The sequence below is a fragment of the Phoenix dactylifera genome, chromosome 1, assembly GCF_051530095.1.
Source record: "Phoenix dactylifera cultivar Ajwa chromosome 1, Ajwa_hap1_PhDact_Kaust_v1.1, whole genome shotgun sequence".
Lineage (NCBI taxonomy): Eukaryota > Viridiplantae > Streptophyta > Magnoliopsida > Arecales > Arecaceae > Phoenix > Phoenix dactylifera.
This window is the reverse complement of record NC_143190.1, coordinates 13254586-13310898: the sequence shown is the minus strand read 5'-3', so window position 1 is coordinate 13310898 and position 56313 is coordinate 13254586. Positions and strand designations below refer to the sequence as shown.

Here is a 56313-nt window from a genome sequence, read left to right as displayed (position 1 = left end):
TCTACACTTATAGGGGTTTCCAGAGAGATAACATGCATTACCATCGGAGGCCGATTGGCCCCCAAAATAATTCACCGAATTTGGAACTTCGACACAGTTTTTCCGTAGTGCCGAAAAAACTTGTCGAAATCCAATTCTTTCTCTTTTAACCACCTCTACAACCTTTATCCGACCCCTCTAGACTACATCCACCCTTTGTATAGCCTAATTTCATCAAAAGACTAGGTAGGAATGGGTATTTATCTTTTTCTCTTCGAAAAATCGAAGTCTTTGCGTAGAGGGGAAGGAGATCTACGCTTTTTCCTTCAGTTGGCAGCGCAACCGGAGCTCCCTTCCCTTCTTCTTCCTCCTTTTCTTTTCCTTTCTTTTCTTCTTCTTCTTTTTCTTCTCTCTGTCACCGCCTGAAACTCCCTTTCCTCCTCTGTTTCATCCCACGAACACAGCACCAACCCATGAATTAAGTCACATCAAGCACTATTCATCCTTTGTTTAATATTATTAAATTTTTATTTTGCCCCTAACACTTCAACAAATCTACTGTTATGCTATTAACTTTTGATTCCTTCCAATTTTACCCCTTATATCAATTTTAAAGGACTATTCTATCCTTTTTTTTATATATAAAATTTTTTGGGGTTATTACAATATGTATACGAAATATATACATATATATATACACACACACACATATATATATACATATATATATACACACACACACATATACATACACACACACACAGATATATATATATATATATATATATATATATATATATATTTCAAATGTAACCAATTATTCAACAATAGTTTTTTATGTCATGTCATCCTTTTTTCATTTACTTGATTTTTAGATTTTATATCAATTATCTTTTTGCTTTGGACAAACCAAGATGATGACTCAGTCTGAGACAGACAAAATCTCACGCATCAGCCTGTGGACGCTATTCCACACATAAGCTCGTAGAGGCTATCTCCATGCGTAAAACCATGGGCGCTATCTCACATGTAAGCCCATGGTAGCTATTTCACGCGTAAGCCCGTTGTAGCTATCTCATGCATAAGTTTGTCAAGGCTATCCTACGAATAAGTACGTAGGGACTACCCCTACGCATAAGCCCATAGGCACTATCCTACGCATCAGCTTGTAAAAGCTATCCATGACGAAGTTAGTCCAAACTATATTTTATGCGTCTGAATTACAATAAATTAGATATCACTTTTACAATAAATTTCTCTCAAATTCAAAGTATCTTTGTTCATATAATTATGTTTTCAATATTTGATATGTATAATAATCATACAAATATATTTGTACTGAAAATTATTTAAAATATACCATCACATGCCAAACCAAATTTATCGATGTAAATCTCATGATGCAAATTTAGTGGTACAAACTAATAAACATATATATATATATATATATATATATATATGGTGATTGAGTACTGGAATTCTTACCTCTATCACAATCCAACGCAGTTACAACGCTACCAATCCACACCTAACATGTCCAATCAATTTAATATCAATATAATATCGACTTATCCCTTATCAACCACTCGCCATATTAATAAATTAATTATTCAATAATTACCTAATTTAGAGTTTTATTATTTGAATTATCTATATTCTCTATTCTCCTTTAATTAAAAATTAAGAATAAATAAAAGGTCTCATTGGGCTTCTTCCTGTCTGGATGACTGCAGCCCCATACAAAACCATAGCTGACTATAAAAATGGATTCGTATAGAAAGATATATAAGGCCATCTAGATGACAATGCCTATTTATTCAAATCGATCGACATAACATAACTTAATCCATATCCAATCAAGAAATGGATAATAGATTAGGGGTTATCAATCATAGGTTCAATGGTAGCCGATAAAAGTCGGAGTGAAAGAAGAACAAGGTCGACAAGTGGCAGCATCTGACGATCCGGATTGGTCTGCTTTGGCCAATTCAACCAGTCAAATTATAAAACAAGAATCAAACCATGGTATAGGTAACACAATAAAGACTAATGATGATAGAGTCTAGTAGTGCTCGATAATAGTCAGGGTAAGACTATCACAACGGGTGATCATAGCGACATTCGTCCAGGACCCTCCATTGGGGTCAGTCTGGGTCCATAATGAGAACATCTGGGACCCTCCTGCTGGGTCCATAGAACCATGAGAAGAGAGACAAACAGAGAAAAATAAATTAAGAGAGAGAGAAGAGAGAAAGAAGAGGGAGGGCTCTCTCTTCTTCCCCAAAATTGGGGAGAGTCCATCTCTCCCTTCCTCTTTGAATGAGGGGTGCCATGGCTACTGGGTCGGGCTCCATTGGTGGCGGCCATGGGTGGACCTTCGGCCGTAGCCTCACTAGTGATGGTGGCCGGCCAGCATAAGGAAGAAGGAAGGAAAATCAAGATGTATCATGAGAGAACTCGGCCTAGATCACGGTCGATCTCCCTGATCGAGTGCCGCCCAAACATAGAGGTCTTGGAAGGCGGCAAAATCCAGCCAATCTCAACGGCCGACAGCAGCGAAACCTAGAAGAAAGGAGCCGAAACAAGGCACTCCTATTTTGGCAGGTAACGACGCTACCTCAATTCAAAAGAAATCATGGCTAGAAGACCGGAAGAAGCAAAGATGAAGAGTGGCTTAGGTCCAACCTCAATCCGACAAAGATCCGACGACTATTCTCGATAGAAATCAGAGGAAGAAACTCAGAAAGAAGGCTTGGAATCGGCGGCGATTTTTGGCGATTCCGGTAGTGAAACTCAAAGGAGGAGAAGACCTTAAATAGATGATTCCAGAGTTTTGGATAAACTCAAGTCACCCTAGGACTCTTGGAGTCCGGTGAGATAGGAGGAAAAAGAAGACTCCAATCGGGAGTCTTCTTCTTCATCCATCACATGCAATAGGCATGCTTAAGTGCTAATTGGGCCTCACCTCTTCGGGCTGACCCACAAGCCCAAGGCCTAGGCTGGGCTGCTACAAGTTTAGTCAACTACTAAGACGAGAGTTGTTGAAGGTCACGTATTCTAGAATAAGGTTTAGTCTTATTGAAATAAATAATATAAGAATAAACGATTAATATATATGGCTGTACTCAAAATTTGATGATTTAACTTTTGGGACCGAGTTGGGTTCTATCATGTATATCAAAGTCCAATGGTGAAAAATTCTGGATAGCTCTCCAAGCTACAACCGAAGGCATTGGCTTGAGGGGATAAGCTACATGTATGTGCATAGATTTCTAATGATGTGTTTTGTGAGAGAAGGAGATTCTGTGGCTGTTTACCCATTGTTGCAAAGGTTTCTAAACACCGGTATCTTGGCATCTCGGAGAGTGCCCGATACTGGGATGGAGGAAAATATCAGTTTATCTCGGATGATAAATTTAAAACAAAAAATTGAAAAAACAACAAAAATCCTATTTTTTTGTATGTCAACGAATTAGGGTTAAATAGTAACGAGAAATTTGATTATAGTGCTCTTTGTGTCCCTTTTCTACCTACTACAATTCTTGAGTCGGGCCGCATAAAGCTGTACAGGCCTTAATTATCGCGCTGTCATCTGATTGTAGAGATGGACAGCTATCAATTAGGACATGCTGTCCATCCCCATGATTGGCTAATAAGCTTGCGATGAAAGGGTATATAGCTCTCTGCAATGCAAAACACACGGCGAGCTCAGATGTGCCATGGAAGCCAAATTTGCTTGTCTTTGATGGTTAGATGAAGACAACATGGAGGTAGGCTGTTCTCTGAAATTCTATAGAGTTCTAAGCGCGGTGGAGCTGTGGAGATTGTTGGCGGAGCTTCCACAGCCGGATATCGTCAGTGCATTTAGTGCTGCCTGGAACTGTTGGAAATTTCTCCACAGATTTATCTGGGCATAGATTTATGAGAATTCACAATGGTACTGTTCGTTGTAGTCAGAGTTGGTTAGGAGGAATATGTGGAATAGCTACGGGAAAAAAAGGTAGGAATAAGCCAGAAGAAAATATATTCTATCATTGTACTCAACATTTTTCTTGATGTGAACAAGTGAGTGACAAGTTGTTCTACGATCTCTTTTATATCCCTCCGGCAACTTTCTTTTATTCGGAGCAAAAAGTAATGCCCTGGTGAGATAAATCAGAATAAGGAAGATTTATTCCACTTTATTCTAACAGAGTTCCTGTAGTTTTATGAAGAAGCATGTTGCAATAAAAGTTGAAGCAGAAATAAAACTAAACTATTCTACTTTAATAAATAATAGACAGTAATAGGCTAAAACAAAAAAAATTAAAAGTAAAGATAGGAAAAATGGAACCCGAGATGCCGAGGCGTGGTATGTTGGTCACTTTTCTTGAAGTAGATTTCGCCGCCTTACAGTGCACTACGCTTGGATGGCGTTCTACTCCTAAGATACAACAGCCTCTTGTTCCTTCTGCCTCGATGATTTGCACGGATCAAAGAAGGCTTCGAACCTAGAATCAATATGTAGCAAGCCCGTTAAAAAAAAAAATTGGAAGAAATATTTTAACTAGTAGAGAGAGTAGAGAAAGAAGAGAGATCAGGAATCCTCTACTTCTAATCTCATATATTTTTATATTTTTTCTAATCTGTAGAGGCCGTCTATTTATAGACCTCTACGAGAGGGCCTGTGGTCTCCTGTGGGGTGCATCTCTTCACGGTCGCAGGAGGGCTTTCATTACCTTAGGGTTCCGCCAAGAGGTCCCTCTTTTAAAGGTGTGGAGCTCCTAACTTTTAGGAGCTCCTTATTTTCTTCCAAAGAGGGGCGCCGGCCCCTCTCTTCATGCCGCACCCAAGATGAGAAGGGGGAGGACATCAGCCATCAAAATTATCTCTGCAAGGGAGCTAGCACCCCGGGAAGATAGAAAGCTTGGATCGGTTCCTGCTTCGTGTGGATACCCATAGAGGCCGAGCACTTGAACAGCTTCAAGCGAACCTTCATTCAAAACCACGATCATTAGTTTGCGGTGATCATCTACCCGCACAAGGTGAAGATCTGATCTTCTAATATTTTAAAAAGTTTTTTAATCCTTATCTATCTACAGACGGTTTTTGAACAACGTTCATGCGATGAACGGTTGATCCCGCGCATGCCTCTTCCGCTGCATCTAAATTTTTTTTAATTTTTCTGCGGCATGGGCGGGTTTCTAACAGTGGTATAGCGCGATCCTTCGCGTGGCGAAACCACGATCGCGGGCGCGATCCTTCGCGTCCCTCAAAAACTCGCGCCCCTCTTTCACGGACATAAAAGCATTTGAAAAGGATGACATAAAACTGAGGGAAGAAGGACTCGAGCTCACGTCCTTGTAAGAACAATCCCACACACAAACCAACCACACTACCAAGGGATGATGAGAAATAAAACATTTAATCATTAGTAAATCCTACAATCCCCCACCTGATTAAAATGTTTTCAAGATTTTATATAAAAAATAGTCATACCAGGCTTTTCATGTCACGGCTTCAATAAAGGTAGCTTGCAGCTTTGAACCTTTACCTAGTGAAAGTATACTTACATCTGAAAGGAATAGTGGTAGCTAAAAAGCTTTGAATCAAATTCTTTGGTTCAGATTTTCATATACTTCACCCATGACAAATGCAAATATTGGGTTCATCATAGGTGGTGTTTTTTGGCCTCATGCACCAATATCTCAGTTTCATGAGCGCTCTAGGGGTTAAACCCTTATCCCCATAGACTACGGTCACACAGTCACACTCACATAGGTGAATCCTCCAAGGGTGCTCGCAGCACAGCACCTTGTCATAGACTCAGACTCATTCAGAGTTTTAAACTCTTTCGTATACCTCTGCTGTGTTTAGCACTCACATCATAGGGAGAGACCAAATGACATAAAGTCATTTTAATAATAGTGCTAACTAATCATTAAACAATTTGTTTTTCTCGTTGAACCTTTCGTCTTGGGATCTCCAGTCAGAATAGGTTGGGTTGCCATTATCAATGATTCCTTATGGGTTTCAGTCTCATCCCTCTTGATGTTTCTATAACTTTGCTTCTCGCTAGTCCTTTAGTCAAAGGATCTGCTAGGTTACCTTCAGATCTAACAAATTCCAAAGTCACGATACCATTTTTAATTAGGTATCTAATTGTCTTATGTCTCACGCTAATGTGTCTTCTATTTCTCTTGTTATATTCAGTATTTCTACAAGTATTAATTGCAGCTTCATTGTCACATAACAAAGAGATAGCAGGCATAGGCTTTTCCATAATAGAAATTTCTGACATGAGATTTTTAAACCATTCTGCTTCTTGAGATGCAGAATCTAAGGCTACAATCTCAGCCTCCATAGTGGATCTCGTGATCATAATTTGTTTGCATGATCTCTAAGCAACAGCTGCACCACCCAACATGAATATGTATCCACTAGTTTCTTTTCGGTTCATTGAATCAGTGATCCAACTAGCATCACTATATCCTTCAAGTACAGTGAGAAATCTTGAGTAATGTAAACCATAATACATGGTACCTCTCAAGTATCTAAGTACTCTATCCAGTGCTTCCCAGTGACTAAGACTATGGCAACTATTAAACCTACTGAGCTTTCCTATAGCATAGGAAATGTCAGGTCTCCTTGTATTTGCAATACATCAGTGTCCCAATAATCTAAGCATATTTTTCTTGGGCCACTGGATCACCTTTGTTGCACTTCAAGTTCAAACCATGCTCATAAGGTGTACTCACTGGTTTACAGTTATACTTATCAAATTTCTTCAAAATTTTCTCAATATATTGTGATTGATCAAAGATTATACCATTAGGTATCTGGTAATCCTATTACCAAGCATTACCTCTGCCTGACCTAAATCTTTCATATCAAAATTATTAGATAAAAAATTCTTGATATCAGTTACAATATTCATATCAGTACCAAAAATTAAGATATCATCAACATATAAACATAAGATAACACATGAATCATTTTCTAACTTAGAATATAAGCATTTATCAGATTCATTTACTTTAAAGCCATAAGAAATAATTATTTCATCAAATTTTCTATGTCATTGCTTAGGAGCTTGTTTTAAACCATAAAGAAATTTGACTAACCTACAAACTTTTCTTTCCTGTCCCTGAGCCACATATCCCTCTGGCTGATCCATATAAATCTCTTCCTCTAAATTACCATTGAGGAAGGCAGTCTTGACATCCATCTGATGGATTATCAAATTATGGATTGAAGCCAGTGCAATTAAAGTACGGATAGTGGTTATCCTAGTCACAGGAGAATACGTATCAAAGTAGTTAATACTTTCTTTCTGAGTAAAGCCCTTAGCAACTAATCTTGCTTTATATTTTTCAATTGAACCATCGGGTCTTAATTTCTTCTTAAAGATCCATTTACAACCTATAGCCTTACTACCAGGTGATAAATCAGTTAGAAACCATGTTTCATTAGTCATAAGTGAATTCATTTCACTATTAATAGCTTCCTTCCAAAATATAGAATCTAATGAGTTCATAGCATCTTTATATGTTTTAGGATCATCTTCAACCATAAAGGTATAGAAATCAGATCCAAAATCTTTCTTTTTCCTAATTCTTTTGCTTCTACCAAGTTCATTAACATCAATAAGTTCATTTTCATTTTCATTAGAAGGTAAATTACAAGATTCAATATTAGATCTATCTATTATATGCTTTTCTATTTTATCCTTAAAAGAAAAAATGTCTTCAAAGAAAGAAGCATCTTTAGATTCAATTATAGTGTTCTTATCTATGCCATTAATGTCAGAACTAATGACTAAGAATCTATAAGTAACATTATTAAGAGAATAACCAAGAAATATAGCATCAAAAGTATTAGGTCCTAATTTTCTTTTCTTAATTAAAGGATATATTAAACTTAGCCAAACAACCCCAAACTTTTAGAAAGTTTAGGTTAGGTTTTCTTCCTTTCCAAAGTTCATAAGGAGATTCATTAGAACCTTTAAATGGAACCCTATTAAGCAGGAAACATGCAGTAAGCACTGCTTCCCCCCACCAAACCTCAGGTAAACCTGAGTTGGCAAGCAAAGATCTTACCATATCTTGCAAAGTCCTATTTTTCCTTTCAGCCACTCCATTAGACTGAGGTGAATAGGAAGGTGTTACTTCATGTAGAATCTTTATTCTCTTGTCAAGTTGATTTTCTACTAAAGATTTATAAGACTTAAATATCTCAATTACTTTATCTTTAGTTTTCATCAAATAAACTTGACAATACTTAGAATAATCATCTATGAAGGTTATGAAATACCTTCTTCCCCCTTTAGTCAAAGTTCCATTTAGTTCACATACATCTGAATGAATTAATTCTAATAAGGTGGAATTTCTATTTACCATTTTAAATGGTTTTCTAGGTTGGTTAGACTGAACACAAATTAGACACTTTTCTTTTTCATCTAATGAAACATTAGGCAATAAACCAGAACTAATCATTCTTTTAATAGTATTATTATTCACATGTCCTAATCTAGCATGCCAAAAAAATGAAGAACATACTGAAAGAATAACTTTATTATTGCTATAAGAAGGAATATCCAAAGGTACATCAGTACACATGCACAATCTGAAAAGTATCATACTTTCTTAACAGCCACCGGATGTCGCCGAGAAGCGGATGCTCTGCTCTCCTCCGCCCTTACAAGCATAGAACGTATCCCATATCCCGCATTTACTTCAAATTGTCTTTCTTCTTCTTTTTTTTTTTTCATATCCATCCTCATTACTATTTATAATTATGAACAGATCAGAAACGTCTGGATAATTAAAAAAAAACCATCGAAGGAACGCCCCCAGATAATTCTTGGATGCAGAAGGCTTGAAGACCGACCACGCTCTTAATTACTTGGACAGACGCGATCAACTACTATTCACGTTTCTCCACGCGGATGACTCCGCGTATGCTCTCTCTCCATTATTAAATTTAGACCACCGACGAGATCCGTCTTCTAAAATTCCCGGACAAAAAGAGAGGATGGTGGATGTTCCAGCTCATGCAATGGAGAAATATGGCCAAGCTTTCACCTTTCCGCCAAAGAATACAATAATAGAAGGAGAAAAAGAAAGCTTCGAGGAAGGTCGAAGGAGACCAGGATATATACGCTATGATTGGTCCAGGCGTGGGTGGCAATTAAGTTGCATGCGACCCCGCACAGCAAGGCTCAAATGTTATCATTCAGTTTACACCCGATTTGATGAATCTCAGTGGCAAGGCCATGTTACGCAGAGGATTTTCCTTCTTAATTGGAGTGAAGCGAACAGAGAAAATATATCATTTAGGCTCAAGCTAATGATGGATAGATTGTAGAATTGCCATGAGCTAGTTTGAGGCTAAGTGACAAAGGTGGAATATAAGCTAATTCAAATCCAAAATTATATCATCTCCTCTGTAATTTATAATTTTAAATGCAACCTTCCTTCCTATGAAGAGGAAGTGGGGGAACTTTGTTCCAAGCTTTTATGCAATCCTATAACAATCTGTAGTATTTTTCTTTATTGACATGATCTTATTAGAATGATTTTAGGAATCACATAATAACCTATATCATCCTGTATTATTTTCTTTAAATAGACTTTGTATGCTAATATATAAGCTTTGAGATGTACCGAATGCGATGGAACAAAAATATAAAGTCCATTCTCTCTCTCTCTCTTTCTTTTTCTCTCTTATTTTTCTCTTCTTATTCAAATATTTTAATATAGTATCAGAGCCATTGATCATCTAATCTGTCGCCGCCATATCTTCCACCTCTACTACAATCGTCGTTACCATGTCTAGATGCCTTGAAGATTCCCATTATCGATCTATGATGAATCAACACCTAAAGATCTTCTATTATTTTGGTGAATCTGTAAATCATCTATTTTTTAATGAATCAACATCCGAGAATTCTATAGTTCTTAGTATATTGGTAGATACTCTATTTTTTGGTATAATAACACCGAAAGATTCTTTGTTTTCTAATAGGTCGCAGCTCCTCTCCACCACCTTTCTTCTCATCTTTAAATCTTTCATCGTCTTTCCTCACCGTCGCTTGGCCCCTTCCTCTCCATCTTCGGTTTTGTTTGCTGCCTCTAGCTCTTTCACTATCTAGTTTGAGGCCTCTTCCTCTTCCACTGTGCCTTTATCTACAAGGATCATTGACCTTCGGCTACTGTTTCTCCGAGCACTGGTCCCCATTATAACCTCCACCTTCTATGTGTCTTCTCACTAGAGGTGGCAATCGGGTCGGGTCGGGTTATAAATGGGTCGGGTCACATGCAGGTCGGATCAGAAAATCATAAACCTGAACCCGACCTGTTTATTAAACAGGTCAGAAATTACAACCTGAACCTGACCTGTTTATTAAACAGGTAACCCGACCCGACCCGTTTAACCTGTTGAATAAACAGGTAACCTGTTGAATAAACAGGTAACCTGTTTACCCAACCCGACCCGACCTGTTTAACCTGTTTGCCCAACCTGACCCGTTTAACCTGTTTAGACCTGTTTAACCTGCCCAACCCAACCTGTTTAGACCTGTTTAGACCCGTTTAACTTGTCTAGACATGTTTAACCCGTTTAACCTGTTTAGACCTATTTAACCTGCCCAACAGTTAAACGGGTTAAACGGTTTAAACGGGTCAGACATCTAAAACCCGTATCCGACCCAATTAATAAACAAGTTAAACGGGTCGACCTGTTTACGACCCGAACCTGTTTAGGCCAAATCCAAACCTGTTTATGGCGGGTCGAACACGGGTCGGGTTGGCGGGTCGGGTCATATTTAGCCACCCCTACTTCTCACTACCTTGTCATCTAAACCATTCACAATAACTGACACGTCACTTCGCTATGTCAATGGAGACAAGACATGTCATCCAACCACATCATCATTGACCAGTGGTGACATCCTATGACATCATCGTCTGTCCAACCGTAATGCTTGCCACATCAGTTGATTTGCCATATTATCGCAATATGAAAGCCACGTCAACCACTAATTAGATGCAACGGTCCATGTCATCAAATATGTCAGTCAGCTACATCAATGTGCCACATTATCAAACATATCAATTAGCCATGTTGGCAGATACGTTGGTTTATCATGTTAGTGGGACATATCGACAGACACATCAGTCAGTCATATAGTGAACTCATCAGTCTTCTTCGTTAGTTAGCTATGTAAGCATTACCAAATACATCAGTTTGTTGCGTCAGCTCTTTGATCTGCTATATTAATTTCTAAGCTGTTATGTCAGCTCTTGTTCTACCATGTTAGATTTTATATTATCACATCAGCTTGACACACTAGTCTGTCATATCGACTTTTGAGCTGCTAAGTCAGCTTTTGGGCTGCTATGTTAGCTCCTAAATTGCCATGCGAGATTCTATGCTGTTACATTAACTTGACACACTAGTTGCGATATTAGCTTTTGAGCTGCTATATCAGCTCCTGATCTGCTACATTAGCTTTTAAGCTGCTACGATAGTTATTGATTTGCCATATCAGACTCTGTGCTACTGTGTTAACTCTTGATCTATCACTTCAACAGCTAAACTACCATGTTAGCTCCTGATCTACCGCCATATCAGCTTTTAAGCTGCTATGTCATCTCTTGGTTAATAATATCAGTTTTGAGCTGCTAGTTCACCTCCCGATCTTCTGCATCAGCTTCTAAATACTTTCATGATCTAATTTGCAAAATCAAGTTGATACCTACAGTACCATATTGAGTTTGAGGAAGGGTGTTAGCATGATTTCAAGGATCACATAACAACCTAATATAATCCATAATATTATTTTCGTTAGCATATTCTTGTATCAAACTATTTTGTTTTCTTATATAGAGTTTGGTCAGTAGAACAGGCGTATCGTTTTCATAAATATAATTTATGAGATGTACCAAATATGATGGAACAGAAATATAAAATCCTCTCCCTCTCTCTTTCTTATTTTCCTCTTCTACTGCAAATATTATAACATTATCTACTTATCTAAATGAATATCAACTAGAGTTCACAATTTGATTATTTTTTTATAGCAAAGTTGTGTTAGTGAAGTTATTCGAAAATGCAATTTATTAAATTTTAGTGGAGACTAACTGTCTGCTCAAAAAAAAGGAAAAAAAAAATATACTATTGGTATCATCCTCTTTCTGGAGGATTTTACTAGATCTTAAATTTCAAATTATAGCAAGTATCCCATTGTTGAATGTGTATGTGAAGTAACGCAGCTAGCATAGAGGTTCATGGTATTAATAGCAGTTATATAGATATGCTTGAAAGTTGTAGAACCTAATGCTTGAAAATTTTGTACATCCAACTTTCTGTATACATGTCAAATACGTAATCTTTTCAAGAGATGAGGGAGGACAATTTGGAGTTACAGAGGAGGGAGGATAGTTTGGGTGGTTTCTCCGATGATGATATGTGCTCTCTTCAGCAAAAGCTTGCGAAGCATCACTCTCTATCGAGGAAGCAAGAGATATTTTCGAGGTAGAAGTCCAAGATCCAGTGGTTATAGAAGGAGAATGGGAATATCCGGTTTTTTTACAAGTCTACCATCATCAGGAGGCAGAGGAGCATGATTAGGTCCTTGCGAGATGAGGTGGGGTCACGGTTGGAGGAGGAGAGCTCGATCCGATATCTCTTGGTTAACTTCTTCCGATCCAGATGGTCTGAGGAGGAGGGCATGGATAGCGGAGTTGCCTTCTCTTGCTCGGATATGGTGGTGAGGTCGTCAGAGATTGCTACGCTGATCGAGGAGGTGACAAAGGCGGAGATCAGGATGGCAGTTTGGGCCCTGGTGGAGGACAAAGCCCATAGGCCTTATGGGTTCCTCCTTTTTTTCAGAAGATACTCGAGCATTGTTGGGAGAGCGGTGATGGAGGTGGTCTAGCTCTTCTTCAGATCAGCAGTTATGGCAGATGACTTGAAGGCAATTTTTGTCACCTTGATTCCAAAGCGATGTGATGCGTCGGAGCCCAGCCATTATAAACCTATCAGCCTTTGCACTATCTTTACAAGGTGGTGGCAAAGATTTTAGTGGGCAGGATGCAGTCCCTTCTGCATGCCTCGTCTTATTTGCCCAGAGCAGGGGGCATTTATCGGTGGCTGGAGCATTACCGACAATGTCATGATAGCCCAGGAGATGATATGGGAGTTGCAGCGAGCTTCATAGCGGCAGTGTTACATGGCTGTGAAGCTTGACATGGAGCGAGCCTATAATAGAGTCCGATGACCCTTCTTGCGGAGGGCGCTGGTGAGTCTTGACTTCCATGAGACTTGGATCTCCTGAGTCATGGGGTGTGTGCAGGGACCGTCCTTCTCCATCTTGGTCAACGGCATGCCGTCGCCCTTCTTTCGGTCAAATGTCGGGCTATGCCAGGTTGTCCCTTATCCACATACCTTTTTATCATCTATGCTGATGTCTTGTCTCATGCTTTGTAACAGGCGTGTGGGGAGCAGGCGTTGCAGGCCTATGTCCCGACGCCTGGTGGCCCGATGATCACTCACCTCCTCTTTGCAGATGATTGCCTTCTACTGGCCAGGGACAGGCCGTGGGACGCCATTGTTCTTCGGAGGGTCTTGGAGGATTATTATTTAGCATTGGATCAGAGGGTGAATCTCCAGAAATCAACCATTGCTTTCAACCCAAAGACTGAGGTGCGGGTGCGGCAGGAGAACAGGGGTTTTCTTGGCATGGGGGAGCATGATGGTCTGTGGAGATATCAAGTGTCCCTATCACTAGAAGGAGGTTGCGGATCTCAGACTGTCAGGAGGTGGTGCACCAAGTACAGTAGAGGTTGGAGGGATGGAGTCCATGATGGGTAGGGTCACCCTAGTTAGGTCTAATCTCTGTTTTATGCCTGTCTACTTGATGTCGAACACCGTTGTCCCCAAGACGGTGTTGACGAGAATTGAGAGAATGGCTCGGGGTTTCATTTGGGGGTCGTAGGGCAGGGTGCATCTAGTGGATTGGAAGTCGGTTTGCCAAGTAACTAGGGCTGGGGGGCTGGAAATTTAGTTCTTGCTGACCAATAAAGAGGCGCTGATCGCTCGGCATGCTGCCAGAGTTATCTTGGAGCCGTAGTCTCTTTGGAGTTAGATGATCATCGCCCGGTATGGCCCCGTTTGGAGCAGTGGGACCATTTGGGGGTCGGAGGGTTTCACTAGCGTGGCACAAGATTAGCAGGTATGTGCCTATGATCCTTTCGAGATGCAGGTGGTTGATCGGTGATGGCTGACGTGGGGGAGGATGCATGGGTGGATGAGCTCCCATTGCGGTGATGGCCGACCCTAGTTAGTGTGGAGGCTAGGGATGGACTCCGGGTTTGTGACCTTCTTCTACTTGGTGGTGGGGGGTGGGATACCTACCGGATTGATCAGTTCTTCAGGAAACCACTTGCGGAGCGAATTCAGTCGCTCCTAGTTCTAGGGCACCCTTGCCCCGATGTCAGGGTTTGGAGCTCATCCTGCAGGTCTAGAGTCAGAGTGATTGACATTTGCTGCATTGTCCAAGATGGAGGGTAGTTAGGGGTGGACTTCGAATGAATCTAGTGATTTGGGTTGCACCCCAGAGTGGTCTTATTTCTTTGGAAGGTCGCTGGGGGGAGGCTACCAATGAGACTTCTGCTATTTGGGAGGGGCATGGGTATCCACCCCCGGTGCCTTGAGTGTTAGATTGATGAGTCACTGGACCATGCTATCTTCTAGTGCCACCGGGCTATAAGGGTCTAGAAGTGAGTGAGGTTTCCCACGGTGCTCTGGTGTCATGCGGCGACCTTTCTTCAGGTTATTCGTCAGTTGGTCGGAGCCTTGCAGTCCAGATCGGAGGCAGTGTGGGCGACCTATATTGCTTATCAGATATGGCTTACGAGGAATGCATGGACATTTGGGAAGAGATGCCCCCCACTGGGGATAGTGGTAGAGAGGGCTTGACTGTTGGCGCTGAAGGTCTCTCAGGTGATCCGATCGGATAGACCTTTGACAACTCGGGATATTAAGGCTCCTCATCTGCTCGTGGAGCATCCCGCTTGGTGTTTTTCACCTAGGAGCCCCCACACCCGAATTTCCTCAAGGTCAACTTCGATGGATGCGTCTTGCACGGCGGCAGAAGGGGAAGTACGGGCTTTGTTGTTAGGAGCCCAGATTCTAGGTGATCGCAACTGGGGGTTGTGACTTGTTCGACACCTCGGTGTTAAGGGCGGAGTTGAGAGAGGCCTAGTCTAGATTGTGCTACGTTCAGCATGCCTTGCAGGAGAGAGAGGTCCTTCTGGAGGGTGACTCTACGATGATCATTGGGTGGATTCTGCATGTGTCTGTGGGGGTCGGCAATTACCATCCACTGCTGAAAGATATCCGGGCCATGGTCTGTGGTGGGATGGTGCTTCAGGCGAAGCATGTGGGATGGATGGCTTCTTTTATTGCCAACCACTCGGATGATCACCTTTGGGTGGGAGAGGCGGAGTTGTCCAGTGCTCCCCGTGATGTATTGCTTTTTGATTTTCTTGACTGTATCCGTACGCATTATGTATGATACTTCTGTTTTTATAAAAAGAAAAAAAGAAAAAAGAGAGGTTGTTTGATATCTTCTGCTTCCTCCTTTTTTCCTTTGTGTAGGTTGTGAAGGTGTCTTATTAAGTATTAACTACTTTTTACATTAATTAAGTAAGGTCATGATCTAAACCCAATTATTGACATATTTTAGTAAGCATCCAGGCTTGCGCTAAGCACAATAACTGCCTAATGCCAATAAAATACTAATGCTAATAAAACCTATGCTTCTATAAAGTACATCAATGTAGCTAAATCAAAAGCACATGCTCCTCCCTCATACTCCTCCAAGGGAAGACTTCTAGGCTTTTAGCATCCATCCCCTCTCTTCCCCTCCTCTCCTATATTCCACTCACCAACCCACAAGGCCACAACCATGACTTTAAACCTCGTCACCACCTTTCTTCTCCTCACCACCACCCTTCTCCTCCTCCTCCCCACCCCTTCCTCCTCGGAGTTCGCCTGCAAGAGCTCTTGCGGCTCCCTCGCCATCCACTACCCCTTTGGCACCGGCCCCGGGTGCGGCAGCCCTGGTTTCCAGCCCCACGTCACCTGTGACTCGGACCACCAGACCCTCACCTTCACCACCCACACCGGCTCATACCCCATCCAAGCCATCGACTACACCAACCAAGTCCTCTACCTCACCGACCCCTCCATGTCGACGTGCTCCTCCACCACCACGAGCAATGGCTTCTCCCTCGACTGGAACGCCCCCTTCACCTTCCTCGACGGCAACATTTTCGCCCTCCTCGACTGCTCCACCTCCTCCTCCCCTCTCTACTCATCCAACACCACCGACGTCCCGTTATGCGACACCAGCAACGCGCCCATCTGCAGTCTTCTCTACTCCTGCCCAGCCATTAGCCTGCTCAACGTGCCGATCTCGACATGCTGCATCTACACGCCGGTCAGCCTCGGGCCATCATTTGAGATGGACCTCAAGAAGCTGCAGTGCAGCTCCTACTCGGGGATTTATAGCTTCCATGGCGCTGAGACTGATCCCAGCGGGTGGAAGTTTGGGATTGCCCTCAAGTACAGGTTTAGCGTCGACGATGGCTATCCAAGAGCATGCGCCGACTGCGAGAAGAGCCATGGAGTGTGTGGTTACTCCGGGCAGTACAATTCCTTCACTTGTAGCTGTGGCAATGGGATGAACACGTCCACGAATTGCTACTTTGCTTCCGCGTCTTGGAGCCGTGGGAGCAGGACTGTTCCATTGTGGATCGGTAAGAACATAATACAGCAGGAGAACTTCCAAATTGATTGGATTAGATCACTCGTTACGGCTATAACGATGTTTTCTTTCACCTGTTACAGGAATTGGATTGATCTCCTCATGGTGGCTAGTTGTTGCCTGGATCTTGTAAGAGCTTTGGACAGAGGATGATAAAGCTTTGGACAGAGGATCTTGTAAGAGCTTTGGACAGAGGTGGGTAGGAGTAGATTTCGGTGTACAACGTGAATTATGAAGCTAAAATTCAGGATAATTCTAGCTCCATTGTGCTGTTCTTATCTTTTCGAATATCTATAAAAGGCAAAGATCTTGTAATCATGTTTCCTTGATGCCATTTTGTAGTGCAGTCCTAAGATTTGTACATTAGGAATATCAGAAAGGTGTAGTGAGGACCGTGGAATAAAGGCTTATGTTCCATGTTATCATTCCCTCTTCTTTTGGCTACGCATTATGGAGAAAAAAGGATGCAAGGTACCTTTTTATATGTTGTTGTCTTATTTCTGCCATAGTTATCGTAGAAGAGCTTCTTTATAGATGAGAAGTCTCTCCAATTGTTGGATATCTAGTTTGGCTTGGCGTAGGTGTTGTATAATGGAACATATTGTAAAGCCAATGTTAGGTGGCTTCAAGGAATCTGAGTCACTTTTTTGCTATAGCAATGTATTGTACTCTTATAAGAAATAGCATGAACTCAAGAGTGAGTGAGTTAAATTTGGCCTTCAAAAATTCCACATTTGTCTTGATGTTGACCTGAGTAAGCTTCATCTCAAGATGAGCCGTAGTCCCGGATCTCGGATTAATTCTAAATAAGAATCAACAGCTTGGACAGCTAGTTGGATCTAATCTAGTGGATACAGATGTTCTTGGTGAGAACTATTTTGGCATCATTTCCAAGGTCTTCTTAATAAACTACTTAAGGATTGGTTAGCTAGCTGTGAATTTGCAATGAGGACTATGGCTAAAAGGATTCTTAGTTCTTGAGATTAATGATAAGATAGCCTTATACATGTGATGACCCAAAATTTGAGGTCGACCAATATGCACCTCCTCCTCTTTGAGAAGTGGAATAGCATTCCTTCCTCCTCCTGGAATTAATCCCTGAAACGGCTTCGGCAAATGGGTGTAATGGAAACAAACGGGAAGGAGCTAGGAGGCCCAGAGGCAGCCAAGAAAGGATAGCTACATTGAAGGAGCCCCTACCAGGCTGCCAGAACCAGTAATACTCGGAAGGTCAAAGATAAAACTCGAAAACAAAATCTGAGATCCTATGATGAATTCGGATTTGCATTCAGGTGTAAACAATAACCATAAGAAGAAAAAAGGCCTGAATGACGCCCTTAAATTCGAGGATTCTTGTGGGTGGGCTTAAAACTTGGGCTAGTGGAGAGGGAAACTAGCTGGAGTTCCAAAATGAGAACTCTGTTCTTCAGATACTTGATTCCATGATCAACCTTTTCCCTGCACAGACATTGCACTCAAGGGAAAACAGGGACTGAGTAGAGCAGCACAGAGAATGCAGAGCAGAGATCCACAAGTGAGACAACTCGGATCTTATAAATGGTAGAGGCTCAGCCTTCAGGCTCTACTGAATAAATCTAAAGTTTTCTTGGAAACAATAGTGCCTTTTGGAAATAAAGAAATTGTCACGCCCCGCCTCCACGGGGCACGTGCGGCACTCATGTGGCCACATGAGGGGGGAACATGAACCTCCTCTGCCATATATTGTCTGATTCCAAGGCTTCACGCAAGCGTCCTTCACCCCTCTTCGGTTTTGTTTTCCTTCCAAAACGCGTATGCAAGATTTAGAGATAATCACCTCATATGCCTAGGCTCTGGAACGAGTCTTTCCGTTGTAAAACTAATAGACCTCACACCCTTTCCACCATCGGACAAGAGCCGTCCTCGGCTCTGATACCAAATGTCACACCTCCGCTTCCACGAGGTGTGTACGGCACCCAGTGCCCACGTGGAAACCACATGAGGGGGGAACACGAGGCTTCCCTGTCAGATATTGTCTGGTTTCAGGACTTCACGCAAGCGTCTTTCACCCTTCTCCGATTTTGTTTTCCTTCCAAAACGCGTCTGCAAGATTTGGAGACACCCGCCTCATATGCCCAGGCTCTGAAATGAATCTTTCCGATATGGGACTATTGGGCCTCATACCTCGCGGCGCACGTGCGAGCTCCAGAACCGAACAATATTTGGCAGGGAGCCCGGTGTTCCCCCCTCATGTGGCCCCCACGTGCGCACTGGGTGCTGCATGTGCCCCGCGCAGGCGGGGGTGTGACATTTGGTATCAAAGACGATGACGGTTCTTGTCCGATGCTGGGAAGGATATGAGGTCCAATAGTCCCCCATCGAAAAGACTCGTTGCAGAGCTTGGGCATATGAGGTGAGTATCTCCAAATCCTACAGACGCGTTTTGGGTGGAAAACAAAATCGGTGAGGGGTTTGAACAGTGCGTGCAGCGCGCGTGTGGACCCCAGAATCGAACAATATCTAGCAGGAAAGCCCCATATTTCCTTCTCATGTGGCCCCCACGTGGGCACTGGGTGCCGCATGTGCCCCATGCAGGCGGGGCGTGACAGAAATATTAGATGGTGTGCTAGAAAATATTTGACACGGATCCTTCAATAGGGTAAGATTCAAGTTTCAGCTCTGCTAAATAGCTTTTAAAGTTATGAATGGATCTCCTTTTTTGACACCTATTGTGCAGCAGCCTTCATAGTATGAACCGGAGCTTATGATTCGCATATCCTACAACTCTTCCGACAATATCCATCAAAGTCTTTGGTTCCTACCATGTACAGAGAATTCTTCCCACATTCCCCTGCAGCTGCCCATTCTGGGCAGCGCTCATCCTCATCCGAACATCCTACGCTTGAGCTTTGTCTAACCGGGCGGTCAAAGTTCCTCACATGAATCCATTTTGTTGCAGACCACTTTTCACCTTCGATGACCGGGCAGCTTCCATGCAGGCTCCTTGGATCTGTTGTCGCATTTACGTGAAGGCTGAAGAAGAGTAGAGCATCGCCCTTGTTAGGTTTCACTGCAGGGGAAAAAAAAATACCAGTGAATGGAGAAGGCAGGGATTTTTATATTATTGTCAGATGCATCAGGACAACAAAATCAGCTTCTAATTTACAAAAGATTGGCCATCAGATTTTCACTAGAAAAGAATTCGCACGAGCAATTAGATGACATCCTTAACTTTAGACATAACATTTGATGCTGCACCAAGATTCAGGAATAAATATAATCAGATAACAGGTTGTTTTAGGTAAAGTTTTTCAGGAATAGAAGTTTCATGCGAACATATTGCTATCTTCTTTACTTTTTCATGGATTTGTCTAGTTAGAACGGACACTTGTAGTTTTGATCAGTTCTGATCGACAAACTCTCTCCTCTTCTCGTTGTAATTACCAATTCTTTTAATAAAGTCTCGCTTTTGCCTCTCTTAGTTAAAAAAAATAGAAGTCACATCGTACCTGCATAACCGGCTCTTGCACAGTCAGACCAAGTTTCATCTTTGTATTGGGAAACTCCACCCTGCAATTGATTCACATTGCTGTTATAAGGGAGAGACATTTTGATTGGGTAAAAGGTGAGTCGCCAATTATTTACCTCAGCAAATGGAAAGACGGTTTCCCCACCCTTCTTGACATTGGATAAGTACATAAGCACCGTGGCAAATCGATGACCTCCACGTTCTATATTGAATTTGTCATTAAAATAGTCAAAATGAGGGTCATACTTTTGACCTTTTTCATACCGTAGTACTTGGACAGACTCCGCATTTTCTGATGAAGAAATAAGTCTGTTAGAAGAAAGAAAGCGGAATGCCTAAATTAACTGAGAAAGGTGATATGATCTTACCTTCTGGAAGGAAGGTCCAAGCAGCAACCCTGCGTTCAATTCTCGTGACAATTTCGTCCTGGAAGCCAAAATAATCCATTAATTTTCCTTTTTTTTCGTCTTCTGTTTTTCAAATGCAATATGGTAGTATAACATATTACAATAAATATAAGGCTTCAATCGCTTTTTTTTAACATATTAAGCAAAAAACTTTGATAATTGCTGCACAGAAATTTTTACAACCTCCACATAGCAAACAAAGAACTCTGCACAAGCTGAGCCTTCGTGCAGAAATTTTCATCATTAATACCAACTTCATTGACTATCCTTTCTGCAAAAGTAATTATTGGGTATTTGACCCTGAGGTTGAAAGACCAAGAAAGCTTCAAGAAGGGATTATTATGAACATTTGTTCATGGAGGAATTAATGGGAACATTAAGAATCTGATGAAAATTTTGATTTTTTTTTTGTTCCCTCAAAATAAGCTACAAAATCGATTTGCAAACTGCGCTATGACCTCAAAAATCAGCAATGGGGAGCATTACATCAAACAGTACGGTATGAGATCATCGCCGATCATGAGAGAAGGAAAACAAAGAGACAATTTTGCAATTCAGCTCGGAGATGAAAGCATGCGATAAGAATTAGATTCTAATCTTGCAAGCAACCAATCCAGGCAAGAAAATCTAGCATGCGGGGATTGGCCAATTACCTGTTGCTTCTCGAGGAATGTGCCGGAGCTCGTGCGGACGCCGCTCATCAAACTCTTCCCCGAGTCGTTGTCCGCCACCGTCGACTTCTCCAGCTGACCCTCGGCCTGCTCTCAAAGAGCCCACAGACATTCAAAAACCCTTCTTTTTTGTTTCTTTTCTCCGGCCAGCGGCCGAACAAAAACAGGGAAATAAAAAAGAAAAGCCAATTCCTCTCACCAGTTTGATGAGGTGATCGCATTCCTCGTAGGAGAGGAAACCCCTATACAAAAAGGCCCTGCACCAAAACCAAATCCGACGAGCTCAGAGGTGTTCTGCTATCAAGAAAGAAAGGAAACTTCTCTCTCGAAGAAAGAACAAGAGAAACAGCAAGGAGATGCCGGTACCTGGGGCGCCAAGAGAGTTGGGTGACCCGTTTGGGGTCGTAGAAACTGGGCTCGGGTATCCCGCCATGGACGAGGATTGGGATGGAAGCGAAGAAGAGGAGGGAGAAGGCAAACGGAAAGCGGAGTCCCATCATCTTAACAGGGGGGAACGCGAAGAGGAGCAGAGCAAGGCTACGGTGGAAGAAGCTTTTCTTTCAGTTTATAGAGGGAAATGGAACGGGAGTTATTGCGCCCACCGGATGCGTTGGGGGATGCTGTTGGTTTGCTGCCGCGGTCGACTTTGGGAAAGATTTGCTTGTTGACGGATTTGACGGATAGTGATGTCCGAGGGAAACAGCCCACGGCTTTGAGGGATCGGGGCCCCTGGATATGCTTGGGCTTTGACCCTGGAACGAGACGTTTCCTGAGGGTTGTGTTGACTTTTTATTTGGGTGATTTTTCCTTCACTTTTTTTTTTTTTTTTTTTGCTGAAAAAAAGGGGTAGGGGGAGGAAGGAACAAGCCCACCCCCGCATAGCAGCCCCCACTGGGCCCCAGCCCACCCCCGCATAGCAGCCCCCACTGGGCCCCCGCCCCGCCAGGAGAATGTTCGATGCGGGCAGAAATGGCCGTGTGTTGGGCACCCCGACCGGTTTTTACTCATACCCTCCCCACCCGTGAGCCCGGCTCAGCTACTCCTCTGAGCTCTGGCTCGAGTCCCACGTGTGAATACGTCACACCCGGCACCACCCTGGCTACTAGCGGTTCAAGAGCGGTCCTACACCACAAGTCCAAGCAGTGGCCAAAGTAGTGAGCTCCGGTCCACAATTTAATCGTCGCCGCAGCGATTCGAACTTGAGACCTTGTGGTTAGAATTGCTGTCCAGTACCACTAGGCTACCACCTTGGTGGCCGATTTTTTCCTCCACTTTACCATCGAAAACAGAGGAGTAAAAATTCTGTCTCTATTTTTCTTTAAGTTTTTAAAAAATACCAATTTTCAACGAGCTTCTTTCTCCAACTATTCTTAAAATTTAATAAGATAATGCATTAAATTATAATAATAAAATAATAAAATTTTTATTGTATATTAAGTAATGAATTTTAGTGATAGTTGAGCAAAAACCTTTATTATTAATATCGGCATCCACGTGATAGGTAGAAAGCTTAAACTGAGCCTCCTCCAAAGAAAAACTCCTGTCACTAATACGTGCATGGTGGATACCAGTCTTGTGCGATGGATGGAGCATCGATTTTCTCAATTTTTTCGGTTGTTCTTGAAATGTAGTATAACGATATGACAAATTATAATAAATAAAGAAGTTCAATAGCCAAATTGTTATTGTATATTAAATAATCAATTTAATGATAGCCAAACGGAAATTTTTATCATCAATACTTGCATCTATACGGTGAATTGAAAATATGCGTTGGAGGCTAACGGAATTATTCTAAAGGAAGATTCCGCTGTCTTGATTGATTGTGTTCAAGCGAAGGGATGAGAAAAGGTGGAGCACCCGCTTCTGTGCGACATACGATGGATGCTGCGGAAGTGTCGGGCTATCCAGATCAGGCACGTCCTTCGAGAGGCGAATCTCTTTTGCTGCTCAACATTACGGGAAGTTTCTATGGACCCAACAGTTTTTAGTTTCGTTAGCTTTCTATAGTTTTCTTAATAGTGTTGTAGCTGGCTGTACTTATGTGAGAGCAGTTTGAGCAACCGACCCACCAAAAAAAAAAACGAAAACTCCAGATAAAAGTTTATATTTGGAAACTCTAGTCACTAATGTTGTTGTTAGTAATATCGACCCCCGTGTGTGATGCACAGGATACGATTTTTTGTCTCTTTTTAATTATTTCTTAAAATACAATATAATAATTTAACAAATTATAATAAATATAAATAGCTAAATTTTTGTTGAATATTAAGCAACGAGCTCTAATATTAGCCAAGTAATTAATACCAATATTATTAATACTTGTATTATATATTAAATAATAAATTTTAATGATGGTCGAGTACATTAATACCAGCATGATTAATACTGATATCTATATTACATATAAAAAGCTCTTCACTAGCCAAGCTTTTATTTTAAATATATAAATATGGCAATAATTATGGAGATGATAGTAACAAAGGTGGGAGTAGACTCATTCGTGATATTGGTGGAAGGGGCGATGGCTATGTGATGGGGTTATAGTGGTTGCAATATGGTGAAGTTGCCGGCTATGGTGTTGGTGGTGATCGTGGAGACACTAACAATGTAATGGTGGTGACAACAATGACAATGATAGTATTGCAGAAATACTGGCTATGGCAATAATGGCGGAGTGGTGGTAGTATTGGTAGGGTGTCGACAATGCAGTGGAGACATCTATGATGACAACAATAGTACGATGAGGCGAGCGTAGCAATATTCGTGATAGTAGTAAAAGAATGAGTTTAATATTTTTAACATATTGAAAGTAAATATTTTCTATTTTTATTTTTTTAGAAATAATAAAAAATATTTTTTAAAAAATAAAAACGACATCTCTAAAAATGTTCTTGTCTTGATTTTTATAATTTTATTTGGAATAAAATGAGAAATAAAAGTGATGCCAAATACTTCTCTGCGTTTAAACTACTCCACTTGCACTAAAACTTGGACCCCTAAGTAGTGGACCCCTAAGTAGACAACCTAAACCAAAGCCCGCATAGCCATAACATTACTAATCAGGAATTGAAGTGACAGCCAACAGCATTCAAAATCGAACCCCAATCTCTCGTCCAAATGGTAAAAAATAATACCATCCAAACAAGTATTAATATAAATAGAAAAACTAAAAAGGATCAAATCTTTTTGAGATTATTTTAATGAAGTTTTAAGACGTCATATGGAAACCTCTAGCAATATAATTAGATCTGAGATTACGAATTATATTTATTTATTGATTTTAAAAGTTTATTATTAATAATTCATTTAAACATAAAATGATGATTGAAAAAACAATATTAGCTAATATAATTAACATTAAGATAATAACGTTGATATTGTTTTGTATATTATTTCCAAGGTGCCCAATTTTCATACAAACCGAAACCTCAACCACAACCATGCCAAGAAATTTCATCTTGATTTTCTGTCACCTTTTATGAATTCTCAAGAGTAACACCATCAAGTAACACAATCTTGCAATAATACCTAAATTGCCTCCTCTATATATTGAGAAAAATTTTGCTCCTCTCAAGAGGAAAATGTATCTATACCTATCAACTCCAAAAAAAAGTAATGGAGCATCCAAATCAAAGATCTATACCATTGATCATGCTATACCTCTGAAAATATGTAGAAACCTATAAAAATTGTATTTTTGTTTTATCTCAAACCTATACATCATATGGACATAAAGAATGAATCATTTATGTTGTGGTGGTGTAATAAAATACATAATAAGGTATTTGAATATTTGAATTAAAAATCTACTTTATTGATCATGATCTATATATATTAAAATACATAGGCTAAAATCATTGATTTTAATTCTTATGTCATACCAAAACACTGCCTCCAATCATTTTAATCATTTATTTTTATATTTATACAATGCATATGTTAGAGACCATAAAATACATGATTTTTGTTTTTTGACATTTAGTGATATAGATGATGACCGGTGATATCAACTTCAATTTTGATTTTCTATTATTGACTTTTAAAGACGAAAAGAGTGGATACGCTTTCCTCTTGAGACGAGCAAAAGTCTGAACCTGCATGCATGCATGTGCATTCTACAGCACTATTCAATTAGCACAACTCTCCACAGCCAACCGAGGATAGAAATTAATTATTATAATGCAAGCTTTTAGACCAGAAAGCTGCCATCAGCAAAACTTGGCACCAAATCTTTAGACTGCTTCGAGGCTCAAATGAATTTCGAGAGGAACACTCTTAAGAGCATTATTTGATCAGCACAAATTCTGCTCAGCTAACTGATGATTGCATTTATTTTCATGTGCATTTTTCTGGCTCAAAAAGACTTGACCAAATCTTTAGACTGCTTGGATGCTTTGAATTGCTTCAAAGAGGAGGGCAGCATGAAAAAGAGGACATAGATTGAAGCAGTATAAAAAATGTAGAGGGAAGTTTCAGAAGGTAGACAACCCAGATCTTATGGACAATAGCAGCTGACCTGTGGGCTCTGGTAATTACTTCTAAGAAATACAATTTTTTTAATAATGGTTTTAAGATTCAACTGTTAGCTTAAAAGGAAGAATTGAGTGGCATTTCAAATGAATGTCCTGCTTTTCATTGTTCTACTTATATGCACTGAGCAGCAGACTTATAGCATGAACCAGAACCTATAATTCACATACCCTGCAACTCTTCCTACAGAATCCCTGCAATTCTTTGGTTCCTACCATGTATACAGGATTTTTTTCGCACTCCCCTGCAGCTGCCCAATGTGGGCACCATACATTCTCATCTGAACAATCACTTCTTGGGCTTTGATTCTTCAGAATGTCAAACGATCTCACATGAATCCATTTTGTTGCAGACCATTTTTCTCTTTCTATGACCGGGCAGCTTCCATGCAAACTTCTTGTATCTGTTGTTGCATTGACATGAAGGCTAAAAAAAAGCAAAGCGTCACCCTGATTAGGTTTCACTGCAAGAAAAAATAACAGTGAATGGTCAAGGGAGTGTTTATCATCATCAGCAGCAGCAGCAGCACTTAATATACAAAAGAATAGCAATCAGATTTTACTAGAAACCATGATCCAAAGGCATTGAATAGAAAACAACTTTGCATATTGCCATGACATCCTTTTACCTAGAAACATAACATTTGATGCGGCACCAACTTGTGCAAAGTACTTGTTGCTGGAAATTGGACCCGGGGGCCGCCGCGAAGCCGGGGAAGGAGGAGCTCCGCTGCTACAGGGGGCGGACGGCGGTGCGCCGGCCGGCTGCGTCCTCCGCTGCGGGGGGGTGTGCACGTCCTGTAAGGAAAACCGGTGGCCGGGCTCCCCGGCGCCGGCCCTCCGATGCCTAAGTCAGAGGGGACAAGTATGTGGAGAGAACAGGGAAGAGAGTATATGGAGAAGACAGCAAGAACATTTGGATAAGATAAAGAAGACGAAGAGGATGATGTCCTCAATTGCGTCTGTGCTTCCCGGCGGGTTCAGTCCCGGGGATCTGTTTCCGTTTTTGTTCTCCTCCCCCTTGGTTCTCCCAGGTTCCCTTTTATAGGAGGGGATTACGTTACCTAGGAGGTAACCAGGGGATTTGTCCCTGTCTGTGATAATTGGGCACGATTTGGCCCATTTATGGCGTAGTGGAGAACGGGGCCGAATCAGACCGGAACCAGGGAGTTGTCACGGTCGATCGGACCTGTTGGAGTGGTTGAACCGCCGGCCGTAGCGGGCCTGGGGTCCGTGGATGGTAAGTGCATTTATTACCGAATGAACCGGCGGTCAGGGAGAGCCATACGTTCTGATGGTTCAGTGATCCGAAGATCGTCTTGGGCCGTGTTCATTAAATGACTGAGTGCATCGGAGACTTGAGAGAGTCTCGTGCATTAATGGCAGGTCGTGCCGAATACCTGCGAAGATCTTATGCCTTGATGGCTTGGAGATAGTGGCAGGTTATAGTGGAGTTGTCAGGTCCCTTAGAGGGTTAGGTGGAAATTGGATATTTGGTTAAGGCATCGGCTCGGCAAGAGTGCCGAGCCGAGCTGGTCGCCCAATGGGGCGCCCTGTGGCGGGGTTGCTTCAAGTACTCCTGGTCGGCGCCCTTTAGGCGAGCACCTTCTATCAGAGCGCCTTGGCGCTGTCTTTGGTCGGCACTTTCTAACCGAGCAGCTTTGGGTGGGGCACCTCTTGGCGCGCGCTCTGGTCGACGCCCTCTAGTCGAGCGCCTTCCTGGTCGGCATCCTTCGGCCGAGCGGCTTTCCGGTCGGCGCTCTTCGGCCGAGCGGCTTTCCGGTCGGCGCTCTTCGGCCGAGCGGCTTTCCGGTCGGCGCTCTTCGGCCGAGCGGCTTTCCGGTCGGCGCTCTTCGGCCGAGCGCCTCTGTGGATATATGACTTAGGGTTTTTCCCCTAACAGTACTCATTCAAATCTGAAGTCCAATTCTGAAACTCCCAAGTGCACCAACATGGGTTACAAAATATGCCAATCCCAGTTTTTCTTCTTCTTCTTCTATTTTTTTGTGGTTGTGAGTTTAAAGTTCGTAAGTAAACTTTAATCAGATGATAGGTTGTTTTAGGTAACCAAGTTTTTCAAAAGCAAACGTTACAAGGTACCTGCATAACCAGTTCTTGCACAGTTGGACCAGGTTTCATCTTTGAGTTGAGAAAGTCCACCCTGCAATTGATGCACAGCACTGTTATGAGGGAGGGACATACATTGGATAACAGCAAGTTCCAGTTCATTTACCTCTGCAGCTGGAAAGATGGTTTCCCCACCCTTCTTAACATCAGATAAGTACATAAGCACCGTGGCCAATCGATGACCTCCACGTTCTATATTGGACTTGTCAGTAAAATAATCAACATGAGGTCCATACTTTTGATCTTTTTCATAGTGTAATACTTGCATAGGCTCGGCATTTTCTGATCGAGAAATGAGTATGTTAGAAGAAAGAAAGAGGAATGTTCAAATTAACCAAAAAGGTAATGCAATGCTATCTTCAGGAAGGAAGGTCCAGGAAGCAACCTTGCGTTCAATTCTTGTAACAATTTCATCCTTCACAACAAAAAAATAATATAAATTCCCCATTTAATCATAATCATAGTTGCATCTACTGTTGTTATCTGTAAAAAATGCAGAGTATCTCTGGATAGGAATATGTATCATTGTTCAACTGATAAAAGTCATGCTCTCTCTCTCTCTCTCTCTCTCTCTCTCTCTCTCTCTCTCTCTCTCTCTCTCTCTCTTATTTTGTGAAAGTGGTTAGCTCAATATTCTTTCTGATCAGCTGTATCTCTGGTTTCTAATGTGCATGAGCAAGGATACTTCTCTGAAATAGTATGCTCATGACGAATATCTGACATGCAGTGGATGCTGATACACCTAGGGTATGGCTAACACATATCAGCATTTACCATGAATGTATTCTTACTGCCACCTAAATCGCATATCCACACCACTTATTTCAGTAAAAAAAAAAAAACTAAATCAAATTCTACTTTGAAAGAGGCTGAGTTAAATTTGGTACATATCTGAATGCTTATGTTATGTGACTGCCCTATTTGATTACCTGAAATAACTTCAGCCAACAGGTCCATCAACGCAGATGTGTTGGCCATCCTTTCTGCCAACATGTTTATTGGGTGTTCGACCTCAAGGTTGGAATCATCGGCGGCAGCTGTCATGTTTTTTTCATGATAATCTCCTTCCTTTCAATCATGACAATGTCTTAATGCCAGCGCAACATCCTAAACCACCACTACCTGCTAGCGATCAACACTGCCTGCATAATAATTTAATTGCCTGGATAAAATTATTTTGTTAGGCCATTTTCTCTATTTATTTAAATAGTTATTTGGTCCTGATTCACTCTCTATCTCTGTTGCTAGGTTAGTTAGCTTGGGTGTAAACATGACTGCTTAAGTTTATTCTAGTAGCATTGATTACCATTTTCAGCAGAACTTGAATCTTAAGTCAACTTTTTGGGTCAAATTTTGGTATTCTAAAGCAAAGGATAAATTCCTGAAGGTTGGGGGCAATGTCTTTAGGTCAATGGTTGAGGTTAGAGTTTCTTGAAGGCTTCAAATCAACAGTCCCCGTTATCTTTAGGCCCATTCTGAATTTTTTTTTTCTTAAAATTTTCCATGTTAATAGCGTCTATTGAACCTCTGGTCAAAAGCTCTGATTTTGCCTGTGGCTCAAGGTTTTAGGGTGGAATTATCCAAAAATCCCTTCGTTATAGTCCACCTCCCATTAATCCTTCTATTCTTCTTCTTCTTGATCTATCTCTAAAAGATATATTTTTCTTCTTCACATTAACCACAAATATTATTATATGAGAATTTCACCATCACAATGCAATTTCACCATAACAAACTTTTCTTATCATAGACTATCCATAGTCAAGATCAGGAGAATCCTACTGAGATGACTTTCTAGTTCATTTTTTTCATTGATTAGAAACTGGAAACTTATAATAAGTTCCTCTAAAATCATCTCCTTCGCAACATCATCTAATTTTATTGATTTTGAGCCTTCGAAACCCAGATCAAACAATCTACTGAAGAAAATTGAATACATCCTGTCATCCTGAGCACAAGAAAGGTACTTTCTCTTAAGCAAACAAACAAACAAAAAGACGAAAATTTCAAGAAGGGATCATTTCGATCTTTTGATCCTTGAGATATCGATAGGAAAATATAATGCTCTGGCAAAAATTATCAGTTCTCTTTCTTTCAAATAGGCCACAAATTCCTTTTGCAAATTCCGCTAATGTCTCAGAAAATCACAATGGTGCCATGATTCAATTGGTGATCCATATCTGGACAAACTTATCAGCAACAGCAAGCATACATCAAACTGTGCAGTTCAAGATCATAGCAGATAATGCCCAAACAGCAACGAGAATCAGAAGAAACTGCCGGAAAAAAAAAGAATAAAATTTGTTCTTGAGATTGATCGAACCAACTTTGGCCAATCACCTGGCGCTTGCTGAGGAACATGCCGGAGCTCGTGCGGATTTCGTTGATCACGGCCGTCCCCGCGTCATCCACCACCATGGATTTCACCAGCTTACCCCTCGCCTGCTCTTAGAGAGCCCCCATTTCGCATTCAAAGAACTGAAAACAGGGGAAGGAGAAGAATTCTCTTACCAGTTCGATGAGGTGATCGCATTCCTCGTGGGAAAGAAAGCCTTTACACAACAACGCCCTGCACCAAAGCCGGAAGAAGAATTGCGCTATCAAGAAACGAGAGAAACAGGGAAGAGAGAGAAGGAGAGAGATCAATACTGAATAGTGAAATGATTCGTAACATATTCATCATTTATTTTTATTTCTTAATTTTTTATAATTAGATATTTTTATTGTTTTAATTATTAAAGTGAGTTATTTTTATTTTTTTTTCTTTCTTATTATATTCTGGAGGTCAGACCAAGATCCAAACCTCCCTTCATGTACCATTTTGATTTAAATTAATAAACTGGTAGGGGTCTATGCCAAACCTCCCACCATTAAAGTGGCTTTATATTAATAAATCCTTAGTTCCCAATATTTATTAATTTATTAAAAAAATTTATTTTCATTTATTTTAAGAAGGACGAGCCGTGCCTGGCCCAGCCCAGGCCCTCATGGGCCGTTCCGAGCTGGTTCGCGGGCCGTGCCGTGCTTGGCCCACGAATCGTGCCAGCCCAGGCCCTTATGGGCTGGGCCGGGCTCGGCCTGCGGGGCCAGAATTTCGTAACCCAGCCCGGGCCCCTTTTATGGGCCGTGCTAGGTATGGCCCGCTTCGTGCCGGGCCGGGCCGGGCTTGGGCTTAGGAATCCCACCACGGGAGAGGATCGGAATGGAAGCGAAGAGGAAGGAGAGGGAGTGGAGAAGACAGTGGAGTCCCATTTCGAGGGGAATGGAGAGGAGAGGGGAATAATGGCCATGGCGGTGTAAAATTTTTTTTCATTACAAGGAGGGAGTCATCGAATGGAGTACATGCCGGTCGAAATTGCAGCGCTCGTGCCCGCGGCAAGGAGGTGCTGGCCCTCGCAGGGATGGCAATTGGGTGAGATAGAGATGGAGTCAAATGTCCAACAACTAGGTGTATTTATAAATCAAAAACTAAAAAACAAACCTTCTTTTATTTATAAGATAATATAATTTGATTATTATAATCTATTAAATAGACAGGTCAAATTGGATTAAACAAGTTAGAGGTTTTATGCATGCTAAATAATACATGTTAAAGAATCTAAATAAGTTGAAATAGATTTGCAACACATCGAGTGGTAATTGAGTCAACTTGATCCAATTATTAAACATGTTAAAATAGATGAAGTAGGATACGAACCAAATCTAGTTGATAAATTAGCTAAATTGAGTTGACCAGTTTATGTCTCGTTTCTGTTTTATGCCAAATCTTAATGTGCTTATTTTGGGTTGATTGAGTCAAAGTTCTAAGTCTCAATGAGATGGGGTTGTCTCGAGAACATGAGACTTAGAGTGGGGTTCCACAATCCATCCATGAGGAAAAGAGGAAGAAAAAAGAAAGAAAAGGAATGAAAGAAGAAAGGAAAAAAAAAAAAGGAAGCAAATAAGAAGAAAAAGAAAAGAAAGAAACTAAGAAAGAGAGAAGAAAATGAAGGGAAAAAATAAAAAAAAAATGAAAAAAAAAGAAGGGAGAAGAAAAGGAAGGAAAGAAGGAAATAGGAAAATAAAGAAAGGAAGGAAGAAGGAAAAAAAAAAGAAAGAAAGAAAAAGATAGAAAAAGATAAGGAACAAAAAAAAATATTGTTTGTTTGAAAGGAAAGTAGGAACTATTGGACACATCTCCATAAGATAACCTACATATATATATATATATATATATATATATATATATATATAATTACCATCCATTATCTCTAGTTATAGCTAAGGTAGTTTTTTTGATGGAAGGGCATTCACCACTCATAAGGTTATGATTATCTGATAAAGGTCCTAGTCTAGCCTATTCAAGCTTGTGATATTCATCGGTTTTATGGCTTTTACGGAGGCACAGAATATAAGATATTTTACTCTTAAAGTTTTCTTGTTGGTTTGTATAGAGAGTGGGAAATGCTGATCAACTATTTGAACAATCATGGCTAAAGGTAGGTATTACCAATATTACCATTGTACAAAAATATTTTGTTTGTGATATTTTCTCACAAAAACCACCAAGTTTCTATTGATTTAAGCAAAAGAATACAAAGTTCTAAAGCTACCAAGAGGGCATGGCAGAAATCGAAAACAGTAAGGGTCTGTTATAGATGAAGTAGATAGATATATAGTAAGAAAAACTAAAAATAGAGGAGCTCCAACATTAGAAAAAATGAAAAAAAAAAAAAGAAAGAAGGGAGAAGAAAAGAAAGAAAGGAAAGACGGAAGTAGAAAAATAAAGAAAGGAAGAAAGAAGAAAAAAAAGAAAGAAGCAAAGGACATAAAAAGATAAAGAAACAAAAAAAATATTATTTGTTTGAAAAGAAAGTAGAAACTGATGGACACATCTCTATGAGATGACATATATATATATATATATATATATATATATTCCATATAATTATGGGTGGTTGGTCATAATAACTATCTATTATCTCTAGTTATGGATAAGGTAGTTTTCTTGATAGAAGACGCTCACCACTCACAAGATTATGATTATCTGATAAAGGTCCTAGTCTAGCCTATTCAAGCTTGTGGTATTCATCAGTTTTATGGCTTTTACGGAGGCACAAAATATAAGACATTTTACTCTTAAAGTTTTCCTATTGGTTTGCATAAAGAGTGGGAACTCTGATGAACTATTTGATGGAGCTCCTCTGATATTACCACTATACAAAAATATTTTGCCTGTGATATTTTCTAACAAAAATCACCCAATTTCCATTGATTTAAGCAAAAGAATACAAAGTTCAGAAGCTATCAAGAGAAGAAGGCAGCAATCGAAAGTAGTAAGGGTTTGTTATAGATACATAATAAGAAAAGCTGAAAATAGAGGAGCTCCATCATTAGGTAAAAGTTTTTTTGCCCAAACTATAACACCAATGGAGATTAGCAGAGTTGACAACAATAAATGATTAATGTCACCACTATCGCTATCACCATCGGCACCATAGCTGGTAAATTCACCATATTGCAATAACTATCACCTCTATCATATAGTTGTCGCCCCTACCACCAATACCACAACTGGCTCCACTCCTACCATTGTTACTATCATCTCTATAATTATTACCATGTTTATATTTTTAAAATAGAAGCTTGGTGTGTAGAGCTCTTTATATGCAATATAGATATCGGTATTAATTATTCTAGTATTAATTAACCCGGCAGTCATTAAAATTTATTATTTAATATGCAATACAAATATTAATAATAATGGTATTATTTACTTGGCTGTTGTTAAAGCTTATTGTTTAATGTATAATAAAAATTTAGCTATTGGAGCCTTCTATTTATTATAATTTATTAAATTATTATATTACATTTTAAGTAATAATTAAAATAAAGAAAAAAATGTATCTCATGTATCGCATGGAGCCAATATTATTGATACCGTTTTTAATGACCAAAGTTTCTGAATATAAATTCTTATTTAGAGTTTTTTATTTGCCATATAAATTTTTGTTTGGCTATTATTAAATATATTATTTAATATGTAGCAGAAATTTGCTATTGTAAACTTTCATTTATTGTAATTTGTTATATTATTACACTACATTTTAAAAACAACTAAAAAAATAGAAAAAATTCATATTTCATACATCATGCAAGACTGATATCCATGATGCTCGTATTAATGACAAAAATTTCTCTTTGGAGGTTTAGATCAAGGTCTCTACCTTTTATATAGATATCAGTATTAATGATGGAAGATTTTGGTCGGGTATCGCTAAACTAATCACTTGATATGCAATAAACTTTTTACTATTTTATTTATTATAATTAATCATATTAAAATATTAAAATTTAAAAATAATTAAAAAATTGTACTTTGCTCACTGCAAAACTAATATTTTTAAAAACTCAAAATAAAATACAGAGAGAAAAAAAAAGGAAATAAAAGCATGCGACAACCCATCCGATGGGCGCAACTCCCGCTCCATTCCCTCTATGAATCGAAAGAAGAGCCTGTACCACCATTACCTTATTTTCCTCCCCTTCGCGTTCCCCCCTGTCAAGACGATGGGACTCCGCTTTCCGTTTCCCTTCTCCTTCCTCTTCTTCGCTTCCATCCCAATCCTCGTCCATGGAGAGATTCCCGAGCCCAGTTTATACGACCCCCAAAGGGTCACCCAACTCTCCTGGCGCCCCAGGTACCGGTATCTTCTTGTTGTTTCTTTGATTCTTTCTTCGAGAGAGAAATTTCCTTTCTTCTTGAAAGCAGAACACCTCTGAGCTCGTCGGAGTTGGTTTTGGTGCAGGGCTTTTTTGTATAGGGGTCTCCTCTCCGACGAGGAATGCGATCACCTCATCAAACTGGTGAGAGGAATTGGCCTCTCTTTTTTATTTCCCTGTTTTTGTTCGGCCGATGGCCAGAGAAAAGAAACAAAAAAGAGGGGTTTTTGAATGTCCGTGGGCTCTTTGAGCGCAGGCCGAGGGTCAGCTGGAGAAGTCGACGGTGGTGGACAACGAGTCGGGGCAGGGTACGATGAGCGACGGCCGCACGAGCTCCGGCACATTCCTCGATAAGCAACAGGTAACGTGCTAGATTTTCTTGCCTAGATTCGTTGCTTGCAAGATTAGAATCTAAATTTTATCGCATGCTTTCATCTCCGAGCTGAATTGCAAAATTGTTTCTTTGTTTTCCTTTTCTCATGATCGGTGATGATCTCATACAGTACTGTTTGATGTCATAATAGTCCCTCCTTCTTGAATCTTTCTTGGTCTTTCTTAATGATACCTGCTCAAAAGATAATTTTTTTTTCTTGCATTTGCGATGCACTTAGTTTATTTTATTTTCCCCCCAAAATTGTTCAACATAGGTCACCAAGATTGAAATTTAATTAAGTCGTATCATGTTGCACTGGACATGAATTTTTATGGGAATTTACAATGGCTTTCTGGCTTTTTATTTAAGAACGTTTGAACTAGAATTTCGCCTTGTAAGGATTCTCCTGATCTTGGAGATAGTCTATGATGAGCACAAAGATTATTATGGCAAAACTGTATTCTAACAATAATTTTTGTATAATAAGATTTGTTGTTAGTGTAAAAAGGGAGGGAAATCTCTCCAAGAGAGCCACTAAGAAGAAAAAGAATAGAATAATTAGTAGGGAGGATTAAGAAGGGATTTGTAGAAAGTTCCATTCTAAAACTCTAAGCTATAAGCAAAACCGAGCTCATCAGATCTCCACCAAAGGTTCCATATAAGCTGTTAATAGGAAAAATGAGCAAAACTTTGGAGTGAGCCTAAGTATAATCATGGCTGTTGATATTAAGCCTTTAGGAAACTCTATATCTCAACCATTGACCTCAGACATTGTCCCCAACCTTTAGGAACCAATCCTTGCTTAAAAATACCAATACTGGAATGAAAAAATTGACTCAGGATGCAAGTTCTGCTTGAAATGGTAGCTAGTGCTACTAGAATAAAGTATAGGTAGTTGCTTTCTCCCCCAACAAATAATGTAATTGTCCTAGCAATTGAAGTAAAGAAGGAACCAAGACATAATCTCTAAAAAAAAAAGACTCTTGCTCAATATACAATTCAGCTGAAGGAAATTAAAAAAATAAAATAAAGCATGGAATATTTAAATGAATATTAACAAATAGTGGTAAAATAGGATATAGCAAAGGCTTTAAGACATTCTCCTGTTGAAAATGAAAGGGATTGTCAAGAAAAAACATCACAAATAGTCTAGATGGTTCCAACCTCATGGTCAAATTGCAGAAAGGATAGTCAACATATATGCATCAATGGACTTGTTGGCCAAAGTTATATCGATGATCAAGGAAGGTAGTCACATAAACATATGCCTTCACAGATCTACAAATGTTTAAGATGGTTTCTTTTGAATTAGAATTTTTATTTAATTTTTCTTGAAAGAAAAGGGTGTGGAAATGTGATTTATTAGGTAGTTAGAATGCAGTCGTTGAAAGTGTCTTGACATGTATCAGCTGTATCCTAGGTGCATCAGCATCCAATTCTTGTCAGATATCATCATGACTATTTTAGAGAAGTTTTCTTGCTTCATAAACACATGAGCACTAGAAACCAAAGATACAGCTAAGTAAAAAGAACATTGAAACTAGAGACCAACATACAACTCACACTTATTCACGTCTATTATACTTATCCAAAATAGAGTCTCGGCTTGTGCAGAGTTCTCCATTCACCGTATGGATGCCGGTTTTAATGATGCTGATATTGATATACTCGGCCATCGCTAGTGTTCATTACTTAATATACAACAGATATTATTGATATTGGTATTAATATGCTCGGCCATCACTAAAATTTATTGCTTAATGTGCAACAAAAATTTGGCTATTAAAATCTTCTACTTATTATAATTTGTTATGTTGCCGTACTACATTTCAAAAATAGTTAAGAAAAGCAGAAAAAATATACCCGCGCATCGCCCTGAGGGGAGGGGGTTTGAGGGGTGGTGATATTAATGGCGCTGGTATTAATGATGGAAGCTTTTGCATGGAGGCTCAGCTTGTGTAGAGTTCTTAGTTTACCATGTAGATGTTGGTATTAATATTTAATATGCAAAACAAATTATTAGCTATTGAAGCATTGTATTTATTATAATATGTTATATTACTATATTACATTTGAAAAATTGTTGAGAAAAAGAGAAAAAATCGTACCCGACATATTGTGTGCATATTTCTCTGTATCTCTAAAGATAACTGCAGTAAATGCAACTATAACTTGTGACTAAATGCAAAATTAATGAATTATTTTTGCTTCCAGGATGAAATTGTCGCGAGAGTTGAACGCAGGCTTGCTGCTTGGACCTTCCTTCCAGAAGGTAAGATCATATTTCCTTTTTCAGTTAATTTAGTTATTCCGCTTTCTTTCTTCTAACAGACTTATTTCTTAATCAGAAAATGGGGAGCCTATGCAAATACTACGGTATGAGAAAGGTCAGAAGTATGAATCTCATTTTGACTTTTTTAATGACAAATTCAATATAGCACGTGGAGGTCATCGATTTGCTACGGTGATTATGTACTTGTCTAATGTAAATAAGGGTGGGGAAACCATCTTTCCATCTGCAGAGGTAAATAATTGGTATCTCTCCTTTTACCCAATCAAAATGTCTCTCCCTTATAACAGCAATGTGAATCAATTGCAGGGTGGAGTTTCTCAATACAAGGATGAAACCTGGTCTGACTGTGCAAGAACCGGTTATGCAGGTACCATGTGACTTCTATTCCTGAAAAACTTTACCTAAAACAACCTATTATCCGATTATATTTATTACGTAAAACAACCGGTTATGCAAGTTGGTGTAGCATCAAATGTTATGTTTATAGTTAACGATGTCATCCAATTGCTCGTGCAAATTCTTTTCCAGTAAATGTCTTGAAGTTGTGGTTTCTAGTGAAAATCTGATGGCCATTCTTTTGTAAATTAAAAGCTGTTTTTGTTGTCCTGATGCATCTGACAAAAATATAAAAATCCCTGCCTTCTCCACTCACTGGTATATTTTTTTTTTTTCCTTGCAGTAAAACCTAATAAGGGCGATGCTCTACTCTTCTTCAGCCTTCACATAGATGCAACAATAGATCCAAAAAGCCTGCATGGAAGCTGCCCGGTCATCGAAGGTGAAAAGTGGTCTGCAACAAAATGGATTCATGTGAGGAACTTTGACCATCCAATTAGACAAAGCTCACATGTAGGATGTTCAGATGAGGATGAGCACTGCCCAGAATGGGAAGCTGCAGGGGAGTGTGTGAAGAATTTTCTATTCATGGTAGGAACCGAAGACTTTGATGGATTTTGTCGGAAGAGTTGTAGGGTATGCAAGTCATAAGCTCTGGTTCATTCTATGGAGTCTGTTGCTCAATGTGTGTTAATTAATAATATTTAATCATAATGAAAGAAGGAGATCCATTCATAACTTAAAAAGCTTTTTAGCAAAGCTACAAACTGAATCTTACCCTCTTGAACAACAGCATGTCATATATTTTCTTGCACATCATCAAATATTTGTTATTTCCAAAAGGCACTAGTATCTCCATGAAAACTAAGAATTATTCAGTAGAGCCTGAAGGCTGAGCATCTAGCGTTTATAAGATCCCAAGTTGTCTCACTTGTGAATCTCTGCTCTGCATTCTTTATACTGCTCTACTTAGTCCCCGTTTTCCCCTTCAGTGCAGTGCCTGTGCGGGGACAAGGTTGATCATAGAATCAAGTACCTGAAGAGCAGAGTTCTGATTTTGGAAATCCTTCTAAGCCCACCCATGAGGATCCTTTGACCGAATTTAAGGGCATTCTTCAGGCCTTTTGTTTGGTCATGGTTTACACCAGTATGTGAATCCTAATTTATCATAGGATCTCAGATTTTGTTTCTGGGTTTTTATGTTTGACCTCCATGTGTATCCTCTCTTTTATTTTCTTTGGGTTTCCTGATCTTTTAGCCAACTCTATTACTGGTGCAGGCAGCCTGGTAGGGGCTTCTTCAATGTAGCTAGTTAGCCTTTCTTGCTGCCTCTGGGTCTCCTAGACATCCCAGTTTGTTTCCATTTCACTCACTTGTCGAAATGAAGCTGGATAGCTCTCTCCGCAGAGTGGGAAAAAGATTAGGAGAATCTTAATCCCAGAAACTAAGAACCCTTTTAGCCATAATCCTCATGGCAAATTCATAGCTAACTGACCAATCCTTAAGTAGTTTGTTAGGGAGTCCTCGGAAATGATGACAAAATGACTCTCACCAAAAACATCTGCCATACTCTAGATTAGAAGCAATTCGTCGTCCAAGTTGTTGATTCATATGTAGAATTAAGCCGAGATCCAGAGCTATGGCTCACATCGGGATGAAGGTTACTCAAGTCAACATCAACACAAATCTGGAATATTTTAGGGCTTGTTTGGTTCGCGGGAAGCATTTGGAAAAAAATAAAAATATTTCGATTTCCAGCTCACGGAAAAGTAGCTTTCTCATATTTCTCATGGGAAAGACTTTCCCATGAAACGTGGAAATCATATTCCCACGGAAATACAACTTTTCCGTATCTCTTTTGAAAACTCCAACCAAACAAGAGGCATTACTTTACTTTTTTCGTTGACCACACTTTTCCCCTTCTTTTTCCGCGAACCAAACGAGCTCTTAAGGATAAGTTTAATTAACTCACTCTCGAGTTCATACTATTTCTTGTTTTGGTAAGTCGGATATATCATACCGTTCTAGCATGAATATACCCAAGAAAGTTAGGAAAAAAAGATGACGAAAAGGGGCTGCAACAGTGTCGTAGCTCTCACAAATCTAGCCATCGGAGTGCTGTGCAATAAACAAGCCGACCCAATCAGTTGCATTGTTTGTCTTATGGTAAGTATGAGAAACTTGAAAGGCCACATAGTCCCTCAGGAGGTCTCTAATGTCCTGTAGCAGCAGGTGCTCTTCTCCGCTCTCACGTAGCCATAAATTCACCTGATCACAGTAGCCGAATCACCTTCCAAATAGATGCGCTCAGCTCCCAACCTAACCCACGCATAGGTGATTTCTTTCCAAGCAGCTCTAAGCTCGGTTCCTAAAACAGAACTATCATAGAGTTGACTCCTCCAACTGCGATCAGTCTAGAGTCAACGTTCTTGATCACAAAACCAGCACCTCCTCGACCCTCCTCCTCATACACACTTATGTCGAAGTTTAGTTCATACTATTTCTTTCAGATGTGGAGGCCCACGAAGCTCTCTGGTCCTTGGGCGAGGATAAGGCCTCGGGTCCGGATGGCTTTTCTCCAATTTTCTTCTAGAGATATTGGCATATCATCAAACAAGAGGTAATGGCGGTTGTCCAGCAGTTCTTCTCGTCCATGATGATGCATGATGAATGGAAGCGGACCTTCATCACCCTTATTCCGAAGAAGCAGGATCCAGTGGAGCTGCGCCACTATCGGCCGATCAGTTTGTGTACCATCCTATACAAGGTTGTGGCGAAGATCCTGATCCAGAGAATGAGGAGCGTCCTGCCTAGACTCATCTGCCCGGAGCAGAAGCCCTTTGTTGGGGGGCAATCCATCTCTGACAACGTGCTCCTTGCCCATGAGTTCATGTCCGACCTCTAGAGGGAGTCAGGGCGCAGATGTTTGATGGGTGTCAAGCTCGATATGGAGAGGGCCTACAACAGAATGAGATGAAATTCCACGACTCATTCCTTGTTTTGATTTGGTTTTCACCCACTTTGGATCAGCTGGATTCAGGGTTGCATTCTGACCCCGTCATTTGCCTTACTGGTGAATGGCTCCCCTTTGCAGTTCTTCGAGTCATCGGTAGGGCTAAGGCAGGGGTATTCTCTCAGTGATGCAGGACCAGTATCAGGGTCGGCTCAGATCTCGCATCTACTATTTGTTGATGATTGTCTACTATTGGCCTGCGCTACGAGACAATCAGCTCAAGCTATCCAGAGGATTCTGGAGGGTTATTGTGCGGTGTCTGGACAATAGGTGAATTTGGCAAAGTCAACCATTTGCTTTAGTCCGAAGATAGGCCTAGGGGTGAAGGCCGCCATCAAGGGCATCATGGAGATTGGGGAGCAGGAGGATACCTTGAGATACCTCGGGGTCCCGATCACAGGCCGATAGCTCTGCAGAAGGGAGTGCTCTTCCATGGAGCTAGACATTAGACGCAGACTGAAGGGTTGGCAGGCAGGCGCTCTGTATATGATGAGTAGATTTATTTTGGTACGGTCAGTTCTGAGCTCGATCTCTGTTTATCTGCTATCAAATACTCTGGTGCCCCTTGTAGTATTGCGTTGCTTGGAGCAACTGTTCAAAAGCTTTATTTGGGGATAGCGTGGAGACATCAGCAGCCTCACCTTTTAGCATGGGAGTCTATCTGTCAGTTGTCTAGTAGAGGAGGATTGGGTGACCAGGCTGGTAGCCAGGTTTCTTCTGGAGCTAGAGAGTTTTTAGGGTTCTTTGTTGAGGGCGAAGTATGGGGACCTGGCAGATCCGACAGTCTTCCATACCGGTCGAGGATGCTCCTTTATTTGGAGGGAGATTTGTGTCAGCGCCCCAGTGCTGCTCCCGGCGATAAGATGGGAGGTCGAGGATGGGTGGGCTATCAACATGCTGGAGGATAGGTGGCTATCCGAGGTGCCTCTATAGGGTTGGCCCACTGACCGACCACGGCTGGCTGGAGAGCTGTAGAGTCTGTGACCTGTTTGTTTTGGGGGAGTAGGGGTGGGACGAGGACCTTGTCTGGTAGATATTTGGAGAGTAGGTTCTATCACTAGCGACTCCTATAGGGGGTAGTGGATAGGAGAGTCTTGAGCATAACTGGGAGGTTTATGGTGAGAGCTCAAGACCTATCTGGGGTGGTCGAGAAGTCGTCGGCTTAGTAGATTGAGGGGAGCTGGATTTGGAGGCTACACATTCATCCTCGTGTGGCCTTGTTTATATGGAAGGTGACATAGCGTTGTCTGCCTACCAGAGGTGTGCTGGCTCGGTAGGGAGTGAGGATCCCCTCGATCTATGCGGCTTGCCCGGAGGTGGAGGAGTCGATCTTCCATGTCCTTATTGAGTGTCTGCGGACTGATCAGATTTGGAGTTGCGCCTCGGCCTACCCCAATCTACGGCAGGGGTGGACATCGATTGAGAATTTTCTAGGCTTCCTAAAGGCTTCTTTGAGGAGGCTCGGCCTAGTGGAGAGGGAGACTTGTGCTACCTATCTGGCCTACCACTGCTGGCTAGATAGGAATGCCCGGGTCTTCGAGGATGGCAGCGCACATCTGAGGGTGGTGGTGGACCGAGCTCTACTACATGCGGTGGAGGTTCTCGACACTACTGCGTCATCATCGGTTGGGATGTTTAGGAGAATCTGGGGCCCCTACTCTGCTCTAGTAGCATTCAGGATAATGCTTATTTCCCAGGAGCCCCCACCCCTGGCTTTCTCAAGTTGAATTTTGACGGTAGTGTTGACGAGGGAGGGAGCAATGGAGGTGTGGAATTTGTCATCAGAGACCATGAGGTCAGACTAGTGGTGGCCGAGGGTCAGCGGATCTTCAACACGTCTGCCATCAGCACTGAACTTAGAGCCGCATGGGAGGGCATCACCTATGCGAGACGCGTACTGGGTGCTGATCGCATCTTCCTCGAAGGGGACTTAGCTACGGTGATTGAGTAGATTCGAGGTTGGGATTGCACTACTAGGGGAAAGCCGCTGCTCCACGACATCCACAGACTACTGGAAGAGTGTGGCTCCTATCAGGCCACCTATATTTATAGGGAGGCAAACGATGCCGCAGACTGGGTTGCCTCCTTTGCGGCTCACTACTCTGAAAACGTTTTTTGGGCCAACCACGAGTCTGTGCCTGAGTTATTATGTGACCTTCTTTTTTCTGATTTTGTTAGTTGTATTCACACTTGTTGTGTATGAGCCGCCGTTGTACTAATATATATATATATATATATATATATATATATATATATATATATATATATATATATATATATATAAAATACATTGCTAGAGCAATAAAAGTGACTCAGATTCTTTGAAGCCATCTAATAATTGGCTTTGGAATATGTTCCATAATACAGCCCCTACACCAAGCTGTTAAGTGCACATTTGTGCACATTTTAGCACTCTTTTAACCTAATTTTCTAAAGTTCTCCTGCATATAACTCTTAAATAGATGTATTTCTTTATTTTGGTTTTCTTATTGTAATTGAAGGTCCTTCCGGGCTAAGCCTACCTAAAATCCAGGTCACTCCCTATCTTTCCACTGCATCATCACGATTCGTCCCTATTGTTATGGACAGAAGCTCATCTAACCTAATTACGATCAGGCTTATTTCAGCTATGGATCCCTTCTCTTTGCACCACTCTCACTTCATCACAAAAGAAAAGACCTTTTTAACCTCCAATCCCATAAATAATAGCTGAAATTACTATTCATTCCTAAAGTTACTATTCATTGCTGAAATCACTGTTCATATGAAAAGTGTTCCGTGAAGACACTGTTCATATGAACAGTGTTACGTGAGGAAACTGTTCATATGAACAGTGTTACGATACAAAACTTGTTTTTTCACTATTTTTCTTATTCCTCCCGCGCTCCCAGAATTTTTCCAACGTCCCAGCCGTCTGCATCTCCTCCCTTTTCGAGTGGTCTCCGCATCCCTGGCCCCACGATGCACCCTAATCTCTTCCATGATCAACGTTCCCAGCGATCCCACTGTGCTCTTCAGCCTCCCGCGTCCATCCCGTGATGCATTTCAGCCTCTCAGCATCCTATGGCCCAAAGAAGGTAGTCCATGTCCTCCTCCCAGCTTCTTCCGCCCGTTACAGCCGCATCCAGCATCATGTGTGATCCCAACATGGCCCAAAGAAGGAAATCCAGAAGCACCATCTTCAGCTTCATCCCGTGCGACAACAGGGGAGAAGAAATGGTCCCACGATCAGCCGTGCCGTTCCGCGTCCAAGCTTCCTTCCCAAATCAGCATCGCATGATCCCAGCTTCATCCCGATTCGACACGCCTTCCTCCCAGCAACGATTTCGTGGCATCCTCTTTCGCGTGCGACCCGGACGATCGCCTCCTCCTAGCGATCCTGCAGCATCCCAGCTCTTCTGCACATCCCAGCGCATTCACAGCAGCAGATTAACGGCCTCTTCTTCCGTCCGCATTTACAACGCGTCAAAGCATGCCCATTTCCTTCTGCGTTTTAGCATCCCAGCCACCTTCTTCTTCGGCCCTCCCTGATGAGAGCACAAAAATGTGATCTACATACCACTTAAATTAGTCTTATTGTTAACAGATGATGATAATATCGTCGAGTTAAATTGTATTTTGTGTTTCGCATAGTCTTATCATAAATCAGAGATAAAATGCACATTTGGTACAGGTTTGGTTCAGGAAGATGCTTAACCCAAGCTGTGCGCATCCAATCTCACCATATCCTAGTCGAACCCGCCATCATTTATCAAACTCACAATTATGGGCAGCAGCCAGGCCTGACCATATTAGTGCGACACTTGGCGACCATCCACATGGAATGCACCAGAAATATCCAAAGCCCATCCTTCCGCATCAGTCTGCATCCCAAAACACCCAAAGCACCGCATCCTCTTCCTCGTGATTCTCCTGCGAAACTAGCGAGCAGCACCCCACATCATTTTCTTTCCCCGTAATCCCAGCTTCCAGATCAAGCAACGCAACGCCCGTGATCACCGCCCAGCCAACCGCCTCCTCCACGGTGTCCGCCCGAGCTCGTAATCCCAAGCATCAGCGACCGTCCGGAGTCTCAGATCCACGGCGTCCGAGCTTCTCCCCCACGAGCAATCTTCCGTGATCATCCTGCGATCACCTCCCAGCATCATGCGTCCGTGAACCGCGTCCAATCGCGTCCGCATGCCAACCTCCAGCCCAAAATCCAGCCACGGATTGACACCCTCCACCTCTGCAGCACCCGTTTCTTCCTTCTGCAGCGCCCCAGCAACGAATCCATCTTCCGCGATCAACGTTCGAGATCCCTCTCCTTCCGCCTGTGAAGCACCACAGCAGCCGCTATCACCGCCCCGGCTGTCCGCGTCCTCCTCCGTTCCAACGCTCGTGATCACCTCGAATGGGAGGCGGTGAAGATTGTTCTAAGAAGGGGGAAGAAGAGAGGCGTGGGAGAGGCGTGCGGCAGTGGTTTCAAACAAAAAAAAAAGAGAAAGGGAAACAGGGGATGCCCTGTTTCCAAAAAGAAAAAGAAAAAAAGAAAAAAAAAGAGTGAGAAAGGGAGAGATGTTGGTGTTTGTAATGGCTTGCTAAAATCCTTTGGTTAAGGGTGATGGAAGAACCCTTGATTTGTTACTCTCTTGAAGTAAACTCTGAACCTTGGTTTTAATTGAGTTACATCTTTTCATATGTTCTGATTCTCTCCTATTTATTTATTAGATAGATTCATCATGTTTTATATTTATTGATGCATGGATTGCTCTGATATTTGATTTGTCGTAGACATAATTGACACGATGAATGCTTAAACATTGAGTTCATGTATTCAAATGATATATTTCATAATTAGAATTATTTTATTTATTTGATCCTTGATCGAGAATCGCTGAGTTTATTTGTTGAAAGTAATATTATCAAGGGGGATTCCGGATCCCTAACCATCTCTATCTTATTGAACTTTGTTTAATTCATCTATTATTCGCTGCTTTTAATTTCAAAAAAATCAACTAAAAATTACATCGAAAAATTACGCTAATAATTCATAGATCGTTCCCTGAGGAATCGACCTCGGACTTTCGAGTTATACTACTTGTGCGATTCTCCTGCACTTGGGAGAGCGGTTTTATTTTTGCACCAAGTTTTTGGCGCCGTTGCCGGAGAACAGCTGATTTATTAGTATAATTTTAGATTTAATTTTTACCTTAGCAGTTAGTATTTTTCTTTGAAAAAAAAAATTAAATTACATCTTTACTACTATTTTTAATTCCCTGCACAGTCTGCATCAAACTCTGATATCATAGAAATTAGCCGTCTGATTTGACTCAAATTTGGTCAGCTAGTGCAAGACACATTGTTCAATAATCGGAACGGTCTGATTGGCATTCTGAGACTTTTAAGACCATTATATTAATACGAAACCTTGCTGCTTTCTGCTTTGAATTTTCTGCATTTAATTTTTTTAGAATAAGAAATTTATTGTTATCATAACTTATTAACCCTTGTTGCTAATTGAAAATTTAGAAAAAAAAACTTTAAGAAAAGATCAAGGGTGATTATTCAAAAATTTAAAAAAAAAGAGGAAAAACCTAAAATTTCAAATTTTAAATTTCAAATTTCAGAATTCAAATTTCAAATTTCAGACTTCAACTCATAAAATTTAAAAAAAAAATAAATAGATAATTTGCTTGACACCTATTCAATGAAATTTAATGTCATGTCATAAAATATTAAAAAAAAATCTCTTGATTGTTGCATATAGTATAAGGCATCAGCATAAAATATTTCCCATATTCTAAGGGCTGAACCCGTTTAAAAAGATAAGGTCGGGATTTCATCACTCGTCCTTAGCCCAAAAATCACCCCAGTGCATAAATATCCTAAGCTTAACTAAAATCAACTAGACGTTGGCCCCTAAGGACATTCGAGCTCAATAGGATGAAGACCACCGAAAGTTGCACCAATTTCGCTCTGTGGCTTAGTTGATGTCTAGGCAAGCTTTGTCCCTATAAGGGAGACAGTTCATCTGTTCGAGGCAAGTGAGTTTTAAGTGGGACCTTTGCGAACGCATCGTGACCCCTCCACTTACCTGGGAGCTTACCTGGTCAACTCGGTTTATTAGACCGGATTGGAGGTTTAGGTGCCCTCTTCAAACCAGTTAGGAGCTGTCTAGAAATTTAGAAAAAACATTAGAAATTGAGGTGTAATGTTTTGTTGCATGTTTGATTGTGAATAGGATTTTTGTTTTAGGATGTCGTTTTAGGATATCTTTAGTTGGTACTTATATTTTTTTTTATTATTTAAAAAAAAAGAAAAAAAAAGAGAGGGAATTATTTTGCATGTTATAGTGGAATAGGGACGACACCGGTCGATTAAGTCGTACAACTTTAGATCATCCCTTAGGACATACCCCTGAAATTCCTTCTCAATATCTCACACCTTGTGAGATGGCTGATTTAAATGAAGATGCGGGGAGTCACCACAATCGAGAACGAGAACCCCATGTTATGACTCTAAGACAATACCTACAACCGGCTAGGACTAGTCAGCCTTCATGCATAATTTTTCCTGATAATGTAGGACATTTTGACATCAAACCAGGGGTAATCCAATTGCTGGGTTAGAGTCCGAAAGTCCGTATCTTCATTTAAAGAATTTTGAAGAACTGAGCATTACATTTAGAGTGCCAAATGTCACCGAGGATGTTCTCAAGTTGACATTGTTTCCTTTCTCTCTAAAGGATAAGGCCAAAACATGGCTAAACTCTTTGCGACCTAGATCAATAAGAAATTGGCAAGATATGCAGAGAGAATTTTTAAAGAAGTTCTTCCCCACACAAAGGACCAACTTTTTGAAAAGACATATTAGCAATTTTCAACAAAAAGATAATGAAACATTTTATGAATGTTGGGAAAGATTTAAAGACCTTCTTCTCTCATGCCTTCATCACGGATTCGAAACTTGGAGAACCATTAGCTTCTTTTATGAAGGTTTATCTCCACAGTTGAAACAGTTTGTAGAGACCATGTGCAATGGTAGATTTTTAGTAAAACACCCTGATGAGGCGTGGGAATATTTGGATTCCCTTGCTGAGACTGCCCAACTTTGGGATAACGGGGATAGAAATAACAAGTCTTTGCCTAAGCCTACTAGCTCTGTACAGGGAGGCCTTTACAACCTCAGAACTGAGGATGATCTTAATGCTAAAATGGCAGCCCTCACTAGGAAGGTAGAAGAAATTGAGCTTAGGAAGATTGAGCCTGTCAAGACTATAGAACTTAGAAATGAGTGTTGTGGTATCTGCGATATGTCGGGTCATACTACTACAGATTGTCCCACCATACCGGCATTCAAAGAAGTCTTGCACGATCAAGCAAATGCTATGAACTCCTACCAAAAGCCTTATAACGATCCATACTCGAATACCTATAACCCTGGTTGGAAGAATCATCCAAACTTTAGGTGGAGAAACGATTATCCTCAACAGTCACACCATTCAGCTCCTCCACCTGCACATCCTACTTATGCACCATCACCTTCTCAAAAGCCAAATATCGAGGATACCTTGCAATCCATACAAACTTTTCTACAAGGTCAAGCTAATATCAATGCTCAAAATACTCGAAATTTTGAAGACATAAGGAACCAATTGTCAATGTTGACTACCGTCCTAAGTACCCAAGAGAAGGGTAAGCTTCCAGCTCAACCCCAACCTAACCCACAAGTGCACGGTAGTAATAATACTGCTCCTTCTAGTTCGCATACAGAGCATGCAAAGAGCATCATGACTTTGCGTAATGGAAAAGTCATTGATCAAACCATCCCATTGAGACCGCAGGTCACTTCTAATTCTGATGCTCCCAAAGTTGATGAAAGGGATAAAGAAGAAGTTGAGGTCCCAACTTCTACTAAGAAAGTTGAATGTCCTTTTCCTCCACCTTTTCCACAACGGTTAAAACCGTTGCAAAAGCTCGAACCTAATTCTGAAATTCTTGAGCTTTTTAAACAAGTAAAGATCAACATACCTCTTCTTGATGCAATCAAACAAGTACCCTCATATGCCGAATTTTTGAAGGACTTGTGTACTGTTAAGCGCCGATTAAATGTTAAGAAGAAGGCATTTTTAACTGAAAATGTGAGTGCTATTTTGCAGCACAATATTCTCCCTAAATATAAAGATCCAGGTTGCCCAACCATCTCATGCATCATAGGCAACTTTAGGATAGAGCGAGCATTGTTAGATTTAGGGGCGAGTGTGAATTTGTTGCCATATTCTGTATATGAGCAACTTGGTTTAGGTGAGTTGAAGCCAACCTCCGTCACTTTGCAATTAGCTGACAGGTCAGTTAAAATTTCAAGGGAGATTATCGAGGATGTATTAGTCCAAGTAGACAAGTTCTACTTTTCTGTCGATTTTATTGTATTGGACACACATCCGGCTTTGAACTCACAGTCTCAGATTCCGATCATTTTAGGACGTCCATTCCTTGCAACTTCTAATGCATTGATTAATTGTAGGAATGGCGTCATGAAGCTTTCTTTTGGTAACATGATCTTAGAATTGAACATTTTTAATGTGTGCAAACAACCCAATGATCCCGAAGAGAGTAAGGAGGTTGATTGGGTTGAAACCATCGCAGAAGATTATTTGTTAGCTAAAGCAATTAACGACCCATTCAATGATAGCTTAATTGATTGGTGTCCTAATGGAACCAACGATGATGATTTGTCAGTCACACCTATTGTGGATAATCTGGATATCAATATGGTCAATGGGTGGAGACCAAAAGAAGGAGAATTTGAGAGATTGTCGCCTCGAGAGGTGAAAATAGTACCATCCCATGAGCAAGTACCCAAGCTCGAATTGAAACCCTTACCAAAGGAACTTAAGTATGCTTTTCTTGGATCCGAAGATACTTTTCCTGTAATCATCTCGTCTGGACTTGATCATACCCAAGAAAGAAAATTAATTGATGTTTTAAAGAATCATAAAGGAGCCTTAGGGTGGTCTATTGCCGATTTGAAGGGAATTAGCCCCTTAATTTGCACGCACCGGATATATTTGGAGGACAATGCCAAAACCACAAGGCAAATGCAACGAAGGTTAAATCCTACAATGAGAGATGTGGTTAAGGCAGAAGTCCTCAAGTTGCTTGACGTGGGTATTATTTACCCAATTTCCGATAGCAAGTGGGTAAGCCCTACTCAAGTCGTTCCTAAGAAATCGGGTTTGACAGTAGTAGAAAATGAACAAGGTGAACTAGTTCCAACTCGTGTCCCGACGAGTTGGCGCATGTGTGTTGACTACCGAAAGCTGAATTTGGTCACACGAAAGGATCACTTTCCTCTACCCTTCCTAGACCAAGTATTGGAGAGGGTTGCAGGGCATGATTTCTATTGTTTTCTCGATGGCTATTCGGAATATTATCAAATTGAAATTTCACCGGAAGATCAAGAGAAGACTACCTTCACTTGTCCTTTTGGCACATTTGCTTTCCGACGAATGCCATTCGGGTTGTGTAATACACCTGCAACATTCCAAAGATGCATGCTCAGCATCTTTGAAGACATGAACGAGAAATTTTTGGAAGTGTTCATGGACGACTTCTTCATTTTTGGCGACACATTTGATGATCGCCTGTCACATTTACAAACTGTCTTAGCTCGATGTATGGAAAAGAATTTGATACTGAATTGGGAGAAATGCCACTTCATGGTGCCAAAGGGAATTGTCTTAGGACATATTGTTTCATCGAAGGGCATGGAAGTAGATAGAGCTAAGACTGATTTAATTGCTAAGCTACCTGCACCCAAGACGGTTAGAGATGTTAGATCATTTTTGGGTCACGCCGGATTTTATAGGAGGTTCATCAAGGACTTTAGTGTCATATCTCGACCATTATGTAATCTCCTATCCCTTGATACACCGTTCAATTGGACTGAAATCTGTCAGGAGGCATTCGAAAAGTTGAAGTCTATGCTTAGCACTGCACCCATCGTGCGACCACCCGATTGGTCATTACCTTTTGAGATTATGTGCGACGCTAGCGACTATGCAATAGGAGCTGTCCTAGGACAATGCAAGGATAATAAGCCATATGTCATTTACTATGCAAGCAAAACCTTAAACGATGCTCAAATGAATTACACTACCACCGAGAAGGAATTGCTTGCAGTAGTATTTGCCTTAGATAAATTTCGCTCTTATATCCTTGGTGCTCCTATTATTATCTTCACGGACCATGCGGCACTGAAATATTTGTTGGATAAGAAAGAGGCAAAACCACGCTTAATACGATGGATACTTCTACTCCAAGAATTTGACATCACTATTAAAGATAAAAAAGGAGTAGAGAATGTGGTTGCTGACCATTTATCACGATTAGTTTTTCATGATTCAGTGCCACAGTTTTCCATCAAGGACTCATTCCCTGAAGAGCAGTTGTTTGCACTTTCTAGTATACCATGGTATGCAGATATTGTAAATTTTCTTATTACAAGCCGGATGCCGGAGCATTGGGGGTCGACAGATAGAAAAATTTTCTTGCGCGAAGTAAAGAATTATTACTATGACGAACCCTATTTGTTTAAATATTGCAATGATCAAATCTTTAGACGATGCATACCGGATCATGATATACAAAGCGTACTTTCTTTCTGCCACACTGATGCTTGCGGTGGACACTTTGCCTCTAAAAAAACTGTTGCAAAAGTTTTGCAATGTGGTTTCTATTGGCCCACTATGTTCAAAGATGCCCACGAGTTCTGCAGGACATGTGATCCATGTCAACGTATTGGAAGTCTAACTCGTAGGCAAATGATGCCTCTTCAACCCATTACTATTATCGAAATTTTCGATTGTTGGGGCATCGATTTTATGGGCCCATTCCCACCATCTTTTGGATATGAGTACATTTTAGTCGGTGTCGAATATGTGTCCAAATGGGTAGAAGCTGTTGCTTGTAAGACCAATGATCACAAACCCGTTCTGAAGTTTTTAAAAGAAAATATATGCCTAAGGTCATAATTAGTGATGGTGGAAAACACTTTTCTAATAAGCTTTTTGAGACATTATTAAAAAAGTATGGTGTCACCCACAAAGTTGCTACCCCATATCACCCGCAAACTAGTGGCCAAGTAGAATTAGCCAATAGGGAGATCAAGCGTATTTTAGAGAAAACGGCGAACCCATCACGAAAAGATTGGTCCTTGAAACTATCAGATGCATTATGGGCCTATCGTACTGCATACAAAACCATTCTTGGCATGTCTCCCTACCGGCTAGTCTATGGAAAAGCGTGTCATCTGTCTGTAGAAATAGAACATAAATCGTATTGGGCAATTAGAAAATTGAATTTTGATTTACAAGATGCCGGTCTAGCTAGAAAATTGCAATTAAACGAGCTTAATGAGATTCGCAGAGATGCTTATGACAATGCTAAAATTTGCAAAGAACGAATGAAGATCTTACATGATAAATCAATTTTAAAAAAATCTTTTGAACCTTTGCAAAAAGTTCTTTTATATGATTCTCGCTTACATCTGTTTTCTGGTAAGTTGCGATCGAGATGGACAGGTCCTTACATTATAAAAACTGTTTTTCTACATGGGGCGGTTGAGATTGAGAATCCACGGGATGGTAGAATTTTTAAGGTAAATGGACATAGGTTAAAACCTTTTCTTGAGAATTTTGCAGATGAAGAGGACTCTTTTTTCTTGGGAGAGCCTTCTTATGACTAAGCATGACGACAAAGCTATCTGTATATTAGTTAGAATTATTTTTTTTTTCTTTTATTTCTAGTTTTCTTCTTATTTTGTAGGTCTTATTTTCTAGATATCAACAGCTCAAGGTATTCCTCTTCTCTCCAATATTATTTTTTCTACTGTCTCTCATATATAGTTTTCTTATATCTATTACATTGAGGACAATGCAACGTTTAAGTTGGGGGGAGGGAAATATTTTGCAAAAAAAAAAAAAAAAACTTGCTTTTGCATTTGATTTATTCTATTACTTTCTTTTTTTAAGCAAATGCACATGTATTTTCATATTGAGTTTGTGCAACTATTACGGCAAGGAACACATGCATATTATGACTGATCAGAGACCTATTATTAGATCCCCGCACATGTACTTAATGATTATAGGAAGGCCTCAGGAGTTCATATTTGTTTAATGCATTTTTATTAAGCCGTATCTGTAAAAGAAGTACGAGTATCCTTGTCCGTACTATAAGGTTCATGATTTGGTTTTCACATAAAGATAGAGGTTGAATACCCAGGCTAGATCACCTAAGTGCCTTATGTTCCGACCTTGGTTGACCTATAGTCACGATGCAGTCACGTTATATGGTTCAGTTTACCTCCTCTTTTTATCGCAAAAAAAAAAAAGATGACAAGTCTGACCTCGTGGCGTAGTCTGGTTCGAGTAATTAAGCCCGAGGGGTGTTTCACCTAATGCCTTGAGCCAACTGGATCAGGAGTCATTGGCCGAAAACTCGCTACATGGATCATACTAGAGCCTAAGGGGGTTGGATTATTGTAATCGTCATATTTGTTTGCAAATAAAAAAAAAAGCATGAATAGGGTTGGTCGGGCTGAACCCAGTGACATGTGATAATGGCTGGTTTGACTCCATTGTATTGGACCTTTGTGTACTTTGGATATTTAGTTGGGATTGATAGCTCTTTCTTTACATACGAACCATTCTTGACGAATGTAGACAACATGTGATATTCTGAAAATTTGATAGATCAGGTTCTAATAAACTGTAGTAAACACTTGCGAACTTGAGCAGTGCACCTAAAATTCAAGCGGTACCATGTTGTGGTAGAGGTATTAGTGCTCTAAGAAAGTCATTCTGTTTATGCATACTACACTTTAGTATTCCCCTTGCTTTGATAGTTGCCATGCTTGAAAATATATATTAATTACATGGGTATTAGCTTAGAATTTAGGACCTCATGTCAGATCATTCATGATGTTTGTGGGTAACATCTCTACAAACCTTCACGAGACAACACTCGTCCACTAGGGTAACCTAGGGGTTTAACGGCTTGTTGCACGTGCTAAGTGCAATCGTGATGCCCTACGAAAGTGGGTACATATCTTAGTTTTATGTTTTTAGCTTTAATAAAAAGTCAAAGAATTGACCAACACTTTTTGTACTCTCATGTTATTATTTACTCTGAATCGCTAGAGACTAGCAATAAGCTAGTTGGGGGGTGTGATGAGAGCACAAAAATGTGATCTACATACCACTTAAATTAGTCTTATTGTTAACAGATGATGATAATATCGTCGAGTTAAATTGTATTTTGTGTTTCGCATAGTCTTATCATAAATCAGAGATAAAATGCATATTTGGTACAGGTTTGGTTCAGGAAGATGCTTAACCCAAGCTGTGCGCACCCAATCTCACCATATCCTAGTCGAACCCGCCATCATTTATCAAACTCACAATTATGGGCAGCAGCCAGGCCTGACCATATTAGTGCGACACTTGGCGACCATCCACATGGAATGCACCAGAAATATCCAAAGCCCATCCTTCCGCATCAGTCTGCATCCCAAAACACCCAAAGCACCGCATCCTCTTCCGAAGCATTCGAAGCCATTGATCACGCATCCCGGCGACCCCTCCTCCTTCCCGAACGAGCGTCCGTTACCCCTCCATCAGGGGATCCATTGCCGATTTCAAGGGGTGGGGGAGATCTATATAATGGGGGGTTCTCGGCTGGTCCGGGGGGAAGGAGGAGGAGCTCTGTTCAAAAGAAAAAGAGAGGAGGAAGAGAACAGAGGAGGCTCTGTTCCGGAGAAAAGAAAAGGAAAAAAAAAAGTTCTACCGTGGGAGAGAAAGGGAGAGAAACAATGCAATTTTTATTTTATTTTATTTTATTTGCAGAAGAGAAGAAGCATTAGGCTTCTAATCTCCATTTTTATTTTTGTAATCAATTTTCTTTTTATGAAATCCATCAATTTTCTTTCATGCAATCCGTGTTTTAGGTTCAGTTTAATTTCTGTTTTTTATGCAATCTATTAAATTTTCTTTTATGCAATCCATGTCTAAGTTTTAAATTAATATTCTGCAATTTATTTTATGCATTCTGAAATTCTTATTTTAATCGCAAAAACTCTCTTTCTTTTCTTTGTTTACTTTTTAGAAAAATAGCACTGCTTGGTTAGAGATTAATCGAATATCCTCAATGAATTGTTTTTTTTTTAAAAAAAATAAACCTTAATGGAGTTTTTATTCTCTATTTGTGTACTCCAATCGCCTTCCTGTGGATCGACCTCCTACAACCACTATTCATCAAATAGAGGATGGTAAGAGTAAAAAAAAAATAATTATTTGTTGGTTAAGATTTTGACAATGGCATCCTTTTTAAGTCATTCTCAGGTCTACCGAAAGAAAATCGACGAACACAAGCCAAACTAGATATCCTAAAATTAGAGGCATTTCTCAACTATAAAGAAGCTCTTCTGTGATAACTATGATAGAAATAACACAACGGTATAGAAAAAGGTACCCTGCATCTTTTTTTTTTTCCTCCGAAATATGGGTAACCGAAAGAAGAGATAATGATAACATGGAACGTAAGTCTTTATTCCATGGTCCTTACTGCACCTTTCTGATCTTCCTAATCTACAAAACTTAGGACTTTACTGTAAAATGGCGTCAAGGAAACATGATTACAAGATCTTTGCCTTTTATGGATATCCCTAGGATAGGAACAACACAATTGAACTAGAACTATCCAGAAATTTAGCTTTATAATTCACATTGTACACTAAAATCCACCGCAACACATCTCTGTCCAAAGCTCTTACAAGATCCCAGCAGCAGCCATGATGAGGAAATCAATCCAATTCCTGGAACAAGCGAAAGAAAACTTGTTGTTGTAAGGACCCGTGTCGGCATGTGTTTTATCTCACATCGGTTATTCGTAAGGAAGATATTGGGTACTCATATGGAAGAAACCCAAAAAATATCTCCAGCTAGCCATTTTGGATGAGTTCTAAAGCTATTACAAATAATATTAAAGTGGACCCAGCCCATAGCCTGTAGACTAGGGGCTTTGATTGTCAAAAAAATATTTCCATATTATTTAGGAAAAGATGCAGGCAAAATTGAAAAATGATTTGATATTCTGTTTCTTTCGAAACAATTATGAAGGTTAGTGTGGCATTTTTATTGTTTTGATCTATTTTTAAAATTTTTATTATTTTTTATTAAAATTATATTTATGTTTCATTATCATTGCATCGTGGGGTGTTAATCCGATTGAGAAGGAAGAGAATTTTTTACGGCCCACTTAACTTAAATCTCTTAAAAAAAAATTTAGAAGAAGATGAAAGAATTGCAAAAGTAAAACTTAAGTCTTCTTATTGATTGATCTAAAATTAAGTACACTATCTCTATTTATAATAGTAAAGTTCTTTCTTGTACAATTCAAATTGAATCCTTATCCCTGATTCTATAGAATACCACTACAAATAAGTTTGAAAAAAGCTAAAATTCTTCAAAAGCATATTTGAATAATTTTAAATTAGGAGATATGCTCGATCAAATTTT

At 40.4% G+C, this 56313-nt stretch overlaps 4 protein-coding genes and 1 non-coding gene across 7 annotated transcripts; 2 read left to right on the top strand and 3 right to left on the bottom strand.

Moving 5' to 3' along the window:
- Positions 1-15829: 15829 nt before the first annotated feature.
- LOC103720679 (uncharacterized) lies at positions 15830-18011 on the top strand. Its single transcript, XM_008810505.5, has 2 exons — positions 15830-16784; positions 16876-18011. The coding sequence occupies exons 1-2, from the start codon at positions 15932-15934 to the stop codon at positions 16923-16925; spliced, it is 903 nt and encodes a 300-aa protein (XP_008808727.3). The 5' UTR covers positions 15830-15931; the 3' UTR covers positions 16926-18011.
- Positions 18012-19338: 1327 nt separating this feature from the next.
- LOC103720664 (putative prolyl 4-hydroxylase 7) lies at positions 19339-21970 on the bottom strand. Of its 2 annotated transcripts, XM_008810489.6 has the most exons (7): positions 21745-21964; positions 21578-21635; positions 21361-21465; positions 20669-20726; positions 20417-20592; positions 20281-20341; positions 19353-19841 (listed from the first exon to the last, which is right to left on the bottom strand). In XM_008810489.6, the coding sequence occupies exons 1-7, from the start codon at positions 21876-21878 to the stop codon at positions 19534-19536; spliced, it is 900 nt and encodes a 299-aa protein (XP_008808711.3). In that variant the 5' UTR covers positions 21879-21964; the 3' UTR covers positions 19353-19533. The 2 variants fall into 2 exon arrangements, with proteins under 2 accessions (XP_026665630.3, XP_008808711.3); XM_026809829.4 differs by having other exon boundaries at positions 19339-19841; positions 20281-20592; positions 21745-21970.
- Positions 21971-25981: 4011 nt separating this feature from the next.
- LOC103720663 (putative prolyl 4-hydroxylase 7) lies at positions 25982-30672 on the bottom strand. The gene is made up of 5 exons (XM_039120081.3): positions 30549-30672; positions 30365-30479; positions 28144-28319; positions 28011-28071; positions 25982-26374 (listed from the first exon to the last, which is right to left on the bottom strand). The coding sequence occupies exons 2-5, from the start codon at positions 30453-30455 to the stop codon at positions 26067-26069; spliced, it is 636 nt and encodes a 211-aa protein (XP_038976009.2). The 5' UTR covers positions 30456-30479; positions 30549-30672; the 3' UTR covers positions 25982-26066.
- A 3852-nt stretch (positions 30673-34524) lies between these two features.
- Positions 34525-38459, top strand: LOC103720680 (putative prolyl 4-hydroxylase 6). Of its 2 annotated transcripts, XM_039120080.3 has the most exons (7): positions 34525-34717; positions 34826-34883; positions 34996-35100; positions 37327-37384; positions 37461-37636; positions 37712-37772; positions 38085-38459. In XM_039120080.3, exons 1-7 carry the CDS (start codon positions 34587-34589, stop codon positions 38390-38392), a joined length of 897 nt encoding a protein of 298 aa, XP_038976008.2. In that variant the 5' UTR covers positions 34525-34586; the 3' UTR covers positions 38393-38459. The 2 variants fall into 2 exon arrangements, with proteins under 2 accessions (XP_038976008.2, XP_038976007.2); XM_039120079.3 differs by having other exon boundaries at positions 37461-37772.
- A 9128-nt stretch (positions 38460-47587) lies between these two features.
- Positions 47588-47696, bottom strand: LOC149768494 (small nucleolar RNA R71). Its single transcript, XR_016398562.1, has one exon. It is a non-coding gene; the product is annotated as a small nucleolar RNA R71 (small nucleolar RNA).
- Between the last annotated feature and the right edge of the window lie 8617 nt (positions 47697-56313).

Coding starts and splice junctions, on each gene's coding strand:
- LOC103720680 (XM_039120079.3), top strand. CDS start 34,587: ATGGGACTCCGCTTTCCGTTTCCCTTCTCCTTCCTCTTCTTCGCTTCC. Junction 34,718..34,825: donor CAACTCTCCTGGCGCCCCAG/GTACCGGTATCT, acceptor GTTTTGGTGCAG/GGCTTTTTTGTATAGGGGTC. Junction 34,884..34,995: donor GCGATCACCTCATCAAACTG/GTGAGAGGAATT, acceptor CTTTGAGCGCAG/GCCGAGGGTCAGCTGGAGAA.
- LOC103720664 (XM_026809829.4), bottom strand. CDS start 21,878: ATGATGGGACTCCGCTTTCCGTTTGCCTTCTCCCTCCTCTTCTTCGCT. Junction 21,636..21,744: donor CAACTCTCTTGGCGCCCCAG/GTACCGGCATCT, acceptor GTTTTGGTGCAG/GGCCTTTTTGTATAGGGGTT. Junction 21,466..21,577: donor GCGATCACCTCATCAAACTG/GTGAGAGGAATT, acceptor CTTTGAGAGCAG/GCCGAGGGTCAGCTGGAGAA.
- LOC103720663 (XM_039120081.3), bottom strand. CDS start 30,455: ATGGTGGTGGATGACGCGGGGACGGCCGTGATCAACGAAATCCGCACG. Junction 28,320..30,364: donor GCGCCAGGTGATTGGCCAAA/GTTGGTTCGATC, acceptor TTTCTCGATCAG/AAAATGCCGAGCCTATGCAA. Junction 28,072..28,143: donor CCATCTTTCCAGCTGCAGAG/GTAAATGAACTG, acceptor CATCAATTGCAG/GGTGGACTTTCTCAACTCAA.
- LOC103720679 (XM_008810505.5), top strand. CDS start 15,932: ATGACTTTAAACCTCGTCACCACCTTTCTTCTCCTCACCACCACCCTT. Junction 16,785..16,875: donor GACTGTTCCATTGTGGATCG/GTAAGAACATAA, acceptor CACCTGTTACAG/GAATTGGATTGATCTCCTCA.